We start from the raw sequence: 72,089 nt of genomic DNA, 5'->3' as shown, positions 1-72,089 counted from the left end.
AGTGTTACTGGATTCAGTTTTCATGATTCTTTTTTTGTGTGTTCCCTTTATTTAGTTGGTTGACTTGTCAATATTCTCTTCGTGTTTTTTTTTATCTTATTGTTTGACTTGTTTATATGATTTTCATCTTATTTATTTAGGTGAGATTTTCATTTTCTTTTATTTTTTATTAAAAATCATTTTATAGGGCCCTCTTACAACTTGTTACAATCTGTACATTGATTGCATCAGGCATGTTTGTACATATGTTGCCTTCATTCATTTCTAGACATTTACTTTCTATTGAGTCCTTTGTATCACCTCATTTTTAACCTTCCCTCTCCCCCCACACACCATCATACCCCCTTGGTAGATTATTACTTTTATTACTTTCATATCTTACACCAACCACTGGCTCCCTTCCCCCATGTTTTCTGCTCTTCCTCCCCCTGAAGAGGAGTATATGTTTATGTGTTGATCATTGCAATCAGCTCCCCGCTTCTCCCTTCCTCCCCCCCACTTTATCCCTACCCTTCTGGAATTGCTATTCCCACTCCTGTTCCTGGATTCCATGTGTCATGAGCCCCCATCTCTTATGTATACCTGTGTACATGTTCTGGTCTAGTCTGAATTGAGAAGCAGTAATGGGGTCATGATAGTGAGGGATGAGGAAACCTCAAAGAACCAGAGGAATATTGTGTGGAACCAGAGGAATATTGTGTGTTTCATCAATGCTTTATCCCATTCCTGTGGCCCCTCTGCAGGAAGATTGTTCCATTGTCTATAGATGGACTTTGCGTCTCTGCTGTGCCCCCACCTCACTCTCAACATGTTTTTGTTTGTTTGCTTGTTTATTATGTGTCTTCTGATGCCTATTACCCCATCCCGATGACACCTCATGATCGCACAGATGGTGTGCTTCTTCCATGTGGACTTGTTGCTTCTCTGCTGAAGACCACCTGTTTAACTTCAAGCCTTTCAGACCCTTCAAGCCTTTAAGGCATCTATCTTTTGCTCACTGCCTCAGGAGGTTAACCGTTTTCCTCTTTTTGTAGGCAAGGAGAGTATTGTAGATTTTAGTAATAAGCAATATGTCTATGTGTCATTGCTAAAAATCCTCTCCCAGGCTCTTGGTTGCCTTATTACCCTCTTGTTGAAATCTTTTGATGCACAGAGGTGTTTTACCCTAAGTAAATCCCACTTGTCGATGTCAGGTTCACCTTAGTGTGTACTCTTTCCTATTAGTTATCCTTTGTATTACCTGGGCCATGGTTCTTAGGTTTGTCCAAATTCCTTCACTAATGGCTCTGATGGTTTGGCGTTTTACTTCTAGGTCAGTGATCCACCTTGGGTTTGCTCTTGTGCATAGGGTGAGGTAGACATCTTGTTTTATTTTTCGATGTGTGGATATCCATTTTTTCCCAACACCACTTGTTAAATACAGCATCCACCTTCCACTTGATGGTTTGGGGACCCTAGTCGAAAATCAGTTGTCTATATGCTGAAGGTTTTATTTCTAGGTTTTCTGTTCTTTTCCATTGGTCTGTGTATCTCTCATTATGCCAGTACCGCGCTGTTTTGATCACTCTGGTTGTGTAGTAGGTGTGAAAGTCAGGTAAAGCAAGCCCACAGACTTTGTCCTTCTTGAGTTCTCTGCTAATTCTGGGCTTCATCCCTGTCCATATGAAGTTGGTGATCAGTTTTTCCAATTCTTTGAGGATGGCTGTTAGTATTTGTATCGGGATAGCCTTAAAATTATGAAGTGCATCGGGTAGGATTTACATATTTACTATATTCGGCCATCCAATCCATGAGCATGGATTTTTCTTCCATTTGTGGAGGTCGTTTTTGTTTTCCTGTACTAGGGTCTTGTCACTTTCCTTGTAAAGGTCTTTTGTTGTTTTGGTCAAAAAAAAATCCCTAGATTTTTCCATTTGTGCTTGGCTCTTGTGATGGGTACTGCCTTCTTGATCTCTTTTTCTATGGTGTTGCCTGATGTATATAGCATACCAATTGACTTTTGTTTTTTGATCTTTTATCCTGCCACTCTTCCATATTCCTCTATTGCTGTCCGTGTTCCGGTCTTGGAGCTTTGGGGATTTTCAATGTACAGAATCATGTCATCTTTTCTCCATTGACTATGATGTTAGCTATTGGCTTTTCATAGATAGCTTGTATTAATTTGAGGAATTGCCTTCTATTCCTATCTTCTTGAGCATCTTAATTATGAATGGGTGTTGGATGTTATCAAATGCTTTTTCTGAATCTATTGATATTATCATGTGGTTCTTATACTTTTTCGTATCAATTTGGTATGTAATATTGATGGATTTTCCAATGTTGAAACTTCCCTGCATCCCTGAGATGACTCCTACCTGATTATGGTGGATGAAACATTTTATATACGTTTGAATTCTATGGGCTAATATCTTTTAAAGGATTTTTGCAACTATGTTTATTAGAGATATCGGTCTGTAGTTTGGTATGTTGTATTTTCATTAGTTTCTAGAAACTTTCTCAACTCCTCTCTAATCTAGGCCAGTGCCAGTATCCACTCATGTCACAGTAGTTCATTAATCTTTCCCGTGTTTTCCTGGTCATCCTTTTATTGTTCTACAGCTTTATGGTAAAGTGACCTGAGAGGACATCTGAGTAACCTCTATGTGCTTGAATTTACTAAGACACGACTTGTGCCCTAACATGTGGTCTATTTTTGAGAACGAGCCATGTGCTTGAAATGAATGTGAATTATTTTTGCATTTGGATGGAAAGCTCTATGTCTATCAGATCCAGTTGCCTAATTGTAGTGGTCAGCTCTATAGCCTCTTTACTGAGCTTCCTTCCCAAGGATGTGCCTTTCTCTGAAAGTGGTGTATTAAAGTCACCTACTATAATTGTTGAATCTGTGATATCTTTTCTCATGTTTTGAATAGTTTGACAAATTTTGCGGTTTTTCTGTAGGCACACCTATATTTATGCTCTCTGGCTCCTGGTTAATGGATCCTTTGAGCATAATAGAGTGTCACTCCATATCTCTTTTTTATGATTGGAACCTTGGGGTCAATTTTGTCTGAGGTTAGGATTGTGACTCCTGCTTTTTTAAAGTTGCCATTTGCCTGGTGTATTCTCCACCAGCCTTTTATTAGTTTATTTTGTCCGCAAGCTTAAGATGTGTCTCTTGTAGACAACAGAGGGATAGGTTATGTTTTCTGAGCCAATCTGCAAGGCTTTTCATTTAGAGTTATCACGAGCTGTGGATCCCTTGCCTTTTGTGTTGAGTGTTTTCCTATATCCCTTCATCTCATGCTGCGTCTTTGTGAGGGCTTATTTGTGGTCTTCTTTTCCCTCTGAAACCATGTTATTTTGGGGATTGTTAGTGGCTCATTGGCTTCTGGTTGGAGTTGGATTATATGGTGTTCTCCTGCTTGTATTTGATTGATGTTTGTCTGCTGGCCACAGCGAGTCAGCAATGATCTTCTGCACGGTTGGGTGTCTTCTTTTGTTTATTTTCACCTTCATAGTGCAATGTTCTTTAATGGCTCCTTGGTGTAATTCATTTAGTTCAGTTTTACTTTGCCTATTGCTTGAATATTTTTTTTCTTCATAATAATTCCCCTGATATTTTTAGGTTGCTGGCTGTTGTTAGTATAGACTTTTTGACCATAAGTGGTTGTGTTTTTGTAAATTCCTTTAGTGTTTCCTTATCTGTAAATGTTATTATCCCCTCATATGTTGTTTGCTTTATATGGGATTATAGATTTACAGGATTCTTTCCTTGCAGAATTTTGAATCTATCACTCCACTGATTTCTTTCCTTAAGTCTTTTTAAGAGAAATATCTGAATTTAGCTTATTCTGTTAGCTTTTAAATGTGATTGTTCTTTTTTTACCATGCTGCTCTTAGGATTGTTTCCTTTGCTTTAATATTGGAAAATTTGGTTATTATATACTGAGGTGATTTCCTTTTAGAAGCTATTGTGTTTGAGTTTCTCTATACTTCCTGCATAGTTATTTTATATTGTCATGATATTAGGGAAAATATTCCTTAATACTTTATCAACTATTTTCTCGGTAGCTATTATTTCTCTTGTAGGACATTTATCAGGCATACGTTGTTCCTTTTGGTTGGTTCCCATAGTATTCTTAGGTTTTCTTCTGGGGTTTTTTTTCTTTTATAACTTGATCTTTATCTATTTTGTTTGCAAAAGGTTTATCCTGGATACCTCTGATTCTTGTTTCTATCTTTTCTATCCTACTGTTTGCTTCTTTCATAATGTCATCCAGTTCTAGTATCTTGATGTTTTTGTATTTCTGTTTGAAATGGTTGTATTATTTCTAACTTTTCATTTATCTTGTCAGAATAGGCTTTTGAAGCATCCCTGAATTCTATTTATGTCTAATTTTTCCTTCTGTTACATAAAGTAACTGGAGACCATTGCTGTAATCTGCCTCATGGATGTATCTGTGGTCCTCTCCTCCTCCAGGAGTTCCACCAGAACCTCCTTCTGGCCCATATCTGTATATTCTGTATCTAATTGTGTTGTTCTCTCCTACAATAGAACCCCAGTACACGACTGCATCAGTACTCAACATAATCAAATTTCAACGCAAAATATCGAGAACATTTTGCATCGGAGCTCGAACAAAACATCAGAATCATACCCGATGAACATGATTTTTGTAAACAACAGCAGTTCGTGGTTTGGTCACTCTGTATTTGTTGGCATTGTTACTACATGTTGTTTAAACCTTTTGCAAAAGTCTGTGTTCCAAACATTTTGCTATAATTTTCATAGTTTTTGTGGCTTTTTGTACTGTTTTTAGAGAAAACTATTCGTCCTAAGAAAGAGTTTTTTGAAAAGAATCATCATGATAAGGAACTGACTAACCATGTTGCTGATATTAGTAAACCCTTTTAGAAAGCAGTTAAGGAAACACCAATAGCAGACCACATTAGACAGATTTTTTTTCTGAGAAATCCAGCCATGTCTTTGTGTAAAATGTAAAGAAGGGGAAAAAAAACTCCTGAAAGGCAACTACCAGTTGATTTTCAAATAATGGCTTTCTCTCTCCGTACCTCCTCTCCACATCCTTGTCCACAGATCCAGATCCTCATCAATCTCAAGGTATGGGCCATACTGTAGTTGTTAAAAACAATTTTTAATGTCGTGTTTCTTATTTAAATTATATTATTCAATTCTGAACTTATTTACTCTGAAGTTTCTGTGTAAAGTTTTGTATAAAAAGGTAAGGTGAAGGTAAAAATTTGGTGGTTGAGAACGGATTAATCCATTTTTGGTTATTTCTTATGGGAAAAATTGATTTGGAACTTGACTGCATTGCTCCTCAACACTCCTTCTAGAAAGGATTAACATCAAGGTACAGGGTTCTACTGTATTAGAGCTAAGTGTGCAGAGATTAAATGCTGCATCTAAGACATATTATTATTATTAATGTTTGACTCTGAATACATTAATCCCCACAAACTTGCTGCAGAATCAGAGTAATGATGGGTGGTCAGATAATTTGGTTGCAAATTACTCTCAGCAGAATCCAAAGGCAACAAACCATTAAATATGTCTTCCATCAATTTATAACAACCCTTTAACAAAAGTCTGGCTTAAAAAAAAGCAAAATCAAAGCATTTCCTTCCCATATAACTACAACAAAAATAACATTATTTGTACCCCTTACATATATGTATTTTTATTTATAAAATCAAATTATCTCACTCAAAATTCCAAACCCAAGTAATAAGTCTTAAAGTTAGATACCACTTCATCTAGGTAGGTAGAACATGTTGGTACATTGTACATAAAGTTGGCTTAGAGTTCCTTATGTATCCACTCTCACAATAAAAGTTTACAATAGACTGATGTGATAGGTACGTTTGTTGTGCCAACATGGCCCATGAACACATGTGAGAGTCGTTAAACAGCGGAGAGATAAATGGCCAGGTGAACCTTGCCTCTCTGTCTCTTGAACTTTGATCTTCGGACCAGTGTGCGGCTGGCTTGCTTGTTCTGTGCCTCCATTTGCAAGCTACACTATCTGGCGGACACCTAACCCATGGACTGTGTCCTGTAACTTGAAGTTCCCTCAAGAAGTGCTTCGCCACACTACTGGATTATACATCTCTTGAGCTGGGGGCTGCCGGACCCTGTCATCTGGCTGACTGTTGGTGACCTGCCTTGCTGTTTGCTGCCTGTGCCCGGATAGCCTGAATTGCTCTACAGAGGACTACCCAGCAGCCCTCAAGACTTGAACAACTGCTAGTATATTAGCTGTCTCTTGGAAGTGAGTTTCACTGAGCCATTTTTACTGCTTTGTAGATTAATTGTTTATTTCTTATGTTATCTATCTAAATAAATATATATAAAATTATTAGTGTCCTGGCTTTGTTTCTCTAGAGAACCCTGTCTAACACAACTGATAAGTTAAAAATAATACTGTTAAGAAAGACAAAGCATTAAATGTATAAAATGAAACTGAAAGCAATTCTTTAAAACCAAATCTCAGGAATTAGCCACATTTTCCTCAAAATATTGTGATTCTTCTGAATAATTTTTCACCTAGCATGCTTTTCTACAATTAAGTTGATAACCAGTCCAAATAGTCCACCTGTACAAATTAATGTATTCAATGGTGTACAAGCCCATGCTTTAAAACATCCCAGCTCCCATTCCATCCCATCATGAAAACCAATCAGAATTTTGTGATGTAATTTCTGGATCTTGAATTTTAACCATTTGTTCTCAAAATTATCTCCTCAGACTTGCTGGTTTCACTTTGTAAAGTATCGATTCCCCCATTCAAATAGATCTCTTATAAATCCTCTAAATTTTCCCTAGTAAAATTCTAGAGACTTTTCTCTGTTGCAAGTGCTATAGTTCTATAGGAAAAGGGGTGATTGATCCTATCTGGGAAAATCTAAGATGATTTCCCTTTAAGAAGTATCATTAAAAACCTCTCAGGACCAATAAGAGGAGCAGCGATACTAGGAGGGTAAAGGAAGGAAGGTGAGGCTAAGGGAACCAATCACAATGATGGATACATGGCCCCCACCCCAGGGCAAAGGACAGCAGAAAAATACGTGATTTGAGACAGCAGTTGGTGTAAGACATAAAAAATAAAACAATAATTTATAAATTATCAAGGGGGCATGGGGGAGAGAGGGAGTGTGGGAGAGGGAGCAGGGAAATGAGAAGCTGATGGCAGGGCCTCAAGTAGAGAGAAAATGTTTTGAAAAAGAGGATGTTAACATATGTAAAAATATATTTCACAAAATGGATATATGCATAGATTGTGATAAGAGCTGTAAGAGCACCCCCCCATTAAAATAATTTTTTAAGTAGTTGTATATGATCTTGCATAGACTGTGAAGAAGGATTTGTCAGGCACACCAGGTGAACAGGGAGCATATTTCACTCAGAAAAGGTATGTGTGTGTGGTTCATCCAGTGGGGATGAAAAGCAAAAAATGAGTTGATCTACCAATTATTTTAGTGAAATCATATTCTTATATATTCATTTATATTAGCAGAGTCTAGTGCTACTTGGTTCTTTATAGAGTTAAGTGGGACAAATACCATTGTGTTTTAAAACCATTGGCATCCATAGAGGTGTGCACTTTCATTTGTGAGACTGCTCAGAAGTCCAAAACCGTTTTTCTCAGTTGTAATATCAAACATTTTGTGCAGGAAATTATTTGAAACACTCAGACATTTCTTTACACCTCCAAAAATACTGACAAAATTTCTCAGCAATGTGTGATATTTCATTTTAGAAGCAAAGAATGTTCTTCCTATTCCTATCAGCTGCTTTCTTTCCCACAACTATCCACACCTTCACTTTAGTATGGTTATATACCTGCCAAGTAATATGTATTATGAGTTTTTTTAACAAATGCATTTCATAAACTATTGGTTCTCTATCCTATTTGTTTTTATAACTGCATACTGGAGCTCTATTCACAAAAGTTGCATAAGAAATATAAAATTAGTTTTAAAACAATACATTTATTCTTTTATTTCCTTTGCATTATTCATCTGGATCATGAAATGATCCAAATTATCTAAATGCAATGAGTTCAAATGCTTTAAAGTTGCAGACTCTTACAGGTGAAAGTCATTTGAGAAATTACTTCAGCCTCTTCATTTTGAATGTAGAAAGCTGAGGTTAAATGAAGTTATGACTTCCTTTAGACTCCCCAATTATTGTAAAAATTCCTTAGCATCAGCCTGTCAATTTGCCAATTACAAGTCCCAAATTCCTTCCTCTTATCTATTGTGGATACTTTTATATGAGTTAATTTTTCATTGAGTATAATCATAAAATCATAAATTAGTTGTTTCTCAGAGCCCTCAAAGAAACTTAGTGAGGAGCTTATACCAAGAGCTCAAGTAGGAAGAAATTATTTTGAAAATGATGGCAACACATGTACAAATATGTTTGATACAATTGACATATAGATTGTTATAAGAGCTGTAAGAGTCCCCAATAAAATGACTTATTTTTCAAAAGGGAGGAAAAGTAGTAGTCTCATTTTCAATAAAACTTGTGTTCTGTACAGATTTTATACTGTTGATTCTAAAGACACAGGTCCTGTAAATAGAGTACTATTCAAGTGTTTTTCACAAAGTATCACCTTTCCCTTTAGATAAATGAAAGTGATTTTCATTCTGAAATGGAATATAATTATACCTTGGCACAAACATTACTCTGATATTAGAGCCAAATTTAATAGAATATGAATTACAGGGAATTTGTTGGCAATATATACTATATTCTAATGCAAAGGAATCTAATTACTATCCTTGAAAGAGCAGTCTCATTAAACAATGTGTTTATATTAAAAGATGTTTGTGGATTACAAATCTAATTCAAGGGAGTTATTATGTAGAAGATGATTTGTTCTGGGAGTATTTCTGAGAAAATCAGCCTAGATAGATTCCTGCAAAAGAAGGGGACAGAGGAAAAGAGGAAGAGAGAGAATAAAGAGATTTCACAAAGATGCAGTGCCACTAGTTCCCTACTCTCAAGAAAACACCAGTAACAGTTTTAACTAATGAACCAGACATTCAAAAAATCATCTAAGTAACCTCACCGTCTTCTAGCTGGTTAGCTTTGGATTTGGCCTAATTTTCATAGATGATATTGCTACACAACTCAAGCATTTACGGAGACTATATTCCATGTGGAGCATCACACAATAACTATATTTTTACAAATTGTGCTTCAGCCTCTATAACCATAGTTTTCTTAGGCTACCCCCCCCCCCCACATCTCAGTGGAGAGGTTCAGCAGCCAACTATCTGGGTTCTGGTCACTGTTCTGATACATATGAGCTGAAGAATTCTTCTCTAATCCTGTAAAATGGAAATAAGAATACCTATCTAATAATGAAGGGAGCCCTTTTGATCACGTGAAAATGTTATTTGTTGGAGTATTTATTATAAGAAATTGGATTCACTCAGAAAAAAATATTGAGGTGTGTACGAACACTCTGATTTTTGGCTTAATTTGTTTTTCCATCTTCTACTATCCTATTCTAGGATAAGTAAAAAATACTGCTACTAGGGTTCTAGTTCATACACTAAAGGGCTTATTTCAAATAAAATATGTTTAAACATGTCTGCAATCAGACAAGTTTTCTCAGTGACACACTTGGGTTAGTCTCCTGAGGGTGATTTGCAAAGGACATCTAAAGAGAAGAGTGGCTTTTGAGGGGATTTGCACTGCAAGTTCAGTTGATGGTCAGTTCATGAAGCTACGGTGGCTGTTTTTGTTTTATTTGTTTTTGTTGTTTTGGTATTCCAAAGGGGGCAATTTTGATGTATTTTCTTAAGGAACACAGGTCATGTACACAAGTTTATCATGAAATAGTTTTCAGAAAATTGGAAAAAAAAACTGAATTTCTGAGAAAATGTCCTGAAAAGTTGCACAAAGTAATTTTATGTTTCTCATCATGACAATGCACCTGCTCATTCTTTGAGGATAGCAAGGCCTAGTCTATGAGCATTTTGCTATCTCTGCTTGTAAAGATTCACATTTTTGAGATTCTACTCAATCCTGTAAGGTCCCCTATGAGTTAGAATCAACTCGATGGCAAAATGACTTGAAATCCACTACTGTGTCCTATAAAGTCATCACAAGTGGAAACTGACTTGATTGCAAGCAACAAGTGCCAGTCACAGTCTCTTGTTTTATACTGGGCAGTTTTTCACTGAACATGAATATACATCGCAATGTTTTATTCTTTGCCCTCTTTAAAGGGAAGCTCTAAGTCTTCAAAAACTGGAAGTGATATTAATTGAGCTGTGGGGCATTACACTATCTTCTAGTTCACTACGAGGAGCCCCAGCCCCAAATCATTATCTGAGTTGTTCGAGGAAAAAAAAAAGAAATAAAGAATAGTGTGCTTGATTGCACAATCTCTCCTGTAGGAACATTTGCTTGGAAGGAAGTAGGGTGAGATCTGAGTCAAAAACTGTGTTCCAAGAGGGCAGTGAGGGAGATACAGCACCCTTTGTCCAGATTGGATTCTGTACTCAGATTTGTGCCTGTGAGGAACCTGCTACCTGGAAGTAGGGGTGGCTTGACAACAATGGTATTTCTTGTACCTTCTCATCTTGGCAGCCAAAGCAGAAGTTTCTTTACCCTCCAGGAAAGGTCCTCGGTTCCATTGACTTGTGCTGTTTTCAATGGAGGCTCCTTCCCCATTGTTTATCTGACTCCAGTTCCATTTAATCCATTTTCTAGCAGCTCCGCTTTGAAGGGCAAAAGTGTAAATGAAGATGATTGGTAAATATTTGTTTGCTTGTTTAAAAGATCATTAAAAATATAAGTTTCATTTCTACTAGAACTGCTGACCCAAAATGTGAATTTTAACAAAGTTCCCAAGCGATTCTTGTATACAAGTTAAAGAAGCACTGAATTTTATAATGCTGTTAAGGGACTATAATGTTAATATTGTTCTCTCTATAATTGAACTCTGTATATAAGTTTGGCATTTTATGAAATGGTTCTAAAGGATGGAGGGTTGCAATTACTGGGCACTAAGACATGAGTAAATTATCCCCATTTTTCTGTATCTTGCCCTCTTCATTCCAAACTGACAGCTTCGGCTGGTTCCTCTGGGAAATAGGGAGCACGCACTATACCCTTTCACTCCCCCCTGTAATACTCAAACCCAAACGCCGTCATTGGCCCTACATGTTGTAGAGTAGAACAGTAGTTCCTAAGGTTCTCAAAGATGTGCCCTTTCAAAAGCAGATCTCCAGGACTTTCTTTATATGTTCTGGGGGAAGAGACTTCGAAGCACTAATCTTTCCATTAGTAGTAAAGTTTCTAACCCTTTGCCTCATGCAGGGACTGCTGACCTCCTGGAGAAGCGGCTGTCTTCCTGTCAAATCAGTCACTGGAAGGGAGAAGAAAGGAACCTGATCAAACTAATTAACCAGATTTCAGCAAAAGATAAAGGTATCCCCTAAGGACATGCAAACAAACACAAAAATTTATCAATGGTGCCTGGACTTTGTTAGTACTTTGAAATTGAATTTTATCGGTTCCTACTACATATGCATCCCTAAAGAGCCCTGTGGGCATAGTGGGTTTTGCAGTGGGCTGCTAACAAAAAAATCAGATATTTGAAACTACCAGCTGCTCAGCAGAGAAATATGAGGCTCTCTACTTCTATAAAGATTTACACTCGTTCTGATGATGCCAGATACCTGATCCCTTCGACAACTCTTGATTGCTCAGGCTGGTGTGCTTCTTCCATGTGGGCTTTGTTGCATCCGAACTAGATGGCCGCTTGTTTACCTTCAAGCCTTTAAGACCCCAGATGCTAGATCTTTTGATAGCCAGGCACCATCAGCTATCTTTGCCACATTTGCTTATGCAACCATTTGTCTTCAGCGATCATATCATGAAGTGAGCACACAATGATATGATTTTTTGTTCTTTGATGCCCGATAACTGATCCCTTTGGCACCTTGTCATCACAAAGGCTGGTGTGCTTCTCCCATGTGGGCTTTGTTGCTTCTGAGCTAGATGGCTGCTTGTTTACCTTCAAGCCTTTAAGACCCCAGACGCTATATCTTTTGATAGCCGGGCACCATCAGCTTTCTTCACCATATTTGCTTATTCACCCGCTTTGTCTTCAGTTGTTGTGTCACGAAGGTGAGCATCATAGAATGGCAATTTAATAGAAGAAAGTATTCTTTCAGGCATCACCAGAACAAAAAATCTTACCATAGTGAATGAGGGGCAGAGTGCGGAATGGAGACCCAAAGCCTATTTGTAGGCCACTGGATAACTGCATATAGAAGGGTCTTCGAAAGGAGACAAGCCAGTCAGGGTGCGGTGTAGCAACAATGAAAAATACAACATTCCTTTAGTTCCTCCCCCCACTATCATGATCCCAATTCTACCTTGCAAGTCTGGCTAGACCAGAGGATATACACTGGTACAGATAGGAACTGGAAACCCAGGGAATCCAGGGCGGATAATTCCTTCAGTACCAGTGGTGTCAGAGGTGATATTGGGAGTATAGAGGGAAAGTGGGTTGGAAAGAGGGAACCGATTACAAGGATGTACATGTGACCTACTCCCTGAGGGATGGACAACAGAGAAGTGGGTGAAGGGAGTCGTCGGACAGGGCAAGATATGACAAAATGATACATTATGAATTATCAAGGGTTCATGAGGGAAGGGAGCATGGCAAGGGAGGGCAAAAATGAGGACCTGATGCCAGGGGCTTAAGTGGAGAGCAAGTGTTTTGAGAATGATGTGGGTAATGAATGTACAAATGTGCTTTACACAATTGATGTACATATGGATTGTGATAAGAGTTGTATCAGCCCCTAATAAAATGATTTTAAATAGATAGATAGATAGATGAGAGAAACATGGAGAGAAAAAAAGATTGACATTCCTCAAAAGCCACATTGGCAGTTCTACTCTGTCCTATAGGATCACTATGAGTGAGAAATGATGCTATGCGGCTATGGGTTTGAGTTTACGCGTCTCCAGGGAGGAATTATTTTTTAATCCACCCTTTTCTATCAATATCTCACCAATTGCTATGTAGTGAACTCCAACTTATTGTGATTCAATGTGTGTCAGAGAGAGCTGCACTCCCTAATGTTTTCACAGATTGGATTTTCTGAAGTCGATCTTAGGGCCTTTCTTCCAAGGCACCCCTAATGGGTTCAAACACTTACATGCATGTAGCTGTTCGTGCTACCCAAGGACTCTTATAAACATCACAGCTGCATTCTAGTCATATCATTCTGACTACTCAATTTGCAATGAAGCCCTGATGAAACACTGACTGTATACCAAGCTTTATAGACATGGTGTCATTATTGAATTTTATATCAATTGCAGCATCCTTTAGGCATTATTATTTCCATGTTATAGATGAAGATACAGACTCAGAAAAATACAATTTACAGGATATTCTAGAGACAGCAGGCAATGCAATAAAACTTAAATTATTTCAGTTCACTGTATCTGACTCAAAGTATCCTATTATTAACATTGTACCACAATACATAGACCTAAATATGGCTTCATCTCCATTTGTTTAAAACAACTTTTCTTCTTCATATCTAAATTACAAATAGTTGTTTAAAATCCCATATTACTTAACTAATTTTTGAAACCTCTTCTCATATTTTGTCTTGTTAATATTTCTCAACTTCTCTGAAAATGGCCTAAAAGTGTCTTAGTTGCTCTATTTTACAGATGAGTTATTTGAGGTTCAGATTGGCTAAGGAAATTTCAGAAAGTGAAAAAACTCCAAAAATGGCAGCATCCAAGTCAGAAAATAACTCTTCCACCCTCGGCAATACATCACACTGATTCTATCAATTCCATGTTTCTCCTTGAGTATTTTGGTGTCTTAAGAAAGCATGATTGTTTTAAAAATATTTCATTTTCATAATGAGACAAAGCACAAGTTGTGGAAGGAGTGTATAAAAAATTATATTGTTACATTCATCAACAATCAGAACAGAGTCAAATTAGTATACCGCAAATATATTTGGAATAAAAGCTGAGACTATACTTATGTTAACCTTTTTATAGATACATACATATGCAAAGAATAAAATATACATTTGACAAATGATCAAAATGTACACACCTAGTCAACAACACCAGAATATCCAGACTACAAGTATACTTCAACAGAAAGGAAGAGATTCTGAATGGAAGGTCCAAGGTGAAAGAAAGAAGAGTGGAAGAGGTTCCAATATGGAGTCCAGGTAGAATCATCCACCTGGTGCTAGATCGGAAAAGGAGACCAATACTGGGAGACAAGGTGCCAGAAATAAAGTTTAAGTGGACTTTGGTCTGTGGTTCATATCTCCCCATGCAATTTTCACCCACGAAGCAATTTGAGGGCTCCCTGAAATCTCTAAGTTCACTGAGTCTGCCCATGAGTCTGATAACCCCTCACCAGGTCTAGCGGAATGGCATCCACCACCCCTTTCTGCACCCAAGATCCTAGACCCACAGCCTGCAGTAGTTTCCTCAGACTCCTGTCTAAAGGTGGTATAATCTGGGGCTTGACGGGAGTCTCTGAGACCTGGCCTTGTGTTTAGGCCTGTCAACACCGGGCAGCCCCCACCTCCTTTCTGGCTCCTCAGGAAGATGAAACTTCACAGCCCCAATTCCCAGCTCTTAGGAAGATGGATGGCCTATTGGACTATGCAACTTCTGGCCCTGCATCCCAGGAAGCTATTTACCTTCTCAGGTCTTTCTGCATAGCCCCTTCCCCAGCACTTCAAATAGCAGACCTGCAAACAACAAGATGACCTCCCACTGATGGCATCCTGACTTAAGATCCTGCAGCTGCAAGCAATAAAGTAATAAAGATTCTCCCTTCTGTTAACATTTACTTCCTTAGCTCTAACCAATGAACTGCAACTTCCTTGACCTAACTCATTAGGTCGCAGAGCTCTTCTGGGAGTTTGCCCTCACCTTAATAAAGCCTCACTATACTTCTCATTCCTGACTAAGCCTCATCTCCTTCTGCGCTTCTCCAAACTCTCATTAAGGGTTCACACCAAAGGTCTCATCTCTGCAACTCTCCTCCATTCTCGGGCTTTGCATCTCCTATGCATCCACAGCATAGGCCATCCCCTTTCCCCTCTGCTACCAGCGTGGGTAACAACAGATAATTAGACAGTAAGTTGATGCAATTGGAAGCTCCTAGGATATTTACCTGTGGTAGAAGGTAGATCTGCAGAGCAAAGCCTGCAAAGCTGTGCAGGAGGGAGCAGGGTGAGGGGTGGAGGGTGGGAGAGGTGAGGTGCAGGAGGTAGCCAGGGCAATTAAGACCCAGTGGGTCCCAAACCCACGTGGCTAATTTTGTCCTCCTTCCCTGAGGGAGAGCACAGCACAGCCTCAATACCAGGGCGCCCTACAAGCCCATTATTTAAAAAAATCAATACGATGAAAAATAACTTCCAAACGTTTTCAATCTGAGGCTGTGTTCCTGTGTGTAATTGTGAATGTAAGGCTCCAGAAACCTGGTCAATTAACATTACAGTTAGCATAACGCAACAGGCAGATAGCAGATCCTGGAGCACTGCCAACAGAGCTTTAACAGAACAAAACAGGAAAAGCCAGCAGGAGTTCAAAGCCTGCAGCTCAGGCCAAAAACTGGTTCTACCAGTTTGGGGCATGACAAAGAGTCTTTGAAAGATGTTAATAGTGGCCAGAACCAGTTTGCTTTGAGCTTCTTGGTGCCCCATAGATCCACAGCTACACCCTCAGCCCTCCATGGACTGGCACCCTAGTCTGCAGACCTCTGGTGCCTTCGATCTAAACTTTATGTTGGTATTCCATCAATTCTTAGAGCCTTGTTTCTCACCAATGTCTGTAATGCAGATCAGACATCTTCCTTAGCACTGTATTTTTTGACAGCCTCCTGAAATGGCTGTGACACAGATACCTTTGAGATGGTGCTTTCAGTTCCCTTACTGGGTAATGAGAAGGTAGAGAAAAAGAAGATGCTAGGTTGGTTGAACTGGCTAGAACCAGATCAGACCCACCAGTCATACATAGAAGTGAATAGTGTTTACTCTACCTAACTCTTTGAGATCAGAAGGCCAAAACCACACCTCCATCAATGCACATGGCTTAAATGATGGCTTTGTTACCCCGTTCTTAACAGAAGATGTGAATAAAATTAGTTCTTCAATTAGTGCTTATGATGTGGCCCTGCTCAATACCTTTATGAAATGATTGTCGAAGATATTGGTGCTTTGGCAAAGTGTGGTGAAGAAATCAGATGGTATCCAATTTTCAGAAATAATACTGTCTGGAGTATTAAAAACTTGTTTGCTGTGAAGCAAGCCTCCATCTAAATGAAGTATCAGCTAAGTCCACATGGATGGAGCACAAAAGCCTGTGTAATCTAAGATTTTTTAATAATAAAATACAAGAGGAAGGAATGATATTAGAGTTTAAATTCTGAGCACCCAGTTTGGAAAAGTGAAAGCCCCAAATCCATTTGCAGAGTTCCCTGCAGATTAAGCCTCCATTGATTTCCCTCAGCTCATTGACTCAGATTGGGAACAGTCTTGCCCTCAGAGAGAGTGCATTGGAAAGTGAATTACTGCAGGTAGTAATGCTAAAATTTAACATATTATCCTTTGTTTCTCTTTTGACTCTTTTTGAATTCTAGTTTCTACTGTCTTATGCTTTCTTTTGGCCTGAAGTTTTTCTGTGTTTTGTTTTGTTGTCATTGTTGGTGTTTTTGAATGAACATCTTTTATTTGAAATCCATGTTAGGTAATCCATAGAGACAGTAACTAGGTTAATAGATCCTTAGGGTTATGGGTAAAAGTTCTGGTGCCATAGTAGTTATAGATTGGATTGTGATCAGCAAGGTCAGCAGTTTGAAAACACCAACAGCTCCATGGGAACAAAATAGGGCCCTCTACTGCAAAGAATTAGTCTCAAAACTTAAAGAGACAGTTCTACCCTGTAGGATCATATAAATCAGCTTAGACTCAATGGAAGTGATTTTGGTTTTTGAGAGTCATGACAGGGGAAGTAAGGAGATAAAAAGGGAGCTAATAATAATGTGTGCAAGAATGAAGAAAAATTTTCTAAAATTGATTGTACAACTCTTATAAATATATTTAAACCATTGGATTGTATGGTACATGAATTATATGCCAATAAAGCTGTTTGTTTTTAAGAGGGCAAAAAGAGTAGTTCTTGGGCTAACACCAGCCTAACTCCAGTTACCACCCTAGAAGTGCTCATTAAAAAATAACCCTAGTCCAGGACTCTGAAAGACACCTTTGTGAAGTGAGTTCCATGGTGTTCCTTGGCCAATCAAAATAAAGTTTTTTTGTGCTTAATATTTCATTTCTCTATAGGTGGTTGAGTTGGGCTCTTAATGTCAAGGTCAGCGGTTTGAAACCACCAGTTGCTCTGTGGGAGACAGACGGAACTCTCTACTCACATAAAGCATTACAGTATCAGAAACCCATAGGTGCAATCTAATTTGTCCTATAGGGCTGTTATGAGTTGGAATTGACTCATTGCCAGTGAATTTTGGGGCACTTAGCCATAGGCCTCAATGTGGATAGCAGACGGAAAAGCTGTGGAGTTAAGATGTATGACTCTGAATTTGTTCTGAGACTTGAATTACAATCGAATACGATATCTGCATTAAAATCTGACCTATGTTGAAAGTCCTGAACAGGAAGCAGTAGATTGTTTGGGCCTGTCTGTTCTTTTGCCTACTTATGAATATATTACTCTGTTTTGGGTATATCTATATTTTGCTTTGTCTGAAATATCTTTTCTTTACCTGATAGAATGAAGAATGATGAAAGCACTCCTGAATGTTCACCCTAAGGGTATATTTTAAAGAAGTAAGTGAACTTTAGTTAACAGAAAAAGACGGTATTTTATTTTATTTTGCTTCTGTCTGTAATACTACTTGTCCTCACTATTACCTTGGGGACCAGGAACACTGGTCTGTAAATGATTCTTTGAATTTTAACACCATACTGAAAACAGATAGATAGATAGATAGATAGATAGATAGATAGATAGATAGATAGATAGATAGGTAAAACTCACTGCCATTAAGTAAATGCCAAATCATAGGGATCCCACTGGACAAAATAGAACTGCCCCTTTAGGTTTCCAAGGCTGTAACTCTTTACTGGAGTAGAAAGCCCCATCTTTTTACTAAGGAGTGGCAGGTGGTTTCAAACTGCTGACTTTAGGGTTATCAGCACAGCCACTATACCACCTGGGAGAGAATATATGTGTATATATATATATATATATATATATATATATATATATATATATATATATATATATATATATATAGAGAGAGAGAGAGAGAGAGAGAGAGAGAGAGAGAGAGAGAGAGAGAGAGAGAGAGAGAGATCACCCCTCCCCACCCCAAAACGGATTTTTTTTAAAAGCTCTGTATTTAATTTTTTTTTACAAAACCACCTTATCACCTTCAAAGTACTCTCCAATACACTTAATACATTTGTCAAATTTGCATATGATTCCATTCTTGGAAACATTTTTCAAATTCATCTATTTGGATGGCTGACAGCACCTCCCTCATTTTTTCCCTTCACTTTTTCTACTTCATCAAATCACTGTCCTTTCATGTCCCTCTGCACTCGTGGAACCAAGAAGTCTCACGGAGCAAGGTCAGGTGAGTAAGGTGCATGGGGCAAGAGAGGCATGCTGTCTTTTGCCAAAAACTGGCACAGTGAGATGGATGAGTGAGCATGTGCATTGTCGTGATGGCAAAACCAGTCCCCCATCTGCCACAAATCAGGTCTTTTAGTCACACACTGTTACATAATCTGTTCAGAACCTCTAAATAGAAAGCCTGATTAACAGTCTGACCTGGTGGGACAAACTATTAAGTTGACATTTTCCTTGGTTTTGGAAGTTGATGGACATCCAGGATGAAATTTGTCCTCAACTTACATTTCACCTTTTTTGAAATGAGAAAAGCACTCGTACACTTAAGTTTTTCCCGTAGCACTGTCTTTGTAAGCTGTGTTCAACATCTCAACAGTTTCTGCAGCATTTTTCTCAAGCAGGGAATACAATTTCACAGCTGCATGCTGTTCTCTTAAGTCAACCATCACAAAAACAAAGTTGCAGTAAAACTGCTTTCATGGAAAATAATTCACTGTGACCAGATAGAACCTTCCCAGGTGACACCCCTTTGATGCACCAACTCAGGGGGGGACGCTCAATGCTCGCCTAGCAAGAAAAATGCTTACTACCAAAGGTCTGCTCTGCCCAACACAATTCAGGTGTTTTGGGGAGTACCCCCTCTTATATTAAAGAACAATAAATGGAAAGAAAAACATTTTATAGAAGCCTTCCCACCTTTGTATAATGATAGAAAAACTTGGGACTCTTGTAACATTTGTATTTAGAAAGAAACTAAGAAAGCTTCAGCCCTTGGATGGATGGGAAATAATCCTTATGAGCCATAAGTCATCCTCAGCCACCTTTTCCATACACTCTGATGCCACAGCAGACTCCGAGGCAATCAGGAGCAGCTGACCCCAGTACCAGTAGCAACCTATATCGTGTCTACATACGCCGCCCGCCGAGGCAAGGGGAGATAGAGGTTGCGGTGCCGTTAATGCATGAGGAGCCTCGCTTCCCTCAACCCTGTACTAGGCATATGGCACTTGATTAGCTTCCTGATTCACCCCGACAGTGTGTGCCCATTCGGAGCCATAGTTTCATGAAGCTTGCATTTAAAAAGATCTTTTGACCCACACAGAACTGCTGATACAACAGGTTTACTTTTGAAGAAAAGACTTGCACTGTGTGGCAGTAGGGGGGATGAATGTTTGGTATTTTATATTTTGAGCAAGCAGTTTGCTATTGGGTGCATCGAGGCAGGGAAAGTTCATTCCCATCAGAGAAAACCCCCAAGGACCATAAATTAAAGGAACCCAGAAAGCAGACAGAGTAGTGTGATCATTTAGGTCCACTTACTGTTGTTCTTAGGTAGGAGTAACAAACTGCAAATATTTATTATTAATACTACATAAACTACAAGTAGTTATACTTCAATTGAATTATAAATATTTACACACGTAAGGAAGCATACATGCAACACTGAAACTATGAAAATCTTTGCTGCCTTTGAATGACATATAGTCTTAATTGATTTTATTGGATGCCATTTGTCCACTGTAGCTCTGTAGTTGAAATGACCGTGCCCTTTGTTGCAGATCAAGATTGGTCTTAATTTTCATGTACTTTGAAATGACACTTAGTCTCTAGCCCACTCTTAGCCACTTTTATGTCTCTCTGAAGGGAGTAGGTCACTTTTGCCTCTTCCCCTATCCTCTATTGAGGGAAATGCGCTAGGAAATTTCTATTAAAAAATTAAAATGCTAAGGTGGACTTGGGATTTCATCAGGGATCTTTACTAATCTCTCTTTCCCCCACTAAATCTATATAAATTTGTGTCACACATCATTCCTAGCATACAGCCCTGGGATATTTAATCCATAAATTAATTATCTAGATCACACCTGTCAATTATTTTTTGTTTCCCTATTATAAGAGTCTGTTCTGATATTCCCATAACACTTTTCAGTTGATAGTAGAAACTCCAGGTTTGCTTCTTTTAAAGCTGAATTTATTGTAATGCCATGATTTAACAACCCTTTTGTGTAAAAAAAAACAAACCAAATCTGCTCATGAAATCAATAGACTTCTTAGCCGAATGAGCTCTCTCTTGACTCAAGGGAAACTCCTAACTCAATGGGTGGAGGGCTCCAGATAGGAAATTCTTGAATTGTATCCTCACATTGCTTCCTGCTGACTCATAACAACCCTCTGTGGGTTTCTGAGACTGTTTTCAAGAGGAGAAAGCCCAGTCTTTCTCCCTTGGAGCTGCTGGTTTCAAACTGCCGACCTTGCAGATCACAGCCTAATGCAGAACCCCTATGCCCAAGGGCGCTCCACTCCTACTCACCTAGAACCTTTTAGCTGATCTTATTGTGTATCTACCAGAAATAACTTGAGATATAAAGACCCAAATTCATATAGGTCATAAGTTTTAATTACTGAAGTGTTAGACCAGAGTAGTTGAACTATCCCTCCTTAGGATGCTGCAAAATCTATCTGCAGGTCTGGGCCTTGGAGTATACCATGGTAGAAACATTTTGAGTAACAATTTCACAGGCCATCCTATTGGGGAATTTGGCATGATGGCCTATAAATCATTACTTGAAGTATTTTTGAGCTTGCTTCTCTATACACCAAATGCCTTCCAAGTCTGTGATGTTTATTCAGAGAATAATTGGAAATAACTAAATGTGGATTTATAAATGTTTCTTTCGAGAGCAAAGATGTGCCAAGCACAATATACCTCTTGGGAAACACAGATGGCAAGAAAATTTGTACCTCAAAATCTCTGGTGTCCCAGGAGATTTGTTTACACTGTAATTACTTTTGAGGTAAAACAAAGCACAGATGGATCACACTCGGTCCAGCAGCAGAGTGAGCCTCAGTATCGACCCAAACCATCACTCCCTGGCTCTGTGTCAGAACGCTGGGAATACCTAGACAGAAGGCCAACAACCTGTGTTGTAAGTGCCAACGCTTGTATCCCCAGACAAGTCAGGTGAGAACAATTAGGAGAACTATCTATGCCAGAATACTCATTAGGGCAGCCTCTTTACTGCTGGAGTTACATCTAATGGGAGGAAAACCCCAGAGAGGAGGGAGAATAATAATGAGAGAGCAGAGGAAACACTGGAAAATTACATAGCAAAATTAAAAGTTATCCTAGCAACAGACCGAGGAAATCCTATTCCGGCCAAGAATAACCTAATTCCTGATTTACTTCCCTCTCTTCTTAAAATGGAAAGAATCCTACATCTATTTTTGCCTTTTTATGACTTATCATGGTTTGGTTTTCAAAACCAAAGACACTTTGTTTCACATAGTGGAGGAGTTGGGGAACATATAGAAAATAACCTCTGAGGAACATTGAAAGGAAACAAAAAGAAACAAAATAAAATTCCTCATGGAAGAAAATATCTTCAGCCATGGGGTAGAGGCTGGCATTGCCAAAGCGAAGACACTGTAATTGTGTTCTTCACTTGTTACCTTAAGTGCGCGTTGTTGCTACTAAGTGCAATCAAATGGGTTCTAAGTAAGAGAAGGCCTATGTAAAAGACAAAGCAACACTAACCAGTCCTGCATCATCCTCACAATTGTTGCTATGCTTGAGCCTACTCTTGCATCTACTGTATCACTCCATTTCATTAAGGATCATCTGCTTTATACATTTTAATTTTATTCATTTTATTAATATAATTCACATCATAAAATTCAGTAATTTAAACAGATGAAAAAGAGTTGCGCAAACACCACCACAATTGATGTTAGGATATTTTCTTCTTTCTTGCACCATTATTATCAGCTATTTCCTCCCAAGCTCCTCTGCCATAACCCTACGAGACTACTAATCTAATTAATGTCTGTATAGATTAATCTGTCCTGTATTTCATATAGAGAAAAAATGAGTACTAAAATAAAAAACAACACAGTAACAAAATACATAGAGAAAGGCCTTGGTAAAAAAAGAAAGCAGAAAATAATAAAAACTAGAACAATTTTTAAATAGGTCAAAAAGGAGAATTACTGATAAAGTGTTAAATGTTAATCTAATTAATCTTCATTTGTCCAATTTCTGATCCGCTCTGTTTGACAGCAAAGCTATTAATATTCCTTGTCAATGATCAGAAGGGATATACTTGATGCATAATCCACGTGGGGACCCTGTGAATGCATACTGGGCTTTCACTGTCATCCATAGCCTTCTGCAAACTAGGCGTTCATAATTTAAGCTTCTACACCTTTCCTTCATCTGGTCTAGAATTTTATTATTTATACATCTCAGCTTGCACAAGTTGGCGTGCTTCTTCCATGTAGACTCAGTTGGCACCTCACTTAGATGGCTACATGTTTTAAGACAAGCTTTTAAGACCCGCTTACACTATTCTTTCTCATAGACGTCATCTTATTTTTTCACCACATTTTGCTATAGCATCCATAACTTCATTGATCTCTTGATGAGGAGCAATATTGAGTAGGGTAACGTCCTAAGAACTGATTGTACTTGAATTGTTCTTCTTGTTAGGTTCCACCAAGTTGGTTCCAACTCACAGCGACTCTATACACAACAGAACTAAACATTGCCTGATCAAGTGCACCATCCTCACAATTGCTCTTATGTGCCCATTGTCACAGCCACTATGTCATTGAGGGCCTTCCTCTTTTTTCACTGCCCCCTACTTTACCAAGCATGATATCCTTCTCAGGGGCTGGCCTCTCCTGACAACATGTCAAAAGTATGTGAGACAAAGTCTTTCCATCCTTTCTTCTAAGGAGCACTCTGGCCATATTTCTTCCAGAACAGATTTGTTTTTTCCATTTGTCAGTGCATTTTAGTTTCATTATTCCTTACCAGCACCACAATTCAAATGCATTGATTCTTCTTTGGTCTTCTTTAGCCAATGTCCAGCTTCCACATGCATCTGAGGTGATGTAAAATATCATGGCTTGTCTCGGGTGCACCTTAGTCCTCAAAGTAACATCCTTGCTATCTAACTCTTTAAAGTGGTCTTGTGCAGCAGATTTATCCAGTGGAATGTGTCCTCTGATCTCTTGACTGCTGCTTTCATGAGCATTGATTGTGAATCCAAGCAAGAAAAAAATCCCTGACAACTTCCATCTTTTCTCTATTTATCATGGTGGTGGTTATTGGTCTAGTTGTGAAGATTTTTATATTCTTTACATAGAGTTGTAATCCATACTGAAGGCTGCAATTCATGCTCCTCATCCGCAAGCTCATCGGATTCTCCTCACTTTCAGCAAGCAAACTGTATATCTCAGGTTGTTAATACCTTTCCTCTAAACTTGATACCCGGTTCTTCATGAAATGCAGCTTCTCTGATTATTTGCTCAATATACAGATTGAATAAATATGGTGACAGAGTACAACCCTGATGCACACCTTTTCTTGTCTTTGCAGAACTGCCTCTTGGTTCATGTACAAGTTCTGCAGGAGCATAATGAAATGTTCTGGAATTCCCATTCTTCTTAATGCTATATCCATAGTTTGCTATGGTCCACACCATGGGTCAGCAAACTTTTGAAATGGGAGAGCCAATCTCGTCCCTTACACCAATTTAAAAATTATTTAAGAGGCATAAATATATTCTACAAATTAATGAAAGCACTATTTGAATAATATCCTTAAATTTTTAAAAACTTTACTTCAGAACCACATATAAATACCAAAATAGCTGTATATGTCCTTCAAGCCATAGCTTTCAGACACCTCAAATGCTTTCTCACAGTCAATAAAATGCAAGTAATGCCTTTCTGCTATTCTCTGATTGCAGCTAAGAGAAGAGACACCTGACTTCAGTAATGATACCCCACGCCCATGTCCTTTTCTGAACCAGACTAAACCTCTGGCAGCTCCCTGTCAGAGTACTGCTGCAACTATTTCAGCAAAAATTTACTTGGATGTGATATTAATGATATTGTTTGATAATTTGCTGATTCTGTTGAGTCATATTTCTTTGAAAAGGGTACAAATATGGATTTCTTCCCTGTCAGTTGGACAAGTAGCTGTCTTCCATATTTCCTGGCATAGATGAGCTACTGCTTCTAGTGCTTCATCAGCTTGTAGAAACATTTCAATTGGCATTCCATCAATTCTGGAACCTTTTTTTGCATAATATTTCCAGTGAAGCTTGAACTTCTTTTTTCAGTGTTGTTGATTCTTACATATATGCTATCAGTTGAAATGGTAGGTTGTGGACTAGTTCATTCAGTACAGTGGCTCTGTGTACTCTTTCCATCTTCTTTGATGATTCTTACATCATTCAATATTGTCTCCATAGAGTCTTTTCATATTGCAACTCAGGCTTGAGATTTTCTTTAGTTCTTTCCGTTTAAGATATACTGAACAGCTTCTTTCTTGGTTTTATAATTCTAAGGCTGTGTACCTTTGTTATAATATTTTGCTTTGTCTTCTTGGGCTGCCCTTTGACTTTTACTGTTCAACTCTTGATTTCATCATTACTTCCATTTGCCTTAGCTACACTATAGTTCCAATCAAATTTGAAATTCTCTTCTGGCATCCACTATGATATTTACTTTATTCTTGTCTTTTTCATGATCTTTTGCTTTCTTCATGAATGATATCCTTCATGTCATCTCACAGATCATAAGATCTTCTGTCATTAGTGTTCAATGCAACCAATATGACCTTTAGATAGTCTCTAAAGTTAGGTAGGACACATACAAGATTGTTTTTTGGCTCTCGGGGATTTGTTTTAATTTTCTTCAGCTTTAACCTGATTTTACACATGAGGAATTGATGGTGTGCTCCACAGGCAGTCCTTGGCCTGGTTTTAGACATAAGATTGACCACATCTGTGGGAAAAGGACATGGAAGAGCTCAATATCAACAGCTGAAACAAGCCCATAAGAGCTAAAACACAATCTTGAAATGTCCGTTTTGACAATGAATGCAACACTAGTCTTCGTGATTGCATTCTGCCCAGCATAGTAAGTCATGTGATTTTCTGATTAAAAATGGCCAATACCAGACAATTTTAAACCCTGAATACCTAGGATATTTATCTTGATGCATTCTATTTCATTTTTGATGAATTCTTACTTAATACGTTCCAAGTTCCTATTATTAGATTTTGGTAGCTATTCCTTCTGACTTTGAGTCAGCAAATGAAGAGTCAACAATGAAGACCTTTAAGGCTCCACTCTCATGTGCTTTACTCCATTCACATCAATATGGTTGATTATTTGAGGAAGCAGCTCCTCTATCACATTTTGAGGGCCTGAGAAACCTGAGGATCCCTTCCTCCAGCACTACTTCCAACAATGTTCTTCATCCATTCATTAGGCCTTCACTATCTGGCAATTTTCCCCTGATGTGCATAAGGTTTTCAACTGCTACTTCCTCCAAAATGGGTAGCTGATTCCTCTTTCATAGTTTGTTTGCTTAGTCTGGAAGCTCTGCTGAAACCTATTCACCATGGGGTACCCTGGTGGCATTTAAAATAGCTGGTACATAGTACTGTGAACTGGTTCTTTTTGGTTCAGTGATTTTGTGAATAAAGTGACTGTGTGTGAAGGAGAGGGTCAGCAAAAAAATAACATCAAAGGTTGCCATCTTTATATGGGTAACAACTTAGTGAAAAGAAAACCAAAATCTTCCAAACTGCACCAGTACCATAGCGTCATGATAAACCAAAAAGAGATTGAAGTTGTCAAGGATTTCATCTTGCTTTGATCCAAAACCAATGCTCATGGAGGCAGCAGTCAAGAAATCACATGGCATTTTGCATTAGGCATGAGACCTCTTTAAGGATGTCACTTTGTGGAATACCATTCACTTAATCAGTGTTCCCAAAGTGGGAAATAACACCCACTAGAGTGCTATGAAATGATCTAAAGAGGTTGCAAAAGCAGATATCTACACTTTATCCTGGTTTGTGGACTGTAGAATAAAAAAATTTTCATTGCCAAGGAGAAGTTGAACAATGAGTAGGCCAAATAAATTTGGGTACATATGGCTTAACCTAATCATGGTATTTTCAACTGCTTCAGATACATGTGAAAGTTGGACAAAGAATAAGGAAGACTGAAATAATGCATTGGAATTATGATGTTGGTGAAGAGTATTGAAAGTATTATGGACTGCTAGAAGAACAAACAAATCTCATCTTGGAAAATGTACAGCCCAAATGCTTCTTAGAATCAATGATGGAGGAGATTTCACCTTATGTACTTTGACCGTGTTATCAGGAGAGACCAGTCCCTAGAAAAGTATATCATGTTTCGTAAAGTAGAAGGTCAGTGAAAAAGAGGAAGACAATCAGGGAGATGGAGTGACATGGTGGCTACCACAGGAGTTCAAGCATAATGATTGAAACTGGACAGTGTTTCATTCTACTGTTGATATGAGTCAGAACTGCCTTGATGTCACCTAACAACAACAGCTTCCATGGGCATTGATTGTGAATCAAAATAAAATAAAATCCTTGACAACATCACTTTTCTTTGTTTATCATGATATTGCTTAATGGTTCTGTTGTGAGGTTTTTAATTTTCTTAATGTTGAAATATACTCAATACTTAAGGCTATAATCTGTCCTTCCTCAGTAAGTTCTTCATGTCTTCTTTATAGTCAACAAGCAAGGTTCTTTCATCTGTTAATGATCTTTCCTCTAATTCTGATGCCACATTCTTCATTTTCTCAAATGCAGATTGAAGGAGTGCAAGGAAAAGTTAAACCCGGATGCACACATTTCCTGATTTTAAACCATGCAGTATTTCCTATTCTGTTCATTTGACTCTCTTGGTCCTTCATGAGCGCAATTAAATGTTCTGGGATTTCCATTCTTTACAATGTTATCTATTATTATTTATGATCTACACAATTGAATGCCTTCACATGGTGAATGAAACCCAAATACACATCTTTCTGGTATGTTTTAAGTCAAGGCCTATCTGATGTCAGCAAGGATTTGTCTCATTCCATGTTATCTTCCAATTCCAGTTTAAATTTCAGGAAATTTTCTGATGATGTTCGGCTACAACCAATTTTGAATTATCCACAGCAAAAGTGTATTTGCTATTGATATTATGGATGTTCAGTAATTTCTGCATTCTATTTTTTCTCCCAATTTTCCTCAGAATAGGCACAAATATAGATCTTTTCCAGTCCGTTTGGCCAGGTAGCAGTGCTGGTGTGGAGACATAATGCACTATTTATCACGTTCCCAGTTCAAAGCCCATTATTTGATAGTAACTTATTTTAAAAGATCATTTTATTGGGGACTCTTACAGCTTTTATAACAATTGATACATCAATTGTATCAAAGATATTTATGCATATGTTGCCACCATCATTTTCTAAATATTTACTTTCTACTTGAGCCCTTGTTATCAACTCCTCTTTTTTCCTTCCTTCCTCCACCCTCCCATCCAATGAATCTTTGATAAATTGTAAATTATAATATTCATATCTTACACTGGCTGCTGTCTCCCTTCATGTACATTTCTGTTGTTCGTCCCCCTGGAGGTTGGGTGTGTTATGTGTCAATCATTTCAATCGGTTCCTCTTCCTCTCCTTTCTTCCCCACCTTCCCCCTACCCTCTTGATATTGCTTCTCCCATTTCTGTTCCAGAGGTGTTTATCTGACCTGGATGCCTTGTGTTCTGAGTTCTTATCTGTACGTGTGTACATGCTCCAGCCTAGTCTGCAGTGAAAGGCAGTCCTGGGGTCATGATAGTAGGGGGTGAGAAAACCTCAAAGAACCAGAGGAATATTGTGTTATACTTCATCAGTGCTATACTTCATCCTGGTTGACTCATCCCTTCCCTATGACCCTCCTGTGAGGGGCTGTCCCATTGTCTACAGATGGGGTTGGGTTTCTGCTCTGACTCCTGTCATTCTCAACATCTGTTTTTTGTTTGGGGTCTTCTGATGACTGTTACCTGATCTTGTTGATACCTCAATATCACACAGACTGGTGTGCTTCTTCTATGTGGCCTTGTTGCTTCTCTGCAAGATGGCTTTTTTTTTTTTAACTTCAAACCTTTAAGACCCCAGATGCTATATCTTTTAATAGCCGGGCACCATCAACTTTCTTCACCCTTTTTGTTTTATGCACCCTTTTTGTCTTCAGCAGTTGTGTCGGGATGGTGAGCATCACAAAATGCAAGGTTGCTAAAACAAAGTGTTCTTGAATTGAGGGAGGTCTTGAGGAGAGGCCCAAAGTCAGTCTATTTCCTCAATATATTGCCATATAATATATGTACATAGGCCAATACCTCTATTTTATGAATTAATATATTTACATGTATACACACTGTGTTTAATATCTCTATCCAAAGCTTTGCTTCCTGGATCTTTCCTCTGTTTCCTTTTACCTTCCTCCTGTGCCACCATCATGCATGCCCTTCTTCTGCCTCTCAGTAATTCCTCTGAGCTAGATTGCTGTTATTCCAACACCAACAGGATCTCTAACTCTTGTTAATTTTACTTCCCTAGTTATTCCCCTGTCTATGGCATTGTTTGCTCACCAGTCCCTTCCCCACTTCCTCCTCACCCTAAGTCCCTCTGGAACCATCAGTTCTGTTGCTTCTCCTAGCGCTTGCTTCCCATGCCTATCTTATATAGATAGGCAAAACAACAATATCAGAAGTCAAAACAAAAGCTAAAAGAAAAAGAGTAAAAACAAAACAAACAAAAATACATACATAGTCCCAGGTCTATCACTGACTTTTATGACTATCTCCTTCACACACACCCCACTCCCCTCCACTGGTCCTGGGAGGTCCTGGGAACTGCCTCTCCTAGCCTGAAGTCTATTTTGGGGCTCCACAGAGATTTGACAGTAATCTTAATAAAAATTTTTATTGTGAATTGAATGAAAATTTCAGAGGCAAACATCAGTTTTGCATTCAACAATTTATATACTTTTTGCTTCATCTTATGCATTCCAATCCCCTCAATGCAAGACCACTTATCCCATTTTCTCCTGGTGTTTCTCATATCCACCCCTCCTTTTCTTCTCTTTTGATTTTTGCTTTAGACAAATTATGTCCCCTTGATCTCAAAAGGTTGATTGTTTTCAAGTGTGCATGCCTCACTAGTGTTATTGTTCCCCTTGTATACCTTTCTCTTTTGGGTCTGAAAATTGAGCCATAGGGGTGAGTTCAAGTCCAGATCTGAGCGATGAATAGGGACCTTAATCCCGGGGATTCCACTTGTCTCTATCCATCCAACAAACATGGTGCCTTTTATGATTTTGCGTTTTATTCCGCCTCTTTCTCCCACTGTTTCTAGGACCGTCTGATGTGATCGTTCAATAATGGTAACTGGGTGCCCCCTATGTGCTTCACTACATTCATGCATATATTCTATGACAATATATTGCTGATAATACATTTAATCAATTTGTGTTGCATGAGTAGACATATTTTGCATTTATCGTTTTAAGTAGAAGTGTACTTTGAAAGCAGAAAATATCAATTACATGAACTTATGTAATAACACTCATATTTCCAAAATGTTGTCCATCTCTTTTGCTCTTTTCTCCTTCTTCTGTCCATTCTTTATTATTCTCTTCTATCCTTTGCTTGTAAAGCCTTCTTCTTGCCCCCCCATTTTCTTCCCTTCATTCTTTTCTTTTTTCTCTTTTACTAAAATTGAGGGAACTGAAGCTAAATGGTGGTGGATGACTTTTGCAAGTTTCTCCGTTAAGGCAAAGGTAGACTAGGAAATAAAATTTCCTCCCCCCCGCCCAAGTCAGGCCTCTTTTCACCATATCACACATACTCTTTGAGTTCAGATACATGAAAAATCAATGCAAGCTCTTCTCACTGAATGAAAGTCCTCATTATCACTGATGCATTGCATTTATCTCATCTACTACCCAAACTTACAGAATAATTGACTTGGTTCTGACTTATAGCAATCTGTAGGGCAGAGTAGAACTGACTTCTTCAGAGGATGTAAATTTAATTCATAGCAGATAGCCTCATTTTTCTCCGCAGTGAGACTGGTAGATCGAAAAAGTTGAACTTGCAGTTAGCTGCCCAAATTGTAACCCACTACCCCACTAGAGTTCCTTCATCAACTGTAGTCTAAATAAATTAGTAACACATCACATTCTGATGTCCCTCAGCCGTATGATACTATGAGTAAATATATTCATCAAAATGTTAGACTATTATGACCACAAAAATACACATGAGTGACAGGACATAGGTTTTGTTGTATGTATGTTTTGATGTATATTTCTTTGTGGAATGTCATTCCAGTAAGTGTTCTAAAAGGGAGTCCCTGTGAAACCATAGGTTAAGCATTAGGTTGCCCATTACAAATGGGCCTTGGGTCTTCACTCTGCACTCCCCCCCCCCATTCACTACGGTAAAAATTTTTTGTTCTGATGATACCTGATACCTGATCCCTTTGACACCTCGTGATTGCACAGACTGGTGTGCTTCTTCCATGTGGGCTTTGTTGCTTCTGAGCTCGATGGCCACTTGTTTACCTTCAAGCTTTTAAGACCCCAGATGCTATATCTTTTGATAGCTGGGCACCATCAGCTTTCTTCACCTCATTTGCTTATTCATCCACTTTGTCTTTAGCAGTTGTGTCGCGAAACTGAGCATCATAGAATGCCAATTTAATAGAAGAAAGTATTCTTGCATTGAGGGAGTACTTGAGTTGAGGCCCAATGTCCTTCTGCTACCTTAATACTAAGCCTATAAATATATGCACATAGATCTATTTCCCCATCCTCATACATAAATATATTTGCATATATACATATCTTTATCTAGACCTCTATAAATGCCCTTTGCCTCCCAGCTCTTTCTCCTATTTCCCTTAACCCAAGGTTTCAATCTTTATGAAAGAAGATAGTCTCATCTTTCTCCCCCAGAGCAGCTGGTAGATTTGAACCACTGACCTAGTGATTAGCAGCTCAGTGTGTAGTCCACCATGCCACAAACGCTCCATTGTATTTCTTAAGTCTTTATCAATTGTGGAGTTTTTGTATTTCTATAATGCTAATCAATAAAATTCCTGTAGGTATCCATATTAAATCACCTTTTAGATTTGTTTTGTTGCTTGTGTGTGGTTGAATTTCTAATCTCATAATCAAATACTAAAAAGAATTAGAATAAATTGCTAAAGTGATGGACTTTGGACTTAGATTGCTTGCTTGTCAGTTCTGTTACCACCATTGGCATCCCTTAGATAACAATGGCATCCCTTAGATAACTTTGTTAAACTCTCTGCTTGTCAGTTCTCTTATTAGCTAAACGGGGTGGTGGTTCCTATGGTATTTAGAATACTTTTGGTAGATTTGTCAATCTTTCCTGTACCATGCACTCAACTCATAAACTATCTTAGTTATCTACTGCTGCTGTAACAAAAGTACCACAAATAGGTGGCTTGAACAAGCAGAGATTTATTCTCTTTTTTTTTTTAAATTTTTGTTTGGTTCCACATTTTAGTGACCCTATGTATAACAGAACTCTACACCCTCATACTGCTCCATCATCACAATTATTGTTTTATTTGAGCTCATTCGTGTAGCTGCTGTATAAACCTATTTGCCAATGGTCTTCCTCCTTTATTGCTGCCCCTCTACTTTACCACGCATGATGTCTTTCTCCAGGGACTGGCCTCTATGGGTAAAATGTCCCAGGTACCTGAGATGAAGTCTCCCCATCCTTGTTCTAAGGAGCACTGTGGCTCTACTTCTTGCCAGCCAGATTTGGCAGTCTGTGGTAATTTCAATATTCTTCTCCAGCAGCATAATCCAAATGCATTCATTTTTGTAACTATATTGCTTATTAAATATTCAACTTTCACATATATAAAAGGAGATTGAAAATACCATGTCTTGGATTAGTGGCATCTCAGTCCTACAAGTATCACTCTTGTTCTTCAACACTTTAAGGAGGTCTTGGCCAGCATAACATTTCCCTATTTATCATGATATAACCAATTAGGCTAGTTGCAAGGATGTTTGTTTTCTTTACAATGAGTTGTAAATCATACTGAAGGCTGCAATCCTTGATCTTCATCAGCTAGTGTTTCTAGTCCTCCTGACTTCCAGCAAGGATGGTTGTGTCATCTGCATATTGAAAGCTATCAATAAGCCATCCTCTGATCCAGATGCCACATTCATCATCATAAAATCCAGCTTCTTGGATAATTTTCTAATTATACAGATTAAGTAGGGTGAAAGGATACAACCCTGATACATAGTTTTCTCTATTTTAAATCAGGCAATACTCCCTTGTTCTGTTGGCACAACTGTCTCTTAATTCATGTACAAGTTCTGCATGAGAAAATTGAAGTGTTCTGGAATTGCCATTCTTCTCAAGTCTACCTATAGTTTGTTATGGTCCACACAGTCGAATGTCTTTGTTCTTTGCATAGTCAATAAAACACAAGTAAACATCTTTCTGATATTTTTTGCTTTGGGCCAATATCCATCTGACATTGTTAATGATATTCCTTGTCCCAAGTCCTCTTTTGAACCCAGCATAAATTTCTGGCAGCTCCCTGTTAATGTACTGTTGCAACTGTTGTTGAATGAAATTCAGAAAAATTTTACTTGAATGTGAATTATGGTATTATTCTCTAATTTTTTTTCATTCTGTTGGGTAACCTTTCTAGTATTTGGGTACAAATACAAATCTCTTCCATTCAGTTGACCAGGTAGCTGTCTTTCAAATTTCTTGGCATAGATGAATGAGTGCTTTCAGTGCTTCATCAGCTTGTTGAAACATTTTCATTGATATTCCGGCAACTCCTAGGTGTTTGATTTTGGCTAATGCCCTCAGTGCAGCTTCGAATTCTTCCTTCAATACCATTTTTAATCATATGCTACATCTTAAAATGGTTGAATTTCCACTAGCTCTTTTTTGGTACATTGACTCGATGTCTTCTTTCCATTTTCTTTTGATGCTTCCTGCGTGGTTAATATTTTTCCCACGTTGTTGCTCTCATTCATAGTTATCCTAAACACAGCAGAATGAAACACAGCCCAATCCAGAGCCAGCCCTCACAATTGTTCTTATGTTTGAGCCCATTGTAGCAACCACTATATCAATTAACCTGGTCAAGAGCCTTCCACTCTTTCACTGCCCCTGTATTTTACCAAGCATGATGTCCTCCTTTGGGAGTTGATCTTTCCTGAGAATATGTAGAAAGTACATGAGACAACATCTCATCAGCCTTGTCACTAAGGAGTATTCTAGCTGTACTTCTTCTAAGACAGATTTGCTTGTATGGTTGACAGTCCATGGTATTTTAAATATTATTTGTCAACATCATAATTCAAATGCATCCATTCTTCTTTGATCTTCCTTATTCAATGTCCAACTTTCACATGCATATGAGGCCATTGAAAATACCATGGTTGGGTTTGGGCCCACTTTAGTCCTCAATGTAACGTCTGTGCTTTACAATACTTTAAAATAGTCCTGTTTAGCAGATTTATCCAATGTAATGTGTCCCTTGATCACTTGACTACTGTTTCCATGAGAATTGATTGTGTATCTAAGCAAGACGAAATCCTCAGGAACTTGAATCTTTTCACCATTTATCATTATTTAGAAGATTGTCTTTTTTTTACTTGACTTTTTCATTTTAAAATATGCAGCACATGTTTTCCCTTTTTGTTTTTCAAAATCTCAGTCTGCCAGATTGTCATATTGCGGTGGCTTCTGTGTGGCTGTGAGGCTGGAAGCTATGCCACTGATATTTCAAATGCCAGCAGGGTCATCCAAAGTTGAATAGGTTTCAACAGAATTTACAGACTAAAAACAGCCTAAAACGAAGGATTCAGCTGCCCAATTAGAAGGAAACAGCAGTTGAAAACCTTATACCCAGCACGGACAGATACCCAAAGCTAAGTGAACAGAAGCAGAACGTTGTGGGAGATAGTGCTGGAAGATGGACCCTTGGGTTTGAAGGCATTCAAATGTGACTGATGAGAAGCTGTTTTCTTTTAGTACAGTTGATTGTGGTGATGTGTATGGAGTAAAGCCAGTGGGAACTGAGCTTTAGGGCTCTTCATTTGCTAATTGGGCACAATTCAAGGTAGGAAGAAACAGCTTTAAAATCTACTAATAGTCAGAACTTGAGAAGTAAAATGTATGAATTTAGGAAAACTGGAAGTGGTCAAAATGAAATACAACATAAAAAAATTTATATCCTAGCCATTAGAGAACTGGAACAGGCTGGCATTCAGAAAATCATATGGTTTTGTGTGCCAGGAATGACATAATCAAGAGAAATGGGGTTGCATTCATGGTCAAAAAGGATATTTCATAATTTATCTTGCAATACAATGTTCTATGTAATAGTATTATATCTATCTACATTCAAAGAAATTCAATCATTACAATGATTATTCAAATTTATGCTCCAACCACCAAAGTTAATGATGAAGAAATTGAAGAATTCTACTAATATCTTCAGTCTGAAAATGATTAAACATGGAATCAAGATGCATTGATAAATATTGGCTATTGGAATGCAAAATTTGGAAACAAAGATGAAGGAAAAATAGTTGGAAAATATGGTCTTGGTGATAGAAATGAAGCTAAAAATCACATGAAAGAATTTTGAAAGACCAATGACTTGTTCATAGAAAATACCTTTCTCAACAACATAAAAGACTTTTCCAGCTGGAATACAAAGAAGTCAAATTGAAAATCTGTGAAAGAGATGATGGAGAAACTCAGTATTAACAGCTAAAACCAGGTCAAAGGCTGACAGTTGGACAGACCATCAATTGCTCCTACATAAATTCAGGTTAAAGCTGAGGAAAATTAAAACAAGTCAACATGAGCCAAATGCAATCTTGAGTCTATTCCACCAAAATTTCGTGAACATCTCAAGAACAGATTTGACAACTTAAGTAATAATGAGAGAAGAGATGAGCTGTGGGAGAACAACAAGATCATTATTTATGAAGAAAGCAAAAAGGTTATTTAAAAAACTAGAGAGAAATAAGAGATCCAAGTGTATGTCAGAAGAAACTCTTAAATTTGATTTCAATCACAAGGTAGCTAAGGAAAAATGATAAATTTGAAGAGATAAATAGAAAATTCCAAAGGGCATCTCAATAAGATGTAGTAAAATATATTATAATGAAATGTGAAAAAATCTAGAGCTGGAAAATAACAAAGGAAACCATGCTCAGCATATCTTAAATTGAAAGAACTCAAGAAAAAACCCTAGACACAATTTAAAATATTGAAAGACTCTATGGCAAAATATTGAATGATTAACGGAATATGGAAAGAATGCATAGAGTCACCGTGCCCAAAGAAACTAGTTGACATTCCATTTTAGGGGGTAACATAGAGCAAGAATCATTGGTGTTAAAGCAAGAAGTTCAAAACCTGTACTGAAAGCATTAACCAAAATCAAGGCTTCAAAACTCATGGAATACCAATTGAAATGTTTCAAAAAGCTGATGAAGCACTGGAAGCACTTAACTATGTCATGAAATGTGGAAGAGAGCTACTTGAGCAACTGGACTGTAAGAGTTCCACATTTATACCCATTCAAATATAGGGGACCCAACAGAATGCTCAAATTATAGAACAATATCATTGATATCACATACAAGTAAAATTTTGCTGAAGATCATCCAACAATGCTGGTGGCATTACATTGACAAGGCATTGGCATAGGTTTGGCAGATTTCAGAACAAGGGTTTATCATTGTTGTCAGATGAATCATGACTAAAAGCAGAAAATACTTGTGTTTTATTGCCTATGCAAAGGTATTTGACTGTGTGGTCCATAACCAACTAAAGATAAGAATGGGAATTTCAGAACACTTCATTGTACTCATGTGAAAATTGTGCATGGATCAAAAGACAGTTGTGTGACTAGAAGAAGGGAATGCTGAATGGTTTAAAATCAGGAAAAGTGTGAGTCAGAGCTGTAAGCTTTCACTTACTTCTTCAATCTGCATGCTGAGCAAGCAACCCGAGAAGCTGGATTTCATGAAGAAGAATACAGTATCATGATTGGTGGAAGGAAGGTTCACTAACAAACTCCAATATGCAGATAACACACCCTTCTTTGCTGAAAGTGAGGAAGACTTTAAGGCTTCCAGTGGTTATCAACCTGTGGGTCGTGACCCCTTTGGGGGTCAAATGACCCTCCCTTTCACAATGGTTTCCCAATTCATAACAGTAGAAAAATTACAGTTATTGAAGCAGCAACGAAGACAATTTTATGGTTGGGAGCCACCACAACATGAGGAACTGCACTAAAGGGTCGTAGCATTAGGCAGGTTGAAAACTACTGCAGCTGAAGATCAAGGACTGCATCCTTCAGTATGAATTACAAATCCTCACAACTGGATGAATAGGTAACATCATGCTAAGGTGAGAGAAGATTGAAGTTAAGGATCTTGCCTTGTGTGGTTCTGGAGAATATTGAAAAGTACCACAGACTTCTTAAAGGACAAACAAATCTATCTTGGAAGAAATACCAAAAGAGGCCCTTAAAAGTAAGGTTGGTGGGACTTGTCTTTCATATTTTGGACTTTTTGTCAGGAGAGACCAGCTCCTGGAGGAAAACATCATGCTTTGTAAAGTAAAGGACAGGGGGGTTGGGGGGGAAAGAAAGGCCTTCAACCCAGTGGATTGACACAGTGGCTGCAAAAATGAGCGAAGGCATAGGAACAAATGTGAGAATGGGGCAGGTTTGGGCAGTGTTTCATTGTTTTGTTTATAAGTTCACTGTGCATCAGAACCAAAATGGTGGCACCTAACAACAACTGTTCAGCTCTTTGACTTCATAATTTCTTCCATTTCCCGTAGCTACTTGTGTTAGGCCGGGTTGACTAAAGAAACAAATCCATTGGCGATCACATATTTGTAAGAAAGAGCTTTGTATCAAGAAGCTTTATGTAACAGGCAAACATTCCAGCCCAGTCAAGATGAAGTCCACATGGCTGATACTAGTCTATAAGTCTCACTTCAAACTCATGCAGCCACATGCAATGGTGTAGAATGCAGGAACATTGTAGGCTGGTAGATGCACATTCCTGTGGATCCAATGGCAGTGGCCGTCTCACGGGGCTCTGGCAGATCCCTGAGTGGCTCACCAGCAGGAAGGTGAAGACAGAGAGAGAGAGCAAAGTTTCCCAGGGCCCTTCCCAGGAGAAGGCCACATCCAGAAGGAGGCACCATCTGGCCGTGACCTGACTGACAGCTTGAATACCACCCACCCCTAGACTTTTATACATCTCCGAGTTGACATGAAACCTTGTAACCACTGCATTATTCAATGATTGGTAGCAAGTTTCAGAGTCCTTTCTGAAGTCCACTTTGATCTTCTTTTCCTATCTTTTTGGTGACCTTTTGTTTTCTTCGAATGTGATATGCTTAATGTCATCTCACAACTCATCAGATCTGTCATTAGTGTTCATTGCAGCAAATCTGTTCTGGAGATGCTCTCAAAATTCTCATGTGGAATACTCAAGGCTGTACTTTTTGGCTCTCTTCAACTTGTTTTAATTTTCTTCAATTTCAGCTTGAGCTTAAATAGGAGTAGTTGATGGTCTGTTCCAGAGTTGACCTCCGGCCTCATTTTAGCTGCTGATATTGAACTTCTCCATTATCTCTTCCCCCAAATGTAGTCAATTTCCTGTCCGTGTATTCCATCTGGAGAAGTCTATGTGTATAGTCCCCATTTGTATTGTTGAAAAAAGGGATATTCTTTGACCAAGTCATCGGTCTCACGAAATGCTGTCATGAGATCTTGAGCTTCGTTAGTGTCATCAAGGCCATATTTTCCAGCTACTGTTCCCTTTTCTTTATTTCCAACTTTTGCATTCAGATAGCCAATGATTATCAATACATTTTGACTGCATGTTTTATCAGTTTCTGACAATTTCCTCTTTAGTGACTTATTCAACACTACCAATTTCTTCATCATTAGTTTTAGAGAAGCCCCTATGGTGTAGCAGATATGAGTTCTTCTAACTTTAACATCAGAAATTCAAAACCACCAGCCACTCAGGGGGGCAAAATAAGGCTTTCTACTCCTATAAAGAGTAACAGTCTTAGAAACCCACAGGAGCTGTTCTATTTTTTTGTGTAGGGTTGCTATAACTTGGAATGAACTCAATGGCAATAATTTTGGTTTGGGATGTTTTGAAATTTTACCTGTTTGTTTTCATATGCTTTTTGTATTTCCCCCCCCCCCACCATTTTATTGCACATTTCTGGTCAGAAAATATGAATAATTTATTTTTTAACAGATTTATTGGCACATAATCCACATATAATATAATTCAATAGTTCAATCATATATATATTTTGAGCTTTAGTGCTTGGTGCATTCATTTCAGTAATAGTTGTATTGATGTATTTCCTTGAGTAGATATTATCTTATTATAGACAGCATTTTTACTTCAAGATAGATCTTGCAATGTCCTCTTTGGCAGTGAATGTAATAACTTTCTTTTTGAATCTGTCACTCACAGAATAGTAAACCATGTTATTTTTAATTGAAAATAACCAATATTAGTTCATTTTCACTCACTAACCTAAAATCAACATACAACTAAATATATGTTATGTATGATTGTATTTATATAATATTTAAATATATTATACCAACAATCAATGATATATTAATAGTTAATAATATTAATATATTATGGCAATGTAATAATATATTTTATGTAATAATAACAATAAATGTTATATTTTGTTATATTTATATAATATATAAATATCATTTATTATGTATAAACAAAATATAACTAATATAAAACTTTATGAATTTCACTCTTTAAGGGTATTGAAGTCCAAATTCAGGATATTATCTCTAGGAGAAGGCTTTCTATTTCTGCATCTCGGTGGAAGGCTTCTCTGTTTTCAGCATCTATGGGCTTGTTCTTCCTTGGAGATAAACATATATCTTGGTATCAAGCTTCCCCCATCAGAGAGCCACAGTCCAAATGACAACTCTTCGCCTGGTTCTTCTTTGTTTGCTTATTTACTCTCCTTTATGTTCCATAAAACATTGTCTCAAGAAAGAACTTAATTCTGAGTATAGCATCTGCCATCATTTAGATAATTGCTTCTAATATTGCCTCATTAATACCATAGTAGTGAGATTTACAGCACATAGGACAATTATATTAGATCATAAAATTGAGGATTATTATAACAATCAGAATCATGGTCTAACCAAGTTGACACATATTTGGGGAGAACACAATTGAATCAATAGAATTGAAAACATTAGATATTGTGTAAAACATATTTCTTTCCTCCCAGTGGCTTGATTCTTCTCTTAAAATATCACAATTACCATGACCAAAATCTAACACTAGTTCCTTCTTTAAATTTTCCCTTTTTACCAATTGTCTCCCCAACTTTTTGAACCCTTTCTGGTAGCCACTCTTAGTCTTTTGCCTTAAATATCCTAGTCAGGGCCTATACTATAAATCTAATTAAAAATCTTAGGAACAAAAAGACTTTACAGACTTAAGTAACCAAGAGAAGGACTAGCAATGGAGGAGCCTTACTCAGAGATGAGAAATACTGGTACATTTGTTGCCTGACTCTTCCCTTTCTGGTGGTCTCCACTCTCTCCTCCTGGAGACCCACTTCTTTGACAGGGTCTGTGGCCTGCCTGCTCTTGCCCTCTCAGCTTCATCATCAGAGAGGAGGTGAGAAAAGCCCAAATCTCAGAGAGAGAAGCAATCTGACTGTGCATAGAGTCCATGCCTGTTATTGTATCTAGGAAAGGGTACAACTATGATTGGCCAGCCTCCTGTAGAGTGCTTTTGCTGCGATGACAGCTGGAAAGACCAGAAGAATTGAGCTGATGCTTCCAAATAGTGGGTATGGGGTCCTATGAATATAGGTTGAGTGTCAGACTGTTTAGATTTCTACTATGAATGCCCAGTTTTGCTCTACATGGCCAAATATGTTGATTCCCTAAGCTTTGGTCTCCTCATGTGAAAATTTAATATTTAATACTAAGTGCCTTGTGCAATGTGTCTGGCACTAATTAATCACACAGAAACTGGGGGTTGTGTCTTAAAAAACATCCTCTGCACTGGGCAAATAATTCCAGCCTCTCTATTAAACACAATTTCTTTCTCTTTTTTCAAACTCAAAATCAAACTTACTACAGGGAAGTCAGTTCCAACTCACAGTGATCCTGTAGGATAGGGTAAAACTGCCTCTGTGGATTCCCAATACTCTTTATGGGAGTAGAGAGCCTCATCTTTCTCCCTATGACGCAGCTTTCAGTTTCGAACTGCTGACCTTGCAGGTAGTAGCTCAGCATGTAACCCTTAGAAATACCACAAATGGGTAGCTTCAGCAAAGAGAAATTCAGAAATTTATTTTCTCACAATTTAGGAGACTAGAAACCAGTTCTGAGGGGCAGCTTTCTCTCTGCACCAGCCTTTGAGGAAGGTTCTTGTTTTGTATCAGTTCTTGCTCCTTGGTGATCTTCATGCAGTGTGGTGTCTATTTCCCTCCACTTGTCCTTCCTTGCCTCTGTGCTTAAACTACCCTTTTTAAATCTCAGAAGCAATGGACTTAATGTACAGTCTATAGCAAAAAAGATGATGAATTGACTTAGGAGCCTCAAATATAGCAAAGATTATCAGGATGATGTAGGACAAGTCAGGGCTTCATTCTGTTGTAGAGGGGTTGTTATAAGGACACTCAACAGCAATATAAGGAACTCTGGTGGGACTATAGGTTAGGGGTTGGACTACTTACTTCCAAATCAGTGAGTCCAGCTGACCAGTCACTTCATAAGAGAAACATAGGCTGTCTGCTGTCATAAACATTTACAGTCTCAGAAATCTACATAGGGTCACTATGAGTCTGAATCAACTGGATGGCAGTGTTTGGGTTTAACAGGAACAAACTAATATGGTGCCATTTACATAAGAAAGAAAACCCTATTTCCAAGTGGAATTACATTTACAAGTATACCTACCTACCGCATTCACATGATTTCAATGCATAGTGACCCTATATAGGGTTTCTTAGTTTGTAAAGCTTTGTGGGAGCAGATAAACTCATCTTTCTCTGAAGTAGCAGCTAGTAGGTTTGAACCATCAGCCTTATACTTAGCAGTACAACACTTACTCGTGAGTGCCACCAGAGTTATTTTTCCATAAATACCTGAGTTAGGACTTACAATGTATTTCAATGTATTACAATGTATTTCTGTGGCAATTCAATTCACCAAAAAGCAAATGCCAACTTCATTCTGAAAACAGACACTGGTTCGAATTCCCATTATAGTCTCTAAAATCTATAATTTATGACAGGAGCTGAAACAATTGCCATAGGAGTAGATGTTTTTGAAGTTGTTGCTAGCAAGGGAGGCAATCGATCTTATTTTCTAGGAGTGCAGTTACCTCCCCTGGTTAAGCACTCAGTTGCTAACCAAAATGCCAAGAACCCACCCACTGGCTATGAAGGAGGAACACAAAGGATTCTCCTTTCCTAAAGATTGCAGCCAAGGAAACCCTATGAGGAAATTCTACTGTGTCACATGTGGTTGATATAATTCTAACTCAATGACATCAAATGACAAGTTTACCTTCCCAAGGAGAGTGACATTTCTGGGTTTTGAACAGGAGTTATGCTCATATAGACAACACTACTCAACTCAGACTGGCTAATATTTATGGACCTCTTTATTCTATCTTTACCTCATACTAGGAGTATGGTAGGTGTAGGGACATCAGGACATTTTTTCCCCAGACGATTCTCTTAAATGGCTACTTCGGGCCAGAGCAAAGGGGAACACGGCTCTACTCCAGAGTAGCTTTCTGAACCTGCTGGGTGTTGGTAAGATGGAAAGAGGCAGCAGGGCTTTACCACAAAAACAAATGTCCAAAGCCACCAGTAACTTAAATTATTTCTAAAGTTCTACTAGAAGCAGTTTAGACTATTTCTAGGCTTCAGGTAGCCAAAAGGTTCTTTCCTGTTGGGTGGAACAGAACCTGTGCATCACACAGGGTTCTTCTAAGATCTGGGGTACTCAGAAGCTTAGACTCCCAACCTGTTGCCAAGGCAGTGGCCTTAACTGCCTGCATCTTTTGGGGGGAAGGATATTTCCTTATCTAAATACAAAAGAGGGAACTGTAGTTTGTGCTTTGAATGCTACTGATGAGCATTCTGTTAGAGGAGAACCCTACCTTCACCCTGCCTATGTTTAATTGAGCAAAAAGAAATGATGTGATGGGATTCTAATGCTACCCCATGGAATACATCTCAAATTCACTTTTCACCCAGATATCGTTCCACCTTGAAGAAAAGTTTAGAACAGCCTTGTTTGGAGACAAATACTTTATTTTTGGTGAGGACATTTTCATTTTTCTTTAAAAGACCATTCACCTCTATGTCCTTGATTTAAAATTACTGCTTGATTCCTACAGATTTCTCTTTCTTCTTTCCAATATACAGCTAGATATTGCTCATGGTATTTTCCATCTAGGCATGTATTGAGGCCAATTTTCTTAACTTACTCCCCACAGGAAGGAGAAAATGATGCTCCCGCCTGACACATGGGAGGATTTTTCTCCCATTTTATAGGCTGTTCTAAGCAGCTTTCATTCTAATTTCCCTTTATGTGATTGATTGTAGATAGCTCTCCTCTTATATAATATCAGTTTGGTACTAAAGTGGAACATGAAGATTTACAGCTCTCATTCCAAAAGAAATATTATCCATGAACTATAAAGCAATTGAAACATTCGTAGAAAATATAGCAGAGTGAAGGGAAGGTATTATTGGTAGAAACAAAACAACCCAGAAATAACTATTTGACTTGCTTGACCAAACAAGGGACATCCAGAGAAGGTGCATGATAATACTGTGCACTAAAAAAGCCAACCTCTGCTAAACAGAGTGTGTTGATGAGATGACTATAGAAGATCAAAGAATAAACCTGGTGTGCATGGTTAAAACCTTGCTGGTTGATCCCCCCTCTGATGCACGTTAAGCCTGAGCCGGTTTTCAACATTTTCTGTATTTTTTGTTTGTTCACAGTGGTGTTTTTCTCAGATGCGTTGTCATTAGGGGTCACTCTCTTGAATTTATTTTATATATTTTTCTGTTTTTCAGTATACAAAACCCAGGATTGATGAACCTATAGGGACATCAATTAGAATCAGGGTTTCTGGAGTGTGGGATACAATGAGGGGGTAGGTTAAAAGGGAGCTGATGTCAAGGAATCCAGAAATAAAAGGAATGTTTGAAATTGATGCGGTGGCAATTGCTTGATGTGATTGAACTATGGCATGATATAGTATCTGCATTATCGCCCAATAAAATGGTTTTGAGAAAAATAAGTAAAAAGTTACTTTTTAAAAGCCCATCTCATTCATTGTTTCTTCTAAAGAAAAGTAATCTTTACATGATAGGTATTTGACCTGGGTCCAAAAGTTCTAATTTGGACATAATTGATAGATTTCTGCACACAGATCCATCCTCAAGAAGTGGGTGCTGGAAGTAATAATGCCATATTAGCTAAATTTGCAAATGCTCCACAATTTTCAATTCTCTCCTCTAAGTATAATTTCTATAGCCAATGAATCCTAAATTCTCGCTGGTAATCACATATAGCTCTTGCAGTGAGGTTCTGTTACTTTGATATTGATTTGACACGGGTAGGGGTGGAAAAATGGTTTGGTCATCTGTGACTATAATGGGAATATCAAGTTTTCACTGTTCGGATAATCACACACTAAGTACAGTCATCTTTGTTAATGGCAAATGTCCTTGCGTCCTTGCTGGGTAACAGAGTGAGCCCATTTTGTTCATTCCTAATGATGGGAATCAATCATCACCTGCCTCCTATTTGTCTGTTGATGCCTGGCTTGGATGGTGATTGCTTCTTTAAAAGAAGCAAATGATGAATAATAGGTCAAAGTAACATCTCTACAAATATTGACAGATAAATATGACGAGCTGATATTCCTGCCCCTTCTTTTCAGGAGAGCTAATACTCTATCCCTGCAGAGTAAAATTAGATCAGGTTCAGTCAGTTCTGGAAATTTATGCCTTTACCTGTGTAATCAAACCTCTTTTCCCTGTAAAATGTCTATGTATAAATTTGGTGGATTCCCCTTAACAAATTAATTTATTCTCTTCTGACTTCTTTTTCTCCTTGGGAACTTTCTGTTATTCATTCCAACAGCACGTTGGATGCTCTCCTTAAGTGACAACAATAGCTTCTCATTCTTCAATATCACTGGGATATCCACTCATTTGATGGATCTCATGTGCTGAGAGCACTGAGCACCTTTGTCTTTCAAGATGTCCTGCACAGAAAAGTCACATGGGGGAAAATTCAGTCATTGCAGTGCTGAGACTAAAAGAGAAGGATGCCTGACTCCGCGTGAAGAATCTGAAGATGATATGAGGAAGTGGGAACCTCCCACAAGCTGATTCTTGAAGCATGAGAAATAACTCAGCACACAGAAGTTAAGGAAAGGAATTTCCAGCAGGTTAGAAAACACTGTAAAAGATTTGGAAGTGTGAGAGAACTTGGCCCACTGAAGGAACTGCAGGTAGAGTGACTGGGTTGAAGCAAATATGTGTGCATGCAGGAGTGATGGTGGTGGTGGTGGTGGGTAGTTAAGTAATCTGGTGTCAACTTGCAGAGGGATGGAATCTAGCCTGTCAATCAGGTTGCAGTCTGATTACGCCACAGAGCTAAATAACTCACCGGAGGCCAGATATACTCACTCCCTGTGAGGCATTCCTGTTGACAAGCCACATGGAGCTATGCTGAAGGCAGCCAGAGCCTTGGAGCTGGAGGAGCCACGTAGAGACCCACGCCAGCACTAATATGCTTCTACTGTCCCTGGATCCACAAGACTTTCCACCTACTGGTCTGTGATCTTCCTGCACTCAGCAAAATGCATGACGTCATTGAATGCGTTGCATGAGTTTGAAGAGGAATTTACTGACTGGTACTGTACATATAGACTAATATCAGACTCATGGACTTGATCTGGACTGGGTTGGGATGTTTTCTTAATGTACAATTGTTCCTTATGTAAATCTCTTTTCTATACACATATGAGTGTCTATGAATTTGTTTCTCTAGTCTTCTCAGACTAACACAGTGACCTTAGAAATCACCTGCCTCAATACATGGCTCAAATGTCTTTCAGAGCAGAAGGGGAAAGTCCACTGCAAACAAGGAGTATGCAAATATTTCTATTCTGCCATGAAGATGGCCATCAACACAGAGAAAGTGAATAACAGGGGGAAGTTTCTAAGCCTCCTGATCGCTATATCTGTGCAACATGATGTCCTCATTATGACAATTGTTTTTTGTGTGTGTGTGCTGCAAGTCTACAAAGCTCTAATTAAACCTCAATATTCAACAAAAATCCACATACAATCTCGCTCACTCCAAAAGCTAGGGGTTTAAACTCACAAAATGATTCCTCCATAGTAGTAGTATTATAAAAGGAAACCTTACCCAGGCTCTAGTCCTGAGCCAACCTGGTCTCTGCTCTACATAAGGAACAGGGATTCTGGGTCTCCAGGACCATGCATAGACTGTGTTAATTGAGCCACCGTACCATTTGTAGGCACTTCAAGTCAGCATATACTCAATTAAGCCTTTTTCTTTTATTATTCCTTTCACTTCAGACCTGCTCACGTTTCTCTGCCTCTGATCTAGTTCATAGCGTTCTCCTTCACATAGACCCCTGGGTTAAAGTATTTCAAGTTGTTTCTACTTTGTTTTCTACCACCTGTCAGTCACTAACAAACAAACAAGCAAACAAACAAAAAAACCCACCCAAACCAACTGCTGTCCAGTTGATTCTGACTCATAGTGACCCAACAGGACAGAGCAGAACTCCCTAAGGTTTCTGAGACACAGGAGCAGAAATCTCCATATTTCTTCCTTGAAGGAGCTGATGGGTTCAAACTGCTCACCTTTCAGTTACAACCCATTGTGTATCCTACCACATCACCAAGGTCCCTCTCAGTACTAGGTTCACTATATTTTATTTAAGGGTTGGTCTAATCCCTTCTTTCATCAAAACCCTCACTTGCCTAACCCAGGCCCGCATCTTTTCTCTCCTGAGTGAACAATATCAATAGCTAGGCTTTCCTGCAATATTTTCTGAGTGATTTTTTAAATATGTAGTCACTTTGCTTTTTATGTCCTTTCAGTGACTCCTTATCACTTAAAGAGATGAGGTCCAATCAAGTGATTTGTGAAGAATTGGCCATCCCTGGGGCACTGATTAGGTCATACCTCTTCTATACTTTTACACAGTTTTCTCACCTTGTCTCCTACCATTCCATATTATCTTTCAGACATAACGGCTGAAGAGCTGTCTCTATTTAATTATTAGTAAACATAGATATGATGATCAACACTGTGTCAGATCAGAAGATACAAGGACAATGAAGGGAATATCCTCTCCCCTTGTCCTACAGGGAAATGATCACAAAGTTACAATATTGAGGAAAGCAGAATTTTATTTGGCATATGAGGTGAATAAAAGGTAGGAAATAGACTAGGATAATGTCACAGGGCACACCCACCCCACTCAGCTTTCTATGTACCTGTGTCCAGGTCCCTACCAGGAGTGAAAGGCAGCAGTCGTTGCTGGATTGGATGGAGTGTGGGCCCAGGACACCAAAGAGTCAGGCCAGGCTACTGAAAATCCACACAAGGAAGGCCAGGACATTACTGGAGGTAGGACTACATCTGAGTGGAGGCTACAAGCCTTTGACATATGATCCATTGTACCATCTAGCTTCATTTTGAAAATTTAAACTCAAAAGTAAAAATATTAACTATTTCTAGATAATTTCCAGAATGGTGACATAAAAAGCTATGGGAACCCTCTCCCCAATGAAACAACCATGACTGGTGAAAATAATAAGAAACAAAAAGAACCATGAAATTTTCTGGAAATTATCCAAAGGGCATACATAAAATGAAAACAAAAATAAAACTGTTATTCAGTAAATACTTCTAGATCTTGACTGTCACTCTGAGAGTCAGTAACACTTGAGCCAGAGCCTGTTCATCATTTCATTTTGCCTGATAAGTGGGTATTAACTGCCAACTTTTTGTTTAAACTCCAGTACTCGGAGTCTGCTGAATAGAACAGCTACCCTAGGAAGGCGTGTTCAGTGGAGGAAGAGAATCCTCCAGCCTTGCTTGCCTAGAATAGACATTGTGCACAATTTCTAGGGATGAAAAATGTGTCCTGAACGTCTGTGGGAGATAACATAGCCCTCAACTTGAAGTGGGTGGAAGATTCATTTGAGTGGAGCTTCCATCAAGATTAAAGCCATGGATCCTGGATGGAATTGCTTTGCTATCCTGCAAAGTGCAGTGGAAAGTGGATTGCTACAGAAAATCTAACACCTTACCATTTGATCTCTCTTTTAACCCATTTTTAATTTGTTCTGGTTTTTCATAGTTCCTGTTTTCTTTTTCATTGAGGTTTTCTATGGTTTCTTTTGTCATTGTTGTTTTGTTTGATTGCTGGGGTTTTGTTTTTGTATGTTTTCCATTATACAAAATACTAGATAGGTAAATTTATAGAAACAGTAACTCTATTAATGGCTTATTGGGGACATGGGAGGGGAGACTGGAGGGACATGGGGACCTAATAACAATGAGTATAAGAAAGAAGAAAATGTTCTAGAACTGATTGTAGTGATGATTGCACAATTCTTTTTTTAGATCATTTTATTGGGGGCTCTTACAGTTCTTATAACAATCCATACATGAATTACATCAAGCACATTTGTTCATATGTTGCCACCATCACTTTCTAAACATTTGCTTTCTATTTGAGCCCTTGGTATCAGCTCCTATTTTCCCCCTCTTTCCCCTACCCTCCCACCCATCACGAATCCTTAATAAATTATTATTATATCTCACACCAGCTACTGTCTCCCTTCACCCATGTTTCTGTTGTTTGTTCCCCTGGGGAGGTGGTGGTTATGTGTTGATTATTGCAATCAGTTCCCTCTTCTTCCCCTCCTCTCCCAACCTTCCCCCTACCTCGTGATATGGCTACTCCCATTTCTGATCCTGAGGGGTTTATCTGACCTGGATTCCGTGTGTCATGAGCTCTTGTCTGTACCAGTGTACATGCTCCGGTCTAGTTAGAACTGAAAGACAGGACTGGGATCATGATAGTGGGAGATGAAAAAGCTTCAAAAAAAACAGTGGGATATTCTGTTTCATTAGTGCTATCTGCACCATTGTTGACACATTCCTTCCTTGTGAACCTTCTGTGAGGGGATGTCCTATTGTCTATGGATGGGTGTGGGGTCTCAGCTCCAATCCCCCTTATTCTCAACAATATGTTTTGTTTTGTTTTGGGACTTCTGACACCGTTACCTGATCCTGTTGACACCTCATGATCACACAGGCTTATGTGCTTCTTCCATGTAGACTTGTAGCTTCCCTGCTGGGTGGTCGCTTGTTTAACTTCATGCCTTTAAGACCCCAAATGGGCACCATCCGCTTTCTTCACCACATTTCCTTATGTATCCATTTTGTCTTCAGTGATAGGACAGGACAGTGAACATCTCAGAATGCCAGATTGTTAGAACAAAGTGTTCTTGTGTTGATTGAGGACTTGAGCAGAGTCCCAAAGTCCATCCATTTCCTCAATGTATTGCCATATATATATGTACATAGGTCAAACCCTCTATTTTATGATTAATATATTTACATATGTACACATCTATGTACCTTTATCCATAGCATTGCTTCCTAGGTCTGTTTTCTTCCTTTCGCAGGTTATGATGGTATTGTAGATTTTAATAATAAGTCCATTATCTGTTGTGTCATTGCTAAATATTCCCCACCCCCACCCCCAGTCTGCGGGTTGTCTTGTTACTCTCTTGGTGAAGTCTTTTGATGCACACAGGTACGTACTTTATTCTCAGTATAACCCACTTGTTGATTTCAGCTTCATCTGTGTGTACCCTTCCCTATTACAGTTAGCATAGGCATTCTCTGTGGCCAGGTTCTTGGGTTTGTCCCAATACCTTTGTTGATGGTCCTTATATTTGGGGGTTCTACTTCTAGGTCTATGATCCACTTTGAGTTTGTTATTATTCAGGGTGTGAGGTAAGGGTCCTGTTTCATTTTTCTACAGTTGGATATCCATTCATTTATAGTAGCACTTGTTAAAGAGGGCATCTCCCACTTGATGCTTTTGGGGCTGATGGTTTTATTTCTGGGTTTTATGTTCTTTTCCATCGAAGAGGTGCGAGTATCTGTCATTATTCCAGTACCACGATGTTTTGACCACTGTGGCTGTATAGTAAGTGTTAAAGTCAGGCATAGCAAGCCCTCCAACTTTGTTCTCTGCTAATTCTGGGCTTCTTCCCTCTCCATATGAAATTGGTGGTCCGTTTGTCCAATTCTTTGACGAAGTTTGTTGGTATTTGAATCAGGATAGCATTAAACTTATATAGTGCCTTGGGTAAGACTGACATCTTTACTATATTGAGTCTTCTGTTCACGAGCATGGGATATTCTTCCATTTGTGGAGGTCACTTTTGGTTTCCTGCAGTAGGGTCTGTAGTTTTCCTGGTATAAGACTTTTTGTTATTGTTATTGTTGCTAGATATATCCATAGGTATTTCTATTTGTTCTTGGTTATTTTGAAGGGTACTGCCTTCTTGATCTACTTTTCCGTGGTCTTGTCCAAGGTATATAGCAAACCAACAGACTTCTGTTTGTTGATCTTGTATCCTGCCACTCTTCCATATTCCTCTATTACTGCCATTACTCCTGTGTGGGAGCTTTTGGGATTTTCAATGTATAGAATCATGTTGTCTGAAAATAGCAATAATTTCTCCTACTCCTCTCCCGTTGGATACCTTTAATGTCTTTCTGCTGCCTTATGTTGTTAGCTAGGACCACCAGTACGATGTTGAATAAAAGTGGGGACAAGGGGTATCTTTGTCTGGTTCCCTTTTTCAGTGGGATTGTTTTCATCTTTTCTCCATTGACTATGATATTGGCTGCTGGAATTTTGTAATTAGCTTGTATCAACTTGAGGAATTTTCCTTCCATTCCTATCTTCTTGAATGTCTAAATTAGGAAATGGTATTGGATGTTGACAAATGTTTTTTTTTCTAAATCTATCCATATTATCATGTCATATTTATCCTTTTTCTTATCAATATGGCAAAATGTTAATGGACTTTCTAATATTAAATCATCCCTGCATCTGAAATAGACAAGTTCACATAATCACATTTAAGCAGAACTGTACCAAAAACAATTTTCCCTGAGGCATTTTCCAAGTCCCCTCTGACCAGGCCTTGGCCTGGCCAGAGGTAATCTGTTTTAACATTACAATGGAATGCAGGTTTGTAAGTGCCCTTAGAGAAATTCCTGTTTAAACCACCCCTCTCCCCTTATGAAGAGATGCTGTAAGTCTTTCTCTTAGGGAGTGTCCATTTCCCTCCCTCCCTAATAAAACAAGCTAGAGATGAAATCCAGGAATGGGGATCATAAACCAAGGCACCTGAAGCTTTACCTAAATATACTTTTGTTTTACCTCTGTCAGTAACACTTAGTGATATATGCATTTTAACTTGCCTTTTCTTCTGCTTTCTGTATTCTACCCTCCCTGAATGATATACAAGAAAATCGGCCAGGGAAAAGGAGGCTGCAGTCTGGAGAAAGATTCCCTTTGAATATTTCCACTGCAGCCCAGGCTAGCCTGATACCAATAATTCTAATTGGACATTGTAGTGATCTTCTTTTATCTGAACCCACAACAAATCCCTGGAATGAATCCCACCTGATCAAGATGAATGATATGTTTTATATGCTTTTGTATTCAATTGGTCGATATTTTGTTAAGGACTTTTGAAACTATTTTCTTTAGAGATAATGGTATGCAGTTCTCTATTCCTGGGAGATCCTTGCCCGTTTAGGTATCAAATTTATACTGGCATTTTAGAAATAGTTTGGGAGTTTTCCATCTTTTTTCTAAGCTCTGGAATAATTTGTAGAAAATTGGTGTCAGCTCTTCCCTGAATGCTTGGTATTATTCACTTGTGAAGCCTTCTGGTCCAGGAGCTTTTTCATTGGTAGTTTCTTGATAGCCACATCTATTTCTTCCTTTGATATGTGTCTATTGAGGTTCTTGACCTCTATCTGGGATAATCTAGGGAAGGATTGTTTTTCAAAGTTTTTCTCCATGTCTTCCATGTTGCTGAATTCATTAAAATACAGACTTTCATAATACTTTGCGGTTATCATTTTAATTTTGTTAGGGTCCATTGTGATTTCCTCAGGTTCATTCCTCATCCTGTCTATTGATATTTGCTCCATCCTTTCCTTGGTTAGGTTTGCCAGTGGCCTGTGGAGTCTACTGATTCTTTCAAAGAGCCAGCTTTATTTTGCACTGTTTTTTTTTTGTTTTGTTATTTGCATTGTTCTCTTGTGTTCCCATTCATTTAACTCTGTCCTGATTTTTATGATTTCTTTTGCTATTGGAGGGGTTTTTCTGTTGACTTTGTTCTAGTTGATGGAAGTTTTGTGATAGTGTATCAGTCATAAGTATCTCGTTTCTCTTCCTTTTTCATACAAGCATTAATTGCTATCAAACTCCCTCTGATAACTGCTGAATCCCATAGGTTTTTGGTCCATTGTATTCTCCTTCTCATTAGTTTATAGAAACTTCCTAATTTCCTGTCTAATCTGTCCCAGTACCCATCTGTGTCACAGAAGATTGTTAGTCATCCTCCAATTGTTTGCCCTTATTTTACTGGTCATCCTTTTGTTGATCTCCAGCTTTGTGGCACAGTGGTCCTAGAGGGACCTCTGAATGAGCTCTATGTGTTTGAATTTAATCAGGCATAACTTGTGTTCCAGCATGTTGTCTATTTTTTTTAAATGAGAAATATGCACTTAAAAAGAATGTGAATTATATTTTGCATTTGGATAGAGAGCTCTATAAATGTCTATCAGGTCCAGTCACCTACTTGTAATGGTTAGCTCTGTAGGTTCCTTGCTGCACTTCTTTCCCAGAGATCTATATGTCTCTGATAGCAGTGTATTAAAGTCACCTACTGTGATTGTTGTGTCTATAATTACTTTTTTCATCTTTTGAATAGATGGTTTGAGAAATTTCATGGTCTCTCATTAGGCATGTGTAATTTTACTATGCTTATTGGTTCCTGGTCTAATGATCCTTTGGATATTATACAGTGTCCTCCTTGTCTCGTGCTCTGGTTTGCACCTTGAGGTCAATTTTGCCAGAATTAGGATTGCAACCCCTGTTTTTTAAGTTTTCATTTGCCTGAGCTCCTTGTCTATGAGACTGGTAAGAATGGTTTGGGGACTAGGTGTGACTGCTGTGTAGACAAGGTACTATGGCAACTCAGTGGCCAGTGGTGATGGGGAGGGGGTGTCTCAGAGGGTGGACAGAGGCTTCCAATGGTAGGTATGCCACTGGACCAGGTTGGGGAGGGAACATCAGCATGAACCTCACATGGTAAAGCCAGTTCTTCACTTAGGCTTGGATTTCAGCACCTGTTGGCTTTTCCTGTTTTGCTATGTTAAAATCCTAGGCTGTGCTTCAGGGATTAGAGTTCTATTCGTCTTATTATGTTAATACTACGATAATTGACCAGGTTTCTGGTGGCTTACATTCAAAGTTACACAAAGGAACACAGCCTGAGATTGAAAGCATTGTTGTTGTTGTTTTAATTTTTACAACGGGCTTGTGATTTGACCTGGTATTGTGGTTTTGCAACCTTGTGCCCCAGGGAAGGGGGGGGGGTGAATTGGTTTGGGGCTGACTGATATGACTTCTCCCCAAGCTGCACTCCTGAACTCAGCTATTAAAAGACAAATACTACCAGACTTGATTAGGAAACAATACCTATCAAGCTGCATTCTGCAAGAGACACATTGTAATCTCACAGAAAAAAACAGGTTGAATATCATCCAGGAATCAGAGATGGCAAAATGTATAACAAGCAAATGGCATTCTAATAAAAGCAGGAGTTGCAATTCTAATTTCTGACAAAATCGATCTCTAGGTGTAGGCCATAACAAGAAATAGTAAAGAGCATTATACAAGGTTTAAGGGATCAGTAGAACAAGAGCCAGTGAGCATAATAAACAGATATGTGCCCAAAGAGACCTGCAAAATCCATCAACCAAATCCTTCAAAAGATGAAAAAAGAAATCACAAGATAAACAAAAATAATAGTCAAGGACTTCAATGCACCACCCTCCACGAAAGAAAGATCAGCCAAACGAATCTCAACAAAGAGGCTACAGAATTAAACATTACAAGCAGACAACCCAACCTGATAGACATATTCAGAGCTCTCTATGAAATTGAAAAAAAATACACATTAAAAAAAGTTCATACAGCATGTATTCGAAAATATAACAGATGCTAGGACACAAGTAAATTAAAACTTATAGAGGTCACACAAACATCATCCTTCTCTGGCCAATATGCCACAAAGCTGAAAATCAACAAAAGAAAGAACAATAAAACAAGGGCAAATGCATGGAGGCTAAATAACTTACTCCTTAGAAAAGACTGAGTATTGGCCCAAATTAGAGATGAGATTAGGAAGCTTCTAGAAAGAAAAGAGAATGAAAATACAACATACCAAAATCGATGGGATCCAAGGACACATATGAAGGAAGTTGGATTTATGACTGACACCCTATTGCATAACCTTCAGCAGTTGGAACAGAGTCAAGAGAATAATCCTTCTAATAGCAAAAGAGAAGAAATAAAAATCTGGGTGGGGATAAATGAGTGGGAAAACCCCCCAAAAAGGCGGTGGGGGGGATCAACTCAGTAAAAAGCTGGTTCTTATAAAGGATCAACAGAATCAAGAAACCGCTAGCAAATATGACAACAGATAGGAAGTGACAACAGATAGGAAGGAGCAGGCATCAATATCCAGGATGAAGGATGAAACAGGGGAAATTACAATGGAGCCCCATGAATTAAAAGACTAATTACACAGTGCTATGAAGGTCTGTACTCCAAGGAATTCACCAACTTGAAGAACATAGACAAATACCTGGGTAAACAAACGCTCCCAGAATTATCTCTTATGGACGTCAAGAATTTCAACAGACCCATAGCAAAAGAAGAAATAGATAAGATTATATAGGAACTACCAAGTAACAAAAACCCTGGTCCAGATGGCTTCACAGAAGAATTCTACCAAGCATTCAGGGAAGACCTGACACCAATCCTACACAAGCTCTCCAGAACACAGATAAGGAAATGGAAGGTTATCAAAAGTATACATTTGGGGAAAGAAGAAGTGAAATTATAGTTATTTGCAGATGACATGATATTATATAGAGAAAACCCCAAAGCTCCACAATAGGATTGCTGGAAATTATAGAGGAATATGGTAAATTGGCAAGATATAAGATAGACAAGTAGAAGTCCATTGGGTTTCTGTACACCACCGAAGAAGTAAGAGAAAAAGGGATCAAGAAGTTAGTACCCTTCACAATAGCCAAGCATAAACTGGAATATCTCAGTGTAAATATAACCCCCAAAAGAAAAACACAAAAGACCTAAATGAGGAAAACCAAAAAAATATTATTACAAGAAAGCAAAAGGGACCTACACAAATGGAAAAATATACAATGATTTTGGATTGGAAGACTCAATATTATGAAGATGTCAATCCTCCCTAAGGCACGATATAAGTTAAATACAATCCCAATACAAATTCGAGGATCATTTTTTTTAAATGGAAAAACTGACTACCAACTTCACATGAAAGGGGAAGAAGCCCAGAAATGGCAAGAAATTCCTCACGAAGAACAATGTGATCTGGCTTGCATTGCCTGACTTTAAAACTTATTATACAGCCACAGTTGTCAAAACAGCATGTTAATGGTATAATGATAGATACTCAGACCAATAGATAAGAACAGAACATCCAGAAATAGCAAGTGTAGCATATAGACGACTGATTTTTGACAAAGGACCCCAAAATATCAAAAGGGAAGCAGATGCCCTTTTCAACAAATGGTGCTGTGAAACCTGTGTATCAGCTGGAACAGCGGTTCTCAATCTGTGGGTTGCGATCCCTTTGGGGGGTGGGGCGAATGACCCTTTTACAGGGGTCACCTGATTCATAACAGTAGCAAAATGGCAGTTATAGTTATGAAGTAGCAACACGAATCATGTTATGGTTGGGCGTCACCACAACATGAGGAACTGTATTAAAGTGTTCCAGCATTAGGAAGGTTGAGAAGCACTGTGCTAGAAGAATGAAACAAGACCTCTACCTCACTCCGTGCACAAGTACAAATTCAAGTTGGATGGCAGACCTAGAAATAAAACCCAAAATGATCAGGATCATCAATGAGAAAATTGGGACAAAGCTAAGAACCTTAGTGGTACATAGGCTACCAGAAATAAGTAGGAGACATGCCCAGAAAAAGGTAAAATAGATGAGTGGGACCTACTAAAGATAAAACACTTGTGTATACTGAAAGATTTCATAGAGAGAATAACAGTGCCTACAGACTGGGAAAAGATATTTAGTAATGACATATCTGACAAAGGGCTTACTACTAAAATCTGCAGTATCCTGCAAACTTACAACAAGAGAACAACTAATAGCCCATTGAGGAGGTAGGCAAAAGCATTGGATAGTAGATTTATAAAGGAGGAAATTTGAATGGCCAATAAACACATGAGAAAATGTTCCTGATCATTAGCCATCCTGGAAATGCAAATCAAAACAACTATGAGATATCACCTAACACCCACAAAGATAGCCCAATTCCAAAAAAACACAAAGCAACAAATGTTGGTGGGACTGTGGTGAGGTAGGAATGCTCTTTTACTCTTGATGGTCTTGTAGGTATGTACAAACCCTGTGGAAATCTATTTGACTATACCTAAAACAGATGGAAAACGAGCTACCATGCAGCCCAGCAACTCTACTGCTGGACATATAACCAGAAGAAAAAAAGAAGCAGACCGTGACCAGACATTGGTTCTCCAATGTTCAGTGCTGCAGTTTGAAATCGCAAAGGTCAAGTACAACATGAGCCCACTGAGCTAAGTTCTATTCTATCAGCAGAACGGGCACAAGGGAAAATTCACACAACATGCAACTCCCAGGCTGAGGACTAGCCACTCTTGCAAGAGCCTATGATTCATATGTCATCCATGCCAGATACAGATAGCACCTATGCTGAAAGGCATCCCCCTCCACCTGCCCCCATATTCTTTTAAGGCCCACAGAGGGTTGGGGGAAGAATACCAACAGCAATGTGGGGTCAGGGCACTAACAAACCCAAAGGGAGGGTATTATTTCTATCTTCACAGAAAAAGGGAGAACAAAAGTAGACCTCATTCTGGTGTGCCAATCCTTGCAGGTGATGTTCCTGCTCAGAGAAGCTTGTTTGCAGAGATGATTGCACGACTGGCCTCAGCTTGAGACATGACGTCCTCTCTCTAGATGATAGCACTGCAGACGACAGCCCGGAAGATAGAGCTCAGGGAGAGGGGCCTGACTGACCTGTAGACATAGGGACAAATCAAGAGGGGAGTTCAATGGACCAGTAATGGGAGTGAAACCACGAAGTCCCTGAAGAATCCCTATCATAGGCTTCTGACTCAGGGGAACATGGAGGGCGGAGGCAGCACTTGGCACTCTCTCTGAACTGGATGTGAAGTACTCACAAGAGGGCCCACACTGAATGTCTAAAGTTGTAAATGGGGTTGAGTTGGAAGCACAAGACTTCTCCATCCCTGACTTGCAGGAATAGCAATGGGGACTTTTAGGATGCTCATCTTTTGGATACAAATGCTGAAAACTAAAACGCTGTATGTGCTTTTAGGTAAACAGGACCCAGGATATGTAATCTTGAAAGAAATGGGGGCTGGACTGATGTTTTATAAGATGCCCTTCTCTCTATTAATCTGTTCTGTGTTAGGATCCCTGTTAGACTTATAGCTATCTGTATTTTTGTGTGTGTGTGTGAGTGTGCGTGTGTGTTTATCTATACAAGATAGGCAGGATAGGACAGTGACTGGATTGAGAGTTAATGGTTTCTGAGGGGCATGGGAGGGAAGGAGGTGAGGGGAGGTGACTGGGGAGCCAACAATGAGGGGTCATAGTAAGTGTTATCAAATTGATGATGAAGTACAGTGTAGCTTTTCTGGTCTTGTTTGATCAATTGAATTGTATCTGAGAGGAATGATGGGTAAACATAATAGCATGGTAGAAGGAAAAAAGGGAAAGAAGAAAAAATATAAAAAATACATCCGTTTATATATGTATATATATGCAAATACAACAAGGAAGCAGATGGACTTTTGGCCTCTACTTCAATCTTACCTCAATACAAGCACAGTTTGTTCTAATAATGTGGCATTGCATGATACCCACCTGTCTGATATGATCTCTGAAGACAAATTGGGTGCATAAACAAATGTAGTGAAGATAGTTGATGGTGCCCCGCTATTAAAAGATATAGAGTCTGGGGTCTTAAAGGCTTGTAGTTAAACAAGTGGCCCTCTAGCTGGAAAACAAAAGAGCCCATATGGAAAATTACAAGCTGTGTGATCAAGAGGTGTTGATGGAAGAGGTATCAGAAATTCCAAAACACACAATCAACTCAATGTGAAGGGGCATGGATGTAGTGGAGACCCAAAACTCACCTGGAAGAAAATGGAATAATCCCTCTCAGAAAGGCCACACATAAGGGATGATAAATCCAGGATGTGGTATGGCATTGGCGAACCACATAACTACCCTCGAGTTCTTTAAATGGTTTTTATTTGTTTTGCTTCATTAATCATGTTAGATTTGTAGGTTCATTTATATATATTTAAGTCTGTTTGGTACATGAAAGTCAAGATATATAACCCTGATGAAAATAACAGTAGTGGCTACCTGAGGGAATGGGTAAAAGGGGGTGGGATGGGGAACTGATAATGGTGCTATTGATCCTTGATTATATGCTGCCCCTTGAAATAATTGAGTGTTGACCATTTGTTTTGTATAGTGACTCTGTCTATTCTTTCCATCTTCTGTTGATGCTGCCTGCATAACATCATTCAATATTTTTCCCATAGGAACTTTTAATATTGGAACTTGAGGCTTGAACTTTTTCTACTATTCTTTCTGCTTGAGATATGCAGAGCATGCTCATCCTTATTGGTTTTTCAACTCCAGCTCTTTGAACATATCATTATAATATATACTTTACTTTGTCTTTTCAAGCTGACCTTTAAAATTTCCTGTTCATTTCTTCATAGGCCACATATCCCTCCAAAAACCATTAATGCGCTCACTGTCTCTATAACCTTACCCATCTTGGATTTCATATACCGAAGAAAATTACACCCCTCCCGCCCCCCTCAAAAAACCCCACCTCACTACACTCAGCATGATAGCAAGGATATTCCCATCATTGCTGTATGGTCATAGGGGATTCACCAGATGTTTAATCCATGTGGATTTCAGGCTCCCATTGTCACCCATAGCCTTCTCCCAACTGGGTGTTCACAATTGAAGCTCTGATACCATTCTCTCCTTCAATTTTGAATTTTACTATTTATAATCAGATGACACAGGCAGATGAGCTTCTTCTATTAGGACTTAATTGATATCGCACTTATATGGATGATTGATTAAAGACAAGCCTTTAAGACCCCAGATGCTATTCTTTCTGATAGGCAGGCACCATCTACTTTCTTCACTACACTTTGTTATAGCACTCATATCTCTAGTGATCTCATCGTGAGGGTGAGCATCAAGCAGGGCCATGTCATACAAACTCATTGTTCTTAGATTGGGGCTAGAATTATGCGTGAGCCCCAAATCCATTCATATGTTTACATTTTATGTATGCTTCTGATTCATCTTACAGACATCATTACCAGTTTGTGTTTGAGAACATTATCAATCATCTCCTGTGAGGCATATGGTAATTATACTGATAGTGACATTAATCTAGCCAATGTTATAGACTTTTAAACAATATTGAAAAAAGGACACTATAAAAGTATAGGTTGGTTATGAACAGCACTATATGAATTATTGATTTTACAGATTAAACCCTTGAGCAACTGAGCACTATTTACATAAACAATGGCTGTTAATGTTAAGGCAAAACTCTCAATAGCATTCAGTCACAAAGTTAGAAAAATGACTTCCAGAGTAATTCATCTTATAATAAAGCAAGGATGGCATTAAAATAGTTTATAAATGGTAATTCCAGACCACTATTCATTGGTCACCCTCACTAATGGTGGCATTGCAAATATGTACAACCATTATGGAAAGTGATATGGTGCTACCTGAAACAACTATGAATAGAAATACCATATGACTCAGCAATACCTCTATTGGCCATATACCCCAAGGAGCAAGAGAAAGAACACGAACAGACATATGCACCACAGGCTCATAGCAGCACAGTCTACAATAGCAAAAAACTGGAGACAACCTAAAATCTCATCAGTAGATGAATGGATAAAGAAACTCTGGTATTTACGCAATAGAATATTATGCCTACATGAAAACAATACTGAAAACACAAATCACCTCATGACATGGAGGAACTGGACGCAGTTATGTTAGGTGAAATTAGTCAATTACAAAATGACTGATATTGTATGAGTCCACTACTATAAGAATAAAAACCAAGACATAAAATAGCCTTCTTTGATATTTCCTCATCTTCTCTTCCAAACAATAAGGCAGAGAGGCTGCCTTGCAACCATGAATCATATAACATGCCCTCTATATGTACACCTTCATAACCACTTCAACAGAGGAGTTTTCACCTCAGCTGGAGTCTGTGTCTTGAGATACAGAAAGAGATGCAAGTAAGGAACGTGGAAGACAGGTCTCAGAGAAGGGGATTACATTTCTGTTGATGGGTAATCAGGGAGGAACAACTTTCCATTGAGGAAAAAAAAGCTCAGTAGTACTTATATAGAACCCCAAGGGAGAGTATGTCCTGTATTATGTTACTAATTGGACCATTTTCCCCCTAGTTGCTCTCTAGCCCTTGACATCCTAGGCCATGTGCCATAGCTTATTGGGACCTTCGAATGATCTTTGGAGGCACAACATCCTGCACAGACCACACCAGAAGGACTTGATATGGAAACCCTACTAAAGGAACTGTGCTTGGACTTGATGTGGAAACCCCACTAAGTGACCTTAGATTTACCTCAAACTCACCTGTAGCCCTTGGTCTTCAGGCTGAAACTCCCTATTGTTTCAGAAACAGATGACTGGACTTTGGTGTAGCTGTAAGAATTTTTAGCACACTCTGTTCCTCTCCCCAAATGCTCACACTCATAATAGTCTTTAAAATGTCTCTTTGCTGCTGGTTTACCTTTTCTAAATATAGCAGTATGAAATCTGAATGTTCCCCAAGGTGAGCCACTGAGGTTCCATTGTGACAATACTGGCCTACCAAGCTGTGTAGTTCAAACAGGCAGGTCATGGTGATATGCGATAGTCAATTCTGTCATACCTGCGTTCAATCATTCCAGCCATAGCCAGCCTGTTAACATGAAAAGATCCGAAAATGCATCTTCATTTGCCAAGGTGCAGAGATGCATGTTTTTTCCTTCCTCTATAAAGGGACTTAGTTAAAAGCTTAGTTAGCAGAAATACATGACCACATAGCTCATGTGTTATTCCCTGTCCCACACCATGTGATCTACTCTCTCACTGAAGAGAGGGACTTATAGAGGGTCTTAGAGTAAACTGACAGGTGCTTTCCATTTCTGTTCCTGGTGGAGTGAGAACTGACCCAAAATTTGCATCAGAATTTCTCCTGGTTTTCATGGTGCAGAGTTGCCAATATCTGTGTATGCATGTTCCCTTCAGATCCACCAGGACATATTTGGAATAAATTTGAAGGATGTTTAGGAACCAACATTAGCCTAAAGCCTTAGCGTGTGCTGTCTCTACCTGAGTGATTTTATGTTATTAAAAGTTTTTGGTAGAAAGAGCTCATGAAAAAAAAAAAGAAGCTAAACCTAACAAATGTTCACTGGGTTGTTTTAATATTCTCCCTTGGGAATAAACTGATGAAAGCACGCATTATTGGTATACCGACTGTGCAAAAAAGCCCTCTAGTTTTTCGGAGGACTCAACATGTGTCCTACAGTGATTCTTGTACTCATTTTAATCAGGATTCATTGATCATCTGAAGCATGCCACCCAATGGCCCAGTCACCAGCATTACAATATTAAAATAAAAGCTGCTGCCATTGTGATATGCTGAAGGAGAAATAGTCAACTAAAAGCGGGTGTGTATTTGTTTCACCAAGTTGTAGGTACCAGTTTTATCCAGAAGAAAACTCACTGCACTCATTGAATCTGAAGTATTTTCACTCATATAAAATTAGACTTTGTTGTATGGATTGTTGTAAAAGTTGTAAGAGTCCCCAATAAAGTGATTTATTAAAATAGAAATAATAAAAGTAGATATTTAGACTCTTTGAATCTCATTTCCCATTTTTAAGTGTGTGTTTTTCATATCTGAGGGGAAGAAAACCACAAAATAGTCAGAGACTGTTCAGTAAACGCTTTGTACAAAGCATAGGGCTCAGGAAATATTGAGGCTTAGTCTATTTCTGCCAATGAGATGAAAATGTAGAATTTATGTGATTCCACATGTACCAAGCTCAAAGATAGTTTACCTGAAACATCCAACAAATGAAGGATATAGTGTTTTCTTAGCCTGAATTACTTAAATAGCTTAAGATACCTTCCACAAGGCTTTACGTAATTAGGCCCAGCCAGAAAATTGCAAAAAATCTTTCTGCTCCAATAGCTATTCCTTACAGTTATTACGTTCACAGTGATCACTCAGACTCAGAAGGGTTAGGATTGCTGATATGGCCAATTGCTTAAGACTAGTTGTCAGAGGAAGATACAAATGTCCATAGTAAAGTCAGTGAATACAGTGCTAGGTAGGAAGAAAAATTCAGACTTAATTGAAGGCTTCAAAAAGGAGGGATCATCTCCAGATGACATTAGTGAGAGTTGGGCAGTCTGTCTTCAGATGAGATGAAAGGAATTAGAAAAATTTTAATGGTACCAAATTCTTGCTTTCAGTCAAATCTATAAACAGGGACTAGATTTACCTTCCTACATGAAGCAGCTAAACAGCAACAAAGCAGTCTATATAAAACAACTTGTCTTAAGGTTTTAAAGGTACTCACCATTAGGCAACACAGGACAGTAAACCTGAGATTTGGAAAACAAACTGGTCAGCTTATTTATTAGATGGATGTGATAAAGTTCGATGTTAAAATGGCACCATGTTTCAGAGATGGGAATAGTGCCGGCCATGTGCGTTCAAAAGTAATTAAGTACTTGGATCAGAAAGACTGGGGAGGAGATTGATGAAGGCAATGCTTTGGTATGGGATTTGCTTTTACTTTTTTGTTTGCTTTGGTTTTGCTCTTTACTGGTCACATTCTTCAAGCTTAGAGATCAAACAGAAGGAATTCATGACCAAAGATCAGTAAATTCGGGACCAAGAAAGATGGATTTTTAGTGTTACATTGATGGATTGCAGCCGTATTTGTAACACACCTGTACTTGCAAGAGGATGCAAACCAACCGAATGTTAAGAATCGTCTATTTTTCCTAAAGAATTTTTATAATCCATTTCATTCTATATTATGCTAGGTTGTTATTGCTGCATCTTCATAGGAGTACCACCTGTAGAGGAGGAATGGCAATTGTTCACTGAGTTGTGGTAGTAAATACCTAAGTCTGAATTCCACTATGCCTTATTTTTTTTAATAATAGAATAAAAAACAGATGTCTAAGAAGTAGTTTTCATTTGTCCACATTTGGGACATTTTCTTCTTATTGCCACCTAAGCAAAAACTAAATTTCACAAGCAATTAAATTTATTTAAATATTCAACAATTGTAAAGCAAATTCCTTTTAGTTGCAGCATAACCATCCAGTCACTCCTCCCTGAAGGAACTTCCCTCTTTATGACTTTTCTTTGCTCATTCAAAGCTAGGATTTCTGCCAGCTACTGGCAAAATCATACACATTTATGACTAAAACTTACTTCCGCAGCTCCCAAAAACTATATACTTGAAAAACTTGACACTATCTTTCTTCCCTAAGGTCACTATAATTCATGGAACTACGAATCTCAAACAATTTGAATTGTGTGTGGTTGCCAGGGTTACAAAGAGTATTTTATAGTTAAAGATCTGTTAAGAACATTTCTAGTTCTACCTTGGGGTTTCCAGAAGAATAACTGGATTTCTCTGATCTGCTCTCATACCTTTGACCATAAGTTGTCATCCCATGGGGTTTGCTATTACTTTTCTCAATAGAAAATATAAAACTGTGATCAATGAGAGCTTGCTGTTTAAAATGTCCATTGCTTCATAAGGTCCTCAGTTGCTAATGAGATTCAGGAGTGCACTGTTACTAGATATAAAATGCATTTGAATTTTCAAATTCGCCTTAACTTGTTGCTAGTGCTGTGGATTTGGCTCTGACTCATAGCGACCCTACGTACAGCACACTGAAGCCCTGTCTTTCCCATGGAATCCTCACAATTGTCATCATGCTTTCTTAACCCATTGCTGCAGCCACTGTGGCACTTCATCTCTGTGAGGGTCTTCCTCTGTTTAATTGACCCTCTTTACCTGATAAATGTCCAAAGTACATGAGATGAAGTCTCACCATAATCCATTCTAAGGAACATTCTGGTGGCATTTACTCAAAGACAGATTTATGGTACTTTCAACACTCAACATAATAATTCAAATGTATCAATTCTTCTCTGGTCTTCCATATTCATTGTCCAACTTTCACAGGCTTATGAGGTGACTGAAAGTACCTTGGCTTGGATCAGGCGTGCTGTGATAGGTAGGTTTATTGAGCCAACTTGGCCAATAGGAACACGTGGGATTAATAAGGTCTCAGTTTGCTTGGAGGGCAAAGAGATAAATGGCTAGGCAAGCCCTGCCTGTCTCTTGTTTGCTCTCTGGTGACCGTACCAGTGTGCAGCTGCCTTAGCTAGTTCTCTACCTGAACTTGTGAGCTACAGCAACTGTGGGACACCCAACCCATTGATCATGTCACTAGAGCTGGAGGTTCCTTTGAGACCTGCTTTTCCACACTACTGGTGCATACATCGCTTGAGCTGGGAACTATGGGATCCTGTAATCTGGCTGACTGTTGGTGACTTGCCCTGCTGTTTGCTGCCTGTGGCTGGACTGCCTGTATTGCTCTACGGAAAACTCAGCTGTCTGCTTCCTTGACCTTGGAGCCAGAGGCCCTCATGAGTTGAAGGACTTCCAATATATTAACTCTTTCACGGAAGCGAGTTGAACTGAACCCTCTGTACTGCGGTGTGGACTAATTAGCTGTAATATTCCTTCATGCTGTATATATCTATCCATAGACATGTATAATCATAAGTGTCCTGGTTTTGTTTCTCTAGGGAATCCTGTATAACACACGTGCCATAATCCTCAAAGTGGCATCTTTGCTCTTTAGCACTTTGAACGGGTCTTATATAGCAGATTTTCCCAATGCAAATATAATTTGATTTCTTAATGGTTGCTTCCATGATTGTTGATTATAGATCCAAGTAATATTAAATCCTTGATAATTTCAATCTTTTCTCCATTTATCATGACACTGTCTATTGGGCCAGTCATGAGAATTTTTTTAACCTCACATTGAGTTGCAATCCATACATAATAGCACTGGTAATATGGACAATTTACCTACTCATTTGAAGACATTGCCAGCAGAATATTAATTCTTGGATAAGTTAGTTCAAAGATCAATTCCAGAAAAACCTCTGGCAATAGTCTCAAATGGTTATAAAGAAAACAAGCATGCCACTCCTAAAATCTCAAATACTAAGTGAAAATGGTAGTAGAAACTACAGTACTATAGGTGTGTGTACATTTTCCACTAGGTCTACAAAGTAATCCAATGGGCTGTCGTAAGACTAAAAAATGGTGCAACTGTGGACTTGGGACTGTTCCTATAATACTGAGTCTTTAATTTATTTTTCCCACCACTATTTACTGAGTAGCTGCCATGTGCCCAAATTATCCATGAAGAAGAAACTGGGCCAAGAATAAATCATATCCAAGTGGAGGAGCACACGACTTCCCAAGTGAACAATGACAATGAAAACATGAAGAAAATTTCCTAGAGACACAGAAGAGGAATCAATGATCCAGGACCAGTGGGAAAGGCTTCATGAAACAAATGAGGGTTAACCATGAATAGAATTTCAACTGCCATAGAAGTGGGAAAGGCAGAGGAAATTGAAAGGTGAAAGATACAGAAGCATGAAAGAAACTGATCCATTGTGGATACATAATTTATTATGTAGGAAATCAAGTCAAGACAGAACACTCAGATTAAGAGCTGACATTGAGGCAATATGATGCATTCACCAGAATTTTTTATTATGCTTTAGACAATGGGTCTATGAATGATCAGTAGAAGTGAAAGGGTTTAAGTAGAAAAGCTATAATATTATATTTGCATATAGAGCATAAAATCTAGTGACAATATAGAGTGTGTGTTGACTTTTTGACATCACAAACAGGAATTGTTGTTATTGTGATATGCCATTGAGTCAGCTCTCATCTTATGCATGGTCCTGTGCCGCCCTCACAATTATTCGTATGCCTGAGTCCACTGTTGAAGCCACTGAATCAATCCATCTTATTGAGGGCCTTCCTCTTTTTCACTGCTCCTCTACTTTATCAAGCATGATGTCCTTCTCCAAGGACTGGTCTCTCCTGACAACATGTCCAATGTATGTAATATGAAGTCTTTCCACCCTTGCCTCCTAGGAGTGCTCTGACTGTACTTCCAAGAACAGGTTTGTGTGTCCTTTGAGCAGACCATGGTACTTTCAATGTTCTTCTCCAGCACCATAATTCAAATGCCTCTATTCTTCTGTCTTCCTTACTCCATGGCCAGCTTTCACATGCATATGAGGCAATGTAAAACACCATGGCTTATGCCTAGTTTCTAAACCAATAGGAATACTAATCATTAAGCCATTGCAGTTTCCCAGAAAGGAAATTTTTTTATATCAAGGAATGAAGTATTAAAAGTTATTTTCCCATGTAGAAAGTACGTTTTGTGTGACACCATTTCATCCACATCACATTTGCCTTTTTCTATTTTGCCACTGTAGATATTACACATATTTCTTTTTCCTATGACTTCATCTTGTCTAGCATCATCTCTAAACTTCAATAAACTCCAATAATTCAAAGTGTTTCTTTGATTGACCAGACCTACCGATAATACATCATTTTACCTCCCTGTTTTTATTTGGAGAATTGTGTTTAAGGTTTCCTGGTATTTACCCTCTAATATGTACAATTTGAGTGATTAATATAATTTCTGAGTGTGCTTATTCCAAAGAAAAATATTTACACAACTGTACTTTCAGTAGCCCTCTTTTGGCACTCATAAGCCACTCATCTCTAAGAAATGTATTATTCTTTCAACTCATCACCTAGATCCTGGCATAACTTACTTCCTATTTCACTTGGGTCTCCACTCAAATGATAATCCTGAAAGAAGTTATCTTTACCACTCTATATCCTAACACACTCTTACTGCTCTCTACTCCCTTTCTCTATCTTATTTCATATAATTTGCTCATTTGATTATTGTCTTTCTCTCATCAATCTGTTAGCTCCAAAGCATGACTTTGCCACAGTACTCAGTGCTAGGAAACTATGATAAATATTGGTTGAACAATCTATCAAATCTATAAGGAGTTTGAAAGAAAAATAAAGGGAAAAATGCATGGTGGGAGATTCATTCTACCTTCATTGTTGAATATTATAAATTTAAGAATACAAAGGCAGAGAAAGTATAGGTTTCCTAGGAAATCCAAGGGAGAAGATAAGTCTTGTAGGAATGCCTCTGAAGCATCATGGAGATACAATATTATATTACAAATGATCATGTGTATGTTTGAGACATAAAGGACAGCAGCTCTCCTCTTTTTCCGTGGCTACATCTGATAAATACATAACAACACAACATTCTATTAACACATTATGAGGAAATGCATGCCCCTTAGCTGAAGGATACATTGCTGGCCAGTTTCTAGATGTATTGCGTCTAGATCAAGGGAAAAATGCAAAAGAATGTGTGGTTTGGTCTGGGTCTTGGAATTCAACTAAAAATATGAAAATATGTTAGAACTTGCATGGAAGGAGACATGCCGAAAGCTCAGACTACATGTGTTATGTCACTTTATATGTCAGCACAAGACAAAGTTAGAACAAGACTGAGAAGAAAATGTCCTCTCCCCACCAGTGTGCTGGCATTTGAGAACAGTAGTGGAGTTCAACATCAATTCTAAGGAGAAAATTGTTAGGGCTATTCCTGAATTTGTCTGCATTAAAACTTAAATGACTGAGAAAGTCACCAACATGATTACAGACCTACCTAGAAGTGATGACAAGGTGCTGACAATAATAATTATTATACAAGGGGTTGATGTAGAGTGTCTTGTAATAGAAATGAACTTTAGTCATGGAAAGAAACAAAAATTAGATGTTGTCATATGCCTTCTAAGTTTGCATCCCATCAGATTTTAACCACTGAGCTTTCTTGAAAGGATCCCTGATAGCACCGTGGTTGAAGCACTTGGCTGCTAACCAAAAGATTGTCGCTTTAACCCCATCATCTTCTCTGCAGAGGAAAGATGTGGCTGTCCCCCTCCATTAAAAAGTCCACAAAATTCTACTCTGTCTTTTACGTTGACTATGAGTTGAAACCACTCAATGGCAATGGGATTTTTTTTGTGGGGGAAGGGGCTTTATTGAATCCAGGGGCCTCTAAATGATAGGATATTAGATGGATGGCTATGCTTAGATGTATTAGAATGAGCATCTATATACTTAGGCTGACTTCATTAATGCTCTCTATTTTATTTCTTTGGGTCCCTTAAACTAATATCCATTGCAATGATTACACACAAACTCACAGACAAAATCCACGATTAAAGGGTTTATTAAGGAAACTAAGAAGTTGCAATGTCAGTGAGAAATGTTCAAGGAAGATATTTCCCAGAACACATTACGAAGTTTCAGATCTACTAATAAATGCCCAAATACCACTCCGCTGTAAACCTCAAACTGAAGGCATTCCGGAAGTTCAAGCTCCTTGGGTCAGCAAATCCAATTTCCCGAATTAAGTGTCCAGAGTCACTCTATTCCAGAAAGCTTCAGCCGGAAGGCACTCATCTCCACTGCCATGGTCAGCAAGTCCAACTTCTCCAAGTAAGTGCTCTCAAGCCAGCCTCCAGCACAAAAGCCCTTAACTTGCTCCATGGGTTTCAAAGTTCAGCACTCTGTTCCATGTTCTGTCTCCTGGTTCTGCTGCTGCTTCTCTGGTGATATACCTGTCATTTGAATTCGGGAAGTTCACTGCACAGGGATTTCAGGATGTGCTTTATTCATGGCCCCTGCTATTAATGACATTCCTCTGCTGCTTCTCAGAGGGCTCATTTTATATGCAGCTATTCACAATTACTCAGAGGTGAATCCTATCACGATCATCCCTCACCTTCTTCCAAAACTCATGCAGGGAAGGATCGTTTGGTGGGAGTAAGACACTTTGGGTAGAAGAGTCACATGGAATAATTCATTGCTCCTACAATAATTCTATATAAACCTGAAGATTTTCAATGTGTTACAAGCTGGAAAATACATTTTATATTATATATAATAATGGGTATATATATAAAATAATGGTATATATATATAATAATTGGTATATATATACATATAATGGGTAATGGAGCCCTGGTGATGTAGTGGTCACCCTTGGGCTACGAATCATACGGTCAGCAGTTCAAAACCCCCAGCAGCTCTGAGGGAAAAAGACTGGGCTTTCTACTTCTGTAAACAGTTACAATCTCAGAAACCCACAATAGGTCATTATGAGTCAGCACTGACTCAATGACAGTGAGCATATTACAGGTAAAATAATATTATATTTTTGGAGATCAAAATGCCTTGCAGTCATTAAATAAAGAAAAATGGATCACCTGAAATCATACAGGAACATAATTCTTCAGTTTTTGATAGTATAGTCACTCTGTATATTTCAAATGGTTATCAGGATCACTTTTTAGTTCTCATGCCCCCAAAGCCTCTCTCTTGGTCTTTGCTGCATAGCTTTTGGCATTCTCATTAGAAACGTCCATTCTGTCTTCCTTCTCTTCATCAGTGTCGCAGGTTGCTTACAAATATCATGACCCCACCCATAGTTGCTGTGTTTGTTGTTGCTGCTGTTGCTTTTTTCTCTCCCGTTAATGAAGTGAGAACTAGATTTTCCTTTGGGAAAAAAATCACAAACGCGTGGTTTTAAAAGCTTAACAGGTCTAAAAATAACTTTGCATCTATATTAAAAACAAGGCTTCCTAAACCTATTACATGTTGTGAATTTTACATATATTCAGGATTATCATACTCTTGCATTTTCACTTTGAATCACTCCTAATCTAATAATATGGTCATTTGGCACAGGAAGGTTGCCAGAATAAGTCCTATGGCTCCTTTAAAGTTCCTTTCCATCAGTACACCTTAAACCAGCATCTTAATTAAGAACACACGATCTTAGAGAGATTCAAATAAGAAAAAAAACCCATTTACAATGGGCTCTCGCACTGATGGTCTCTTACTTTTAAGTCTGTGTCACAGAATTGTTTTCCTGCTTGGCTTTTCCCATAATACACGTACTAAATTGAGAAATGATTCCCCTCTCCCTCCACCCTTACTGTTTTCGTGTAGGAGTTCATGAGAATCTAGCACCCTGCAACATGGAAAGACCTTACCTTCTTAGGGGCCTTTTTGTGCACCTGTCATTTCAAAAAAAATATTGAACTTTCCCTAGTCACTATGTAGCCTATAAAGGAGTGGGCAGTCTGTGTTTACTCCAGTGGGAGATCCACTGCAGATACATTGCACCAATTTGTATGGGGTATAGGATGATATTTTTTGTTTTGCTTTGCTTTCATTCATTTATAATATGACATTGATGTTCAATGTACTTCTTTATGAAAGGGGAAGTATGTTGGCAATATTACCATAGCTACACAAATATATAAAAGCAATTTATAAAGAAACACATGTGTTTTACTACTAATAATTATGGTTTTTATTTCTACTGACCTGTGTGCATATATATTCCCAGATACATTTTAAATTCCTCTAAAAAAGATAATATCTCACAAATCTTTCATAGGAGCTCTCATATACACTTATTTGTATGCATATATACATACATAGATTAAATACATCACATATATTTTAAATATATATAAGGGGGCTTCAAAGTTTCTAGAAGAATTATATTACATATAATTCAATGTTTCCATAAACTTTTGAGACCTCCTAAAAAGAAGCCCTGGTGGTGTAGGGGTTATGTGTTGAGCTGATAATCACAAAATCAGCAGTTTGAAACTTCTAGCCACTCTGCAGGAGAAAGATGGGACTCAATATTCCCTTAAAGAGTTACCATCTCAGAAACTCACAGGAGCAGTTCTACTCTGTCGTATGGGTCACTATGAGTCATCACTGATTCGATGGCAGTGAGAATATATAGCATATAATATAGTTCATCCAGCATTTGTATGTCAATATGTAGTACTATGGTGGCTTGTGTGTTGCTGTGGTGGCTTGTGTGTTGCTTGTGTGTTGCTGTGTGTTATGGTGGCGTGTGTGTTGTGTGTTGCTGTGATGCTGGAAGCTATTTCACTTGTATTTCAAATGCCAGTTGGGTCACCCAAAGGGAACAGCTTTCAGCGGAGCTTCCAGACTAAGAACAAACCAAAAAGAAGGATTAGGATGCCCACTTTGGCGCATCTAGCCTCTGAAAATCTTGTGCATAGCTTTGAAGTATTGTCAGATATTGAAGGCCTAATGCATGGAAGCAGAACACTGTCAGAGAACGTGACAGAGAATAGGTTCCTTGTGTCAGAGAGCATTAGAAATGTGACTGAGGAAGATCTACTTTCTCCCAGTGGAGTAGATCACCATGATGTGAGTGGGGTAAAGCCTGTGGAAGTGGAGCCTTCAGCATGTTCAAGATAAGGATAAACAGCTGTAACATTCTACTAATGATCAGAACTTGGAAAGTGCACAGTATGAACCTAGGAAAATAGGAAGTCATCGAAAATGAATTGAAACACATAAAAATCAATATCCTATGCATTAGTATGCTGAAATGGACTGGTATTGGCCCTTTTGAATCAGAAAATTGTAGGATTTACTATGCTAGGAACGACAGAATAAAGAGGAATGGTAATCATTCATGAAGTACAATACTCTCTCTATGATATGATGATCTCTATCCACGTTCAAGGAAATATCATCAATAC

The sequence above is a fragment of the Tenrec ecaudatus genome, chromosome X (genome assembly GCF_050624435.1).
Source record: "Tenrec ecaudatus isolate mTenEca1 chromosome X, mTenEca1.hap1, whole genome shotgun sequence".
Classification (NCBI taxonomy): Eukaryota; Metazoa; Chordata; class Mammalia; order Afrosoricida; family Tenrecidae; genus Tenrec; species Tenrec ecaudatus.
The sequence above is the reverse complement of the archived record's forward strand: the minus strand, read 5'-3'. Positions refer to the sequence as shown.